This window comes from Gopherus flavomarginatus, chromosome 6 (assembly GCF_025201925.1).
Source record: "Gopherus flavomarginatus isolate rGopFla2 chromosome 6, rGopFla2.mat.asm, whole genome shotgun sequence".
Lineage (NCBI taxonomy): Eukaryota > Metazoa > Chordata > Testudines > Testudinidae > Gopherus > Gopherus flavomarginatus.
The window spans coordinates 23,279,437-23,349,021 of NC_066622.1; the positions used below are offsets into that span (position 1 = coordinate 23,279,437).

At 42.3% G+C, this 69,585-nt stretch overlaps 1 protein-coding gene across 2 annotated transcripts; it reads left to right on the plus strand.

The window, feature by feature from the left end:
• The first annotated feature begins 1,299 nt into the window (after positions 1 to 1,299).
• Positions 1,300 to 48,100, plus strand: KBTBD12 (kelch repeat and BTB domain containing 12). 2 transcript variants are annotated; one of them, XM_050958507.1, is made up of 6 exons: positions 1,300 to 1,371; positions 10,467 to 11,652; positions 11,924 to 12,194; positions 16,929 to 17,079; positions 29,679 to 29,876; positions 45,324 to 48,100. In XM_050958507.1, exons 2-6 carry the CDS (start codon positions 10,583 to 10,585, stop codon positions 45,491 to 45,493), a joined length of 1,860 nt encoding a protein of 619 aa, XP_050814464.1. In that variant the 5' UTR covers positions 1,300 to 1,371; positions 10,467 to 10,582; the 3' UTR covers positions 45,494 to 48,100. The 2 variants fall into 2 exon arrangements, with proteins under 2 accessions (XP_050814464.1, XP_050814462.1); XM_050958505.1 differs by lacking the exon at positions 1,300 to 1,371 and adding an exon at positions 1,897 to 2,274.
• The last annotated feature ends 21,485 nt before the right edge of the window (positions 48,101 to 69,585 follow it).

Below are 69,585 nucleotides of genomic sequence, written 5' to 3' on the forward strand. Positions count from 1 at the left end.
GACGCTGCAAAGCCATTGTCCCTGATTCTGAGCTGTGTCCAAGCAGAATGTAATGCAGCTTAGGGAGTGGTTGTGGACCAAATGAGGATGTTCACCACCTTTCTGGCTCCCTGAATTCTGGGGCAGATGGAGACCAGTTTGATCTCTGGCCTAAATTAGAGCTACCTAAAGGACCATTACAGAAGCCAAGAATAAGTGGAACAGAAAGGTGTTTTAGCCCAATGCCCGTGACAAGTCCTCTATGTCAGGGATTGTAAATGGGTGACGTAAAACTATCATGTGGCCTCTGTGCCTTCCAGGGATTTTCCTGAACTGGGGAATAACCAAGGTAGTTGGAGTGGCACAAAGCAGGAAGAATGGAGTTGTGGGTGCAGAGTCAGAGTCAATAGACCTGAAGGAGTTCAAACCTCTGTAATATAGGAACTGCAAAAGGCACCATAGAAATAAGAGAATATTCTGTACTGACAACACAGTAAGGGCCAAATCCCACCATCCATACTCAACAGGAGTTGTGCACATATATCTGAAGAAAAAGTTTGGCTCTTAGAATTATGGCTGGAACTCTACCCTTAATCTGTCACTATGGTAGGTCAAACCCTAGTCTAAATGTGCTTGGCACAGTGGCATCCCATACAGAATCCTACCGTATAAGAGCAAGAGTAGAACCATTTTCTACTGAAGCCCCAGTCCACGTTTCCTTTAATGTGGGAGTGGAGAAAGGCTGATGGATCTGTTTAGGACGGATTTATAAACTTAACTTTCGCGAGTGAGAAGGTGCAGTGGCAGCTGTCTGGTCACACAAGGATCCCAATGTTTTCTTACTAGCTATATGTGGCTGCTGACAAATCAGTTAGTGGAAGGAAGCGGGATAGTGGGAGACGCCAGTGCCAATCCAAGGCCTTTCATTTAGTCCTAATGTACTCTGCATGTGGAACCGTATCAAATGCCTTACTGAAATCGAGATAAATTAGAAAAAACTTTTCAGGGGGAGGGATAGCTCAGTGGTTTTGAGCATTGGCCTACTAAACCCAGCATTGTAAGTTCAATTCTTGAGGGGGCCCACTTAGGGATCTGGGGCAGAATCAGTACTTGGTCCTGCTAGTGAAGGCAGGGGCTGGATTCAATGACCTTTCAAGGTCCCTTCCAGTTCTATGAGATAGATATTATTATTAAAACGGCTCCCTCTCACAACCAGGAACCCAGCCAAGCCTAATAATAACGCTGGCTCCCTCTCTTTCCACATGAGGCTCTCAGATAAGCAGCAGCCATATGAGGTATCTCTTTCGCTTCCATTTGCCCCCCTTATCTCTCTCTCACACAGTCTCCCAGACATATGCAGATCCAGAGGCGTCGGGGACAATAGGGAGAAAGGTAAATATATCCACTCCCATCTCTAGGCACAAGAGAGAAGGGGATTTGCTGCTGAGGCTCACAAGCAGTGAGCAAGTCCCACTGTGGATTGTTGCAGGGGTGTTATTGTCATGGACAGGGTTGGAGAGGCCCTGAAGATCTTAGGGGGCCACATAGGGATGTCAAAACTGAGGCCCATTGGCAGTTACATGAGGCAGATAAATTGGAGCCCTTTGCACCTGTTGGGCACCCCCTGGAGGTGCTGAAACAAAGACCCTCTCACTTCCATATAGGGCTCTCTGTAGATTTCAAAATGGGCATATGGGACTCATTCCCAGGGATATCAATATGGGAACCACTGAGAACAAAACCAGGGGTCTATTTGTAGTTATATGGGGTTTGCAGTAGATGTGAAAACAGAGACTCTCTGCAGATGTGGAAACTTGGGGGTCCCAGTGCTTCACACACCAATATAGGGACCTTTGCACTCTCTGCAAACCTGAAAAATACATGCACTTTCAGCAAGGGCTCTTGGAGAACCAGTTGCTCTGCTGTCTAAGGATTTGCATGTGCCTAGGTTTGACCTGGACTATGGAGTTCTGAATTTGTAGTGTAGGTGTATCATTGTGGGGCTGTTTGAGATTTACTGCTATGTTGTTGCCCTGGGTTGGTGGGTTGTTATGGGTTTGAAGTGCGGGGGAGGAGGCATATAGCCCTACAATGATATTTGCCTGCTACTGACTGAAACTAAAACTAGGGGAAGTTATAGGAAAGGATAGATTCACATAAATTGCACAGTAACTAGTGAAATGCTGACGTCAAGAGGTCAGGGTTCTACAATTAGCAAGCTATTTGAATTGCACTGTTGATTGACAGATGTTAACTCTTAGAACACTAGCATTTGCTAACCAGATGACTGCTCTGGTAAGTAAAGTTTCTCAAGTAATTATTGTCAATTATATTTCACAAGTTTTGCCAATTTAAAAAATGAAAGTGGAAATTGGTTTATACAAATTATTAAATTACATGTGTTGTAATCACAAAATAGTCCAAACAATTTATAAAAGCAAAAACATGAATAATATTTCAAGCTTTCCAGTATTTTCTGGTATATCAAACATGTTTATACAAATGAAAAGAGAAACTTGAGAGCTTTGGCAGATGGATTTAGCTAACAGAGGAAATTTTCGAAAAATGGACTTGTTTTCTGAATAGATCATTTTCGGTGTAAAATACTTGTGCATGCACTTTTTGTGCACTGTCACTTCTCTGTGCAAATGATATTTTTATATACGCAAAACCCATCTGCAAAGTGCAATGCAAACTGAACAAAAATGAGTTTTGTGTGTATAACTTATATCGCTTTCATGTACCACTGATTAGTGCACAAAAACTGCCCACACAGGAATTTGCTTGTGCTAATTTTTATGTGCACAAAGTCCCTGATCTAATGCCCAGTACAGTCGATGGGAGTCTCTTCATTGATTTCCCAGGGTTTTGGAGCATGCTCAAATTAAAGTCAGGCTAAGGCATAATTGTCATTTAATTCCTAGCTCTTTGATATTTATGAATCTGTAACATTTTAAAGAAAAAAAATTCCTCGTACACCTCTACCTCGATATAACATGACCCGATATACCACGAATTCGAACATAACGTGGTAAAGCAGTGCTCCGGGCGGGCAGGGCTGCACACTCCGGTGGATCAAAGCAAGTTTGATATAATGCAATTTCACCTATAACGTGGTAAGATTTTTTGGCTCCTTAGGACAACGTTATATCGAGGTAGAGGTGTATTTGCTGGGAATGAATCAGTATGAATCTAACTCCACTTCAGGACTAGGGTGAGCAGACAGCAAGTGTGAAAAATTGGGACAGGGGTAGGGGGTAATAGGAGCCTATATAAGAAAAAGATCCAAAAATCGGGACTGTCCCTATAAAATCAGGACAACTGATCACCCTAATCAGGGCTCTGGGCTGGCAATAAATGCAGTTCTCAATGTCAAAACTTTTCAGGATCACACACCACACATCCCCTTTGAAAAGCAATCAAAGCATCTTCAAATGTCCACTGATCAAAGATACAGCCAACAGTTTGTGTAGCATTGTAAAATGCTGAAAAACCCATTGTTAGGTGTTGTGTTGTTTCTCCAAACCCAAAGAGCAAAACGCTATGTTAAGTCTGAATTATTTTTACTTTAGTTTAAGAGAGCAACAAAACCAGGAAGAAGAAAAGTAAGGGTCCATGAGGGCAGAGCCAGCTCCAGGGTTTTTGCCACCCCAAGCAGCAAAAAAAAAAAGAAAAAGAAAAAGAAAAAAGCCGCGATTGTGATCTGTGGCACTACTGCCGCCACTTCAGTCTTTGGTGGCAATTTGGCGGCTGGTCCTTTGCTCCGAGAGGGAGTGAAGGACCCGCCACCGAATTGCTGCCAAAGAGTCGGACGTGCCACCCCTCACCGTTAGCTGCCCCAACCACCTGCTTGCTGAGCTGGTGCCTGGAACCAGCCCTGCATGAGGGAGCAGTGTGTGCGTGTGTGTGTCCTCTGTAGCAATCTGACCTGAACGTAACACAAAATGGCTGCCAGTCTCTGCTGACAGCAGTTAGCATTTTAAAAGTACAGTACACACAAACAGGGTCATAACAGTTACATAGCTATATACATCACAGTAGCGAACACAAGGTCAGGTACGCTGTTTGTCAGCGATGATCCTGGGGTTTTTTAAATGAAAGCTGTCAAGCACACCATGTGCACACTGAAGATCACTAGGGAGCCTATCAAGAGCATGTTCAGCAACAAGCTTTCTAGCAGAAGCCAGCCCATGTGTGGGGTGCATAAGAACTCACATTGCCTAGAACTGGGTGAAAATAAATATGTACTAAAGGGTTTCGAAAAAAGAAATGAGCAAAATACACTCACACTGTATGTTATATGGGCCAATCTCATCCCAAAGACAGAATTCTACTTGCAACCTCAGAAAAGTTTGAAGACTCATCACCCCCACCCATTCCAGCTCAAAGCAACTCAGTGCAAATCACCTAGAACAATGAAGAGACATACTAGTTATAGGTCTGATCCAGCTCCCATTTAAATCAATGTGAGCCATTCCTTTGACTTCACTGGGACTTGGATCAGGCCCTACGGGCATAATTTTCAAAATGCCTGTGTGACTTAGGAGCCTATGTCACAATGAAAGCCTAAATCACTTTTGAAAATGGAACTTGGGCTCCTAAGTCATTTAGATGGAGGTTTTATAGAAAGTAAAGCCCATTACTAAAGGCCATACAGTAATATAATATTGGCAAAGAGTTCTGTGGCACCTTATAGATTAACAAACATATTGGAGCATGAGCTTTCGTGGGTGAATACCCACTTCATTGGATGCATGTTCTGGAAATTTCCAGAGAAAGGTATAAATATGCAAGCAAGAATCAGGCTAGAGATAACGAGGTTAGTTCAATCAGGGAGGATGGGGCCCTCTTCTAGCCGTTGAAGTGTGAACACCAAGGGAGGAGAAACTGCTTTTGTAGTTGGCTAGCCTTTGTTTAATCATGAGCAGATGGTGTCAAATTTGCAGATGAACTGAATCTCAGCAGTTTCTCTTTGAAGTCTGGTCCTGAAGTTTTTTTTGCCGCAGGATGGCTACCTTTAAATCTGCTATTGTGTGGCCAGGGAGATTGAAGTGTTCTCCTACAGGTTTTTGTATATTGCCATTCCCAATATCTAATTTGTGTCCATATAATATTGGGATTCTAAACACACAGTTTGTAATGTTATCACCCTGATATTGATTTACGTCTCTAGTGGCTGCTAGCCAGGGCATAAAGTATGTGTAATCAACATATTTTCTTCCTAGCTCATCAGAGCATAGAAAACATAAAGAATATGTAGGCAGAGGCCCCAGTTCTTGGCTTTGACTGAGCAGTGCTTTGTACAGAACCCAAAGGAAAATGGGACAAAGGAGGCTTTTGTACCACCTTTGTACCCTCCAGATTCTAGGACTGGCCTGAAGGCTGCTCTATTTTACATCTGACTGCCATCTTCCACAAGGGCTTCTTCTGGTGGCTGGGAATTGTTGGAGCACAAAGGTAATCCAGCCACACCTTTTTCCCTCAGCCAAGCTGCCTGTGTAGGGGCTAAAAAGGAATGACAGACTCACAGTGCTGACTCTACTCCAGTTGAGAAATCTCTCTATACAAGGGAAATTTTGAGGGGATGAGCAGCTCTACCTGGTTTACAGTCCCTCTGCATTGGAGCAGCGCAAAGGGGCTGTAGTGGAACTGAGAATCAAGGACAGAGTACGCTTACAGTATGACAATTTTATAAAAGCTGGAATTCAAGATTCTGAGATCACAACTGTGTATTTATTTATGTTTTTAACTGTTCATGCAGCATCCTAAAGCCTCGGAGAGGGTAAGCTTTAGTTTTTGCATAACATGATGTATTATTATTATTAATAAGGTGCATTTCACAACGAAGAATATTTAATTAAACTAACAAAACGGGTAAAATAAAAATAAAGGTAGCAGATGAGAATAGGAGGTAAATCAAGAATGTTGCTCTGAAATAAAGTAACATTTGCAATGGAAGATTTGCAACTAGATCCATTTTTCACAACCAAAAAATATGAAATCAGCAAACAAGGCTATAAATATATTTCGGGCGTTTGGTGACCTTACAAAACACTTGAGCATTGTACTGGAAGTTTTATAATGACATCCAAGCCCTTTGCTTGATATAAATACAGTATTTGGCTGCAATTTACATTTGTGTCCCATTTATCCTTTCTTTAATATAAATGTTCCATCTTTTCCTTTTATAAACCAGAGCAGAAAGCAGAGCAGCCCCATTTTATTATTATCCTTTTAATAACCTTTCCAATAGTGTATGTGAGAGTAGTAATGTCCTTCCAGTTACCTCACCTAAATGAAATGTTAAACTAAAAGCCAGGAAGAGAATGGTGGTATTGTAGCTGAAGCATAAGAGTTAAATTCTGGATCCACTGAAGCCAATGAAAGAATTTTTTCACCCCCGGGTTTTTTTCCTTGTTCATCTTCAATCTTACTTAGTAACCTTTCAGTTCTTTATGCAAAGTTTCCTCATCTGTAGAATGGGGAAAAATCCCTACCTCACAAGCGGGGGGTTGCAAGATTTCATTCAGTAATGTTTGTGAAAGTGCTTTGAGATCTTTGATTGGAGGAGGCTAAAGAAATGTGCAGTTCTTATGAGGAGAGATAAATATTATAACTTCAGATCTGAAAAGTGTTAACTGCAGTTAAAGTTGAAGTAATTTTATTCCTTCTTCATAACAAAATATAAAAAAAAGGCAGCTCCTACTTAAAAAATCATTTGCTATTCAACTTTAAGGCCCAATTAATCCTACAAGCCCTAGGCAGAACTCCCAGTGAAGTCAGCTACTGGATCAGTAGTGTAATGGGTTCTCAAATATTCAATTTCAATGTAAACAGCAAAAAGTGGCTATACTGTCACCTTTGTCACCTTTCACAAGCATAGGGCCCAGTCCTGAGGTCCTTTTTCATTCTCCACTAAGTCTTTATTCCAGCAAAATTCTCACTTCTTTTCACTGAGTACAAACTGAGTTATAAACTCAGAATTTGGCCCTCAGAGATACTACAAAGTTATGGTTTGTTTTCCAGATACATTTTTAAAACCTGGTAATAATCCTGATCCATTGCTCAAATTTGTTGTGTTGAGCTCAAGACTTGGAAAATGGAAAGAAGTGACAAAGTCAATTGATATGTCTGGCCGTTACTGTAGGTTCAGCGTAAGAAATCCACGTAACTTGCTAAAACAGCGTGATGACTAGTTATGCAAACATCTTAACTGAAAGCACAGTCCTGGGGCTGGTACTGTAACTGCACAGCCCTTCCTCGCTTGGGAGATCATTATGATTTCTAAACTTTGACACTACAGAGAGATGTGGACTCTGCTGTGAGGAGCCCCTTAGTGGATTTTTTGATAATTTCATACACTTATGTTTTTCATATTGATGTCTTTTTTGTTAACGAAAATGAGCCTACAGCGTAGAGTCTTCTTGTTAATGCTACAGGGAGGTGCTCACCACAGCTGCAGACTGAGATCCTGCTCCTGCTTGTGTATAATGTTTCTTATTTGAATAGTCCTATTTAGTGTTTGCAGGATTTGGGAGCAGGTTTATGACCGTCTTTATGACAGCTTTCAAACATGGCTATACCATGGCTTTACAGCCTGTCAACAAAACACTTACCCTGTAACATGATTCCTTAACACAGTTCTGTAACAGTACTGTCTCATTATCACCCTACAAACAAAAAGTGTGTTAAAACACTGATGCCTCTAGATATGACAGATACATGTGCATTGGCACAGATTTACAAGGCCTCATTCTCCCCTCACATGGGTTTATATCAGTGCATCTCCAAGTACATAGCTTTTAAACTGAATTGGGGGGGTTGTGAGGTACAAAGAAAAAGATTACAAAACCACTGTGTCCTTCACATTTTTTCTGTTTGGATAAACATAAAGATACAGTATATAAATAATTAAAATTCAATTAAAATACCATCTGGGACCAATATAGATGGCACCAAACCTTGTTAAACGATGTCACTGAGCTACGTTAAGGCCTTTGGAAAGGCTATAGCACACAGTTTAGAAACATGAGCTGGATTCTCCCCTCAGATAGCCTGGTGCAAATCAGTAGTAAACGGAGTTACGCTGGTGTAAGACAATGCAGACTCAGGCCCATTGTTTAGTCCCAGGCCCCTTCCAACAACACTACCAGATCATATTTTAAGTTAATAACTATGTGGGGAGGAATGGCCATGTTTTAACGGTGTTCTCCAACATGGTAAATGTCATAGTGCAGGCAGACAGGACTGTATTTTGAAACACTTGGGAAGAATGGAGGTCCTCAGATGTGATGGTGACGGGTAGGTAGGTAGATAGAACCTAACTCTCTCCCTCCATTCCTCTTTCTTCTGCTTTCTCTCCACTGGTTCTGATGTTCGTCCTCCCCTCTCCCCAGTGCACTGTCCTCAGATCTAAGAACAATCCCCTACCTTTGTATATCCCTGTGGGTCTCTCCCTACTTCCTGCAGCCTTTCTCCCGCTCACCTGGGGTCCTCCTCCCCTCCCTTGCCATGTGAGCACCAGGTCTAAGGTTGCCTCTCCTCAATGACATCTTCTCTGCCTGCCCTACTTTTCTCCTCAACCCCACAGAGAAGGCTGCCAGCAGGGGGAGAGGCAGGGTGGTAGCTGCTACTGCACCAAGTCGGAGGCCACCTCATAGCTGTCCCTGCTAGTGGGAGGACAGAAGTGCAGGGATTTTCTCTCAATACTCTTCTGTAAGCTGGGAGCTGAGCCGAGAGATGCAGGGGGACTAATGGGTAGGTGGTGCCACCCAATGTCTGCCGATTGCCCATTACGTCTTTGACCCCAGTTTGAGCAGAGAACCAGGTCTGTTGTGTAAACAGGCCCTTTTTATGGGCTTAGTGGGCTTGAATCTCTACTATCTTGCATTATGTACATTTACTCTGGTGTAAAATTATAGTGAATCTGAATTCTTCACTCACTTGCATTGGTGGTCATGTTACCCAGACAAAACTCCTGCTGAAGTCTTTAAGGAACAGTGAGCACTGAAGTGTGCCACTGATGGACTAGATGATTTCAAAATGACAAGCCGAACTATAAGGTGATGTTCAGCATCTGCTTGGTGGACTGGTTTTCTTTAGGGGTGTGTGTGTGTGTGTGTGTGTGTGTGTGTGTGTGTGTGTGTGTGTGTGTGTGTGTGTGTGTACTGAAGCTTGAAGACCTGATCCATGGACTTTTACAGTCATTGAGAATCTTTCCATTTGCTTTAATAGACTTTGGATCAGGCCCTAAGAGAGGTGACAGCAGGGAGCTACAAAAGAGAACTCTGAAAGGAAGGTTTGGGGTTTCTTTTTCTTTGACTGATAAGAAAACTGAGGGGAGAAAGGGAAAAATTACTGAACCTCAAAGATCATTTGAGGTGGCCTTTGTCTCTGGAGAACACTGACTCACAACGTGTTATTCCAGTTATTTGCCAATGTAAATATCCTGAAATCAGGCCCTTTGTATTTCATTTTTATATCTGTGACATGTCAGGAAAAAGGGAGAAAAACCGTGAGCCAAATGGCATAGAGAAAATTATAGTTGTTGAAAGTATATTTTTTCCCTTGGAGTTTTATCACATCTAAAACTAGTCAAAGCAGGCAAAAGACTTTAATAAGGGATCAACCCTGCATTAATTGCAGTCACAGAACTCCCACTGGGTTGCAGAGTTTGCAAGGCAAATACTGCAACACTGTGTTAGCCTGTGACAGCCTGAAAGTGATTCTAAATGGGCTATAAACAGAAATGAAACTGACGAGTTGATTCTCAAAATCTAGGCTGAGATAAATGTAAAAGGTAATGGTGACAAGTACATTTTAAATTTCTTTTAATTTGAATAATCTAAGGTGTGAAACCTATTTGTCACATAGGTAAGGTCAATAAAACATGTGACTTTTAACCTGACAGTATACGTCAAAATCGGCTCAATTGACGAGTGTCATTGTCAATACCCATAACTGATTTTTAGGCTAAGCAGAAACATGGGTCAAATTTTCAGTTAGCAGGTAGCTGGATGTCTACACATAATATCAGTAAGAGTTTTGATTGAGTGAGGCCTGGAGGACTTGTCCTTGTAATTTTAATTCCAGTTGGGACATAATATTTAATCTCTTGGATCTCTCTAAACAATACCATAAATACTTGGTAGCATGCATTACATCATGAGAACATTACTGTAATGCAATATTTTTTATATTAAATGCCAGTGACCAGTCAGAATATTAAAAATATGTATCAATTTGAGATGCAAAATGAAAACTGTATTTCATTTGTTCAGGCATCAAAAATGAAAGTGAAAATGCTATAGTCCTCATCTTGGAATCAAGCTCAGTTTGAAAATGAAACTGTTATACATGCTCAAGTATGTATTAATGTTTTGTAACCTGTCCTCTAGAAATGCTTACTATCATTAGGATTTAACAGCAAAATTCAATTGTCTGAGGATTTATTCTTATAAGAAAATTATATGCTTTCCTCCCCGCAGAAATATTTTATGGTGACAGCATATCACTTTGAGAGCAATCGAACATGCAAATAGACCTTCCAAAAATCAAGCAAGTTCTTGAAGAGATTTAAAAATAGAAAATTTGGAGTTTTATCATGGATCACAAGACCGAAGGGAAAAGGAAGCTGCGACATAGCTTGACTTTACTGGATCAATTAAACAGTATGAAAGAATTAACACAAATGATTGATGTGGTCCTTGTAGCAGAAGGTGAGAAGTTCCCCTGCCATAAACTGATATTGGCTGCATTCAGTCCCTATTTCAAAGCCATGTTTACCTGTGGCTTGCTTGAATGCACCCAAAGAGAAGTGGTGCTCTATGACATCTCATCAGAGAGTGTGTCCATAATACTCAACTACATGTACAGTGCAGATTTGAACCTCACTAATTTCAATGTCCAAAGTGTTGCTGTTGCTGCATTTTTTATGCAGATGGAAGATGTTTTCAATGTGTGTCAGAAATACATGATGGACCATATGGATGCTTCCAACTGTGTGGGGATCTACTATTTTGCAAAGCACATTGGGGCAGAAGAATTGTCTGATCAAGCTAGACAATATTTGTATCAGCACTTTGCTGAGGTGAGCTTGCATGAAGAAATATTAGAGATTGAAGCACAGCAATTGCTGAGTCTCATAAGATCAGATGATCTGAATGTATCCCGGGAGGAGAGCATTTTGGACCTGGTCCTCAGATGGGTGAACCATAGCAGAAAATCACGTGTTGAGCACCTGATTGGACTCCTGAAGCAAGTGAGACTGGAACTTGTAAGCCCTTCTTTCCTGGTGGAAGCTCGGAAAAGGAACACGGTGCTTCTGTCTAATTCAGAATGCCATGATATGATTGATGGAGCTTTAGAAACTATAAAGAAACCCAACCACCCCTCTCTCAGTCTTCGCTATGGTATGGAGACCACCAGTCTTCTACTTTGCATCGGCAATAATTCTCTGGGGATTCGATCAAGACATGGTAGCTATGCAGATGCCAGTTTTTGTTACGCTCCTGCAACACAAAAGACTTACTTCATTTCCTCCCCGAAGTATGGTGAGGGTTTAGGATGTGTGTGTACCGGTGTTGTCACTGAGAACAACGATATTATTGTGGCAGGGGAGGCCAGTGCTGTCAAAATGTCTAGACAAAAAGCCAAGAACATTGAAATTTATAGGTGTGTATCCTCAAATGGGAGGAAAAAATTAATCATTGTTTTAAAGTTAAACTATAAATAAGGTTCCTGGAACAGGAAAAGGCCACTAGAGAAAGCATTCTCCCCATATGTTTGTATACAGATTTCAGTTACCCAAAGCAATTTGTTACACAGGGCAATCCGTCCCTCTCCCTGAAACACTGAGGCATTTCCTTCTATATTTAGGGCCAAATTCTGACCCCTGATATGATTTTATCAGAACTACAGTTTCTAACTTTGGATTTTCCTACAGGTACCGTGGTAGAGGAAACCGGTTTTGGCAAAGTTTGTGCACTGCTCAGTTTCGTGAACTCTATGCCTTGGGCACTGTTCATAATGACCTGTATGTCATAGGAGGGCAAATGAAACTGAAAAACCAATATCTGGTCACAAACTGTGTTGAGAAGTATTCCATGGAGCAAGATAGCTGGAGAAGCGTGGCGCCTCTTCCGGTGCAACTGGCCTGCCATGCTGTGGTAACAGTAAATAATAAACTCTATGTGATGGGAGGCTGGACACCACAGGTAAAGAAGTTTACTAATTATTTTATTACATGAGAGCTAGCTAACCTGGCTTCTGTGCTGCCTAACTATATGCCTCTTCTTACATAGTTAAAATATCTCAGTTATAAGCAAAAAATAAATTGCACTCATTCCTCTCACATCTTTAATGGGAAAATCAAGCAGGCCATGGGGAAATAATGTCCATGTCATATGATCTTCAATTGTTTCAAAGGGAATTTCTCAGTGAGAAAAAAATAAAAAATGCACCCTGTCTAAACATGATTTCAGTCACATTCCATTTTTACCAAGGGCATGCCCTAGGTGAAACTTCCACCTTGCGCCCTCCTCCGTCCCCGAGCCCCCGCCCTGAGGCGCCCCCCCGTGGCAGCTCCCCACCCTCCACCCTGAGACACGCCCTTCGCCTCAGCCCACCCCTGCCCCTCCTCCTCCCCGAGCATGCTGTCGCTGCTTCACTTCTCCCACCTCCCAGGCTTGCGGAACCTAAGCTGATCGGCGCCGCAAGCCTGGGAGGCAGGAGAAGTGAAGCAGCCACGGCGTGTTCAGGGAGGAGGCAGGGCAGGGGTGAGCTGAGGTGGGGAGTTCCCCTGCATGCTGCCCCCCCGCCCCTTACTTGCTGCAGGTGGCCCTCCTCATGCTCCCCTTCCCCAGCTCCCTCTGCCTAAATGCTGGCAGCGACCAGGGCAGCCGAGGATCCGGCTGCCGCGGTCACTGCAGAAGAAAATGCTGCCCCCCCAATCCTAGGCCAGGCGACCGCCTAGGCAACCGCCTAGGTCACCTAAATGGTTGCACTGGCCCTGGATATGTCTTCGCTACCCACCAAGTCAGCGGGCAGTGATCAGTCCAGCAGGGATCGATTTATTGCATCTAATCTAGACGTGATAAATCGACCCCCGAGTGTTCTCCCATCGACTCCTGTACTCCAGCTCGGCGAGAGGCGCAGGCAGAGTCGACGGGGGAGTGGCAACAGTTGACTCACCGCAGTGAAGATACCACGGTAAGTCGATCTAAGTACGTTGACTTCAGCTATGTTATTCACGTAGCTGAAGTTGCGTAACTTAGGTCGATCCTCCTCCCACCCCAGTGTAGACCAAGGTATAGCCCTGGGGTAAATCCTGAAGTCCTTACTCAGTTTTTAATCCAGCGAAATATTAATTAAAAATAAATCATGGTGATAATTATACTTAGCTTTTCCCTGGCACTTTCACATCCCACTAATTAATAATTGTCCTCTATAACTTTTCTATCAGCAGCAAATAGTTGTGTTTAAGAGATGCAACAAATCCTGTATCTTGGCACAGTGCTGGACTAGATCAGTGGCTCTCAAACTTCATTGGACTGTGAACCACTTCTGACAGCAAAGATTACTACACGACCTCAGGAGGCAGGACTGAAGCCTCAGCCCACCTGAGCACTGCCACCCCAAGTGAGGGGGCCAAAGCTCAAGCCTCACCACCCCATGAGGGAAGGGGGGCAAAGCCGAAGCCCAGGGCTTCAGCCCCAGGCAGGCGGCCTGTAACGTGAGCCCCACCACCATCCAGAGCTGAAACCCTTGGCTCAGCTTTGGCCCCAAGTGATGGGGCTTGGGCTTTGGCCCCAGGCCCTAGCAAATCTAACACCAGCCCTGGCGACCCCATTAAAACAGGGTCGTGACCCACTTTGGGGTCCTGACCCATAGTTTGAGAACCTGTGGACTAGATGACCCTTGCAGTCCCTTCTGTCTCTGTGGTTCTATGATTCTAAGACATGGACCCATATTGGAATCCAAAATCCAACCCCTATAAACTCTGGTAAATTTCAGGTCCAAATCCATATAAGCTTCACAGCTCAGCTCCATTTCTTGGGGAAACTTTTCCATATTTTAGGTGTTTTTTTTAATAAAAGTTAAAACTTTCTGTGGAAAAGCAGATGCTTTTCATCAAAAAATTAGTTTGGTCACAAATGCAATTTTCCATCAAAAAAATGTGTTAGACTTTATATGGGACATTTATAATATATGTTGTTGTCTGTAGGATATTAAAAATGTGATCACATCTCATTGGTTTGGGACCACTTTTTAGAAAAAATCTTTAAAAATTTAAGCCTAAAACATGTTCAGAAAACACAATTTGCATCTGTTAAGATATTCTGTGTGTAGAAATCCCTAAGGAGGCAACAGAATGATAAGAGAGTAGGTCTGACACGGAAACTGAACAAAGATACTTTCTCTTTTTTAAAATAATTAAAATACAAGAACATACGTAACATGGAAAGAATATGGCTGTAAAAAGCTCAACCTGGGTGGTTTGTAATATAACAAAGATAGATATTAAGGTAGACACCCAGCTTTTGTCTAGCCTGACAGCTCTCTAAAACTAAGAATTAAAATGCCTGAGAAGCTATTGTCCTGAATATTGAGCCAAGACTGGTAAAAATACAGGCACCTGGGAACTGATACCTTCCAACTAGCACTTTCTGTGACAATTCATGAGTACGTATTTATGCATACAGTTGTTTGGGATGAGCAGTTTAGCATTAACTGATAAGGAGTTACATAAGAATCTACCTGCACAGGTCAGAATGCATTAGCCACAGTGGTGAAATAAAGATTTTAAGACCAACGACCCAGTGGTAGGTATGTTGCTTCAATATTAATATTCCTCTCTCAGGCACTAAAGGTGTATATCAGGGGAGGGCAAACTACGTCCTGTGGGAAACATGCGGCCCACCAGCCGATTTAATCCGGCCCTCAAACTGCTGCAGGGGAGCGGAGTCTGGGGCTTGCCCTGCTCCCGTGCGCCAGCTGGGGAGTGGGGTTGGGGGCTGTTCGGTGTGTGCATGCCACCATGCCACACGACTCCCACAAACAGCGGCATGTCCCCACTCTGTCTCCTATGTTTAGGGGCAGCCTGGGGGCTCCGCGCACTGCCCCCACCCCAAGCGCCATCCCGCAGTTTCCACTGGCTGGGAACTGTGGCCAATAGAAGCTGCAAGGGCGGTGCCTGCGGATGGGGCAGCGTGCAGAAGCACCTGGCCACGCCTCTGTGTAGGAGCCGGAGAGGGTGCATGCTGCTGTTTCCGGGAGCTGCTTGAGGTAAGCGCTGCCCAGAGCTTGCACCCCTGAGCCCCTCCTGCGTCCCAAGCCCCTACCCCAGCCCTGATCCTCCTCTCGCCCTCCAAACCCCTCAATCCCAGCCTGGAGCACCCTCCACTAGAAAAGGAAACCAATAAAGAATGTTCCTAGTTGGGAGAGGCTTCAAAAGGGAGGAGCTCTGAATGCCAAGGCTCAGTGGCCCCTGGCCTCTGTGGAAGGACTTCATCGCGTAGCAACAGAAGCCGCTGATCATAGGAATTATAGGCTGTTCTGAGGATGGATGGTCATGGTTTGATGTCTGTAGGGATCTTGACCCAGAATGAGAGACCCTTCCCCAGCCAATGACAAAATGCCCTGGCTCCAGAAGATGATTCTGGGACAAGAGAGGCTTGCAGGTAAGGGACCTGGACATAAGTGGGGTTGATGGACTCAGGTTAATTCAGCCCCCTCCCCCTTCAGCTAGAGATGCTGATGAGGAGGCCTATTTGTATACTATTCCACCTTTGGGTTACATAAACTAGACCCCTGCAGGGTCCCTGTTCAATACACGTGTGTCTTGTTGCCCTTATTGAAAGCCCACTGGGGAAACTGAGGCAGGGATGTAATTGTGATGTTATACTGATAGGATGCTCCGGGAGTGAGGGTCGCTATCACAGGTAGGTTTGGGAGGAGGCTGATGAGGGCAGCGAGATGGTTGCGGACTCTGGGAGCAGTGGAAGAAAAGTGTAAAGTTGAGAGTTCCATATGCAAAGAGCAAAGCACACACGTTCAGTGTAAATTACTTTCATTATCTAGGCTTTTATTCCTTTTCCATGGCCGTGATGTCAGAGTGTCTTTATACTAAGGAAAACAACAAGCAAAAAAGAACAAATATAACAACCCCATGAGTAAGCAGAGGATGCATGTGTGTGCTCTCTCTCATTGAAAGACTTCAGAGCCCTCCCCCACAGCAGACTGCTTACATTTAAAGGTGCCGTACTCTGAAAACATAATTATAGCGTCTTACGTAACACCAAAAGGGAGAGAAAACGGTGAGGAAGACTGGAATGAACAGGGGTAGCAGGAGTTGGTATGGGAGGAGTATAATGGGATCAAAGCTGTAGCTGGAAGGCAGGGGTTTAGTATTAAAGGTATTAAATGGAAAGATTTAACAATCGTTCAATTTTAATTATTTGTTGGTTAAATAAATATATGTTAATTTAGAACAAATATTGTATATAAAGAGGTTCTTAGAGCAGCCTTTAAAATACTCCATCAAAACTCATGGTACAGCATGAGTAACCAAGTAAATAGAAATTCAGTCTTCAGGAGGAAAGGAATGTATTGAAAAAAGGTTTTGACTTATTCTTAGAGCTTCACAGAGGCCTTGTAAAAGAGCTATGTTCTGTCAGAGCTGTGTCCATAAATGTTTTGTTATTACCCAAATCCTCAGCTTTTTTGCTATAGAATATAAATGCACTGTTATTCATCTGCCTTCTACAGTGTACTTCCAGCCAGAAGTCATGGGTGTTGGTAAATCGTAGTGAGTATGAATCACTTCACAGCTATAATTGATGTGTTTATGTTATTTATCTGCTCAGCTGTCTGCTGTGATTAATTGCACACAGGCGCGTCCAGAGGGCTCCAAATGTTGTATTATTATATGGCTGTCATATTTCATACAGATGGATCTCCCTGACGATGAGCTGGATCGATTAAGTAACAGAATGTTGCAGTATGACCCAGGCCAAGACAAATGGACAGAGTGCACACCAATGAAGTACTCCAAATACCGCTTCAGCACAGCTGTAGTCAACAGTGAGATTTATGTCTTGGGTAAGAGGAAACAGATTTTTAACAGATAGCACAACCACTTTTTACTTTTCCCAGCAATTTGCCTCTGTGAAATGAAAGATTGCACCTTTTGTTTTCAACAGTAGGGCAAAGTATATTGGACTAAATGGATTGAGTTTTTTTTTTAATTTTTTTCATAATTTCTTGCATTCTTAAATTCAGTTAGGTGAAGTTGAAATGAAACTTTATTGCTCTGGCTTAATATAATTTCTTTAACACTTTCCATCAGAGGATCTCAATATTAATGAATCAAGACTTACAACAGAGCCCTTTTGGGTAGGGAAGTCTCATCAGGGCTGGTGCAAGGAAGTTTCATACTCTAGGCGAAACTTCCACCTTGCACCCCCCCACCCAGCTAACCCCACCTCCCCCACGGCAGCTAAGTCAGCATCTGACCTGGGGAGCCCCCCTCGCAGCAGCTACCCCCCCCACCACGACAGCTAACCCCTCTCCCCCCGTCTCCCCACGGCAACTAACCCTGCCCAGGGAGACTCCCCCTACCCCCGCCACATCTGCTAACCCTGCCTGGGGAGACTTCCCTCCTCTCCCCCACCGCCACGACAGCTAACCCTGCCTGGGGAGACTTCCCCCCACTCCTCCCCCTGCCATGGCAGCTAACCCTGCCTGGGTAGCCCGCCCCAGCTCACCTCAGCTCTGCCTCCTCCACTGAGCACGCTGGCGCTGCTCTAATTCTCCTCCCCGCCTAGGCTTGCGGCACTGATTGGAGGAGACTTAGAGCTGGGCTGTGTGCTCAGTGGAGGAGGCATAGTGGAGGTAAGCTGGAGCACGGAGCTGTTCCCCTGTGCGCCGCTCCCCCATTACTGCGGGTAGCCCTCCTCGCACGCCCCCCCTGCGCGCCACCCCACCCAGCTCACCTCCACTCCACCTCCTCGCCTGAGGGGACTTTTAGGCGCCCCCAACCACTAGGCACCCTGGGTGGCCGCCTAGTTTGCCTAAATGGTTGCACCGGACCTAAGTCTCATTCATTACTACCATTTTACAGCTGAAGAAACGGAAGTACAGAAAGGTGAGGTAACTTGCCTGAGAGATCTGGCAGAAGAGAGACTAGACCCCAGCAATCCCAATCTCATGCCTTAACCTCAAGACCAGCCTTCTTTATTCTGAGGTTCAGTGCAACTTCCATTAAAGTCAGTGGGAAGATTCCCGTCCACTTTGCTACTATCAAACATCTTGGAAAATAAAGAAAAACCAGAATGAAGAAAAGGTGATGGTTTAATGCAGAAAAAGAATGAAGGTTTTTCAGGCATAGGGAATGGCACAGGGGGAAAAAGCAGGAAAAATATGTAACTTGGAAGGAGAGTAGACAACAGAAAGGGAAGTGGGTGGGAATGAGAGCAGAATTATAGGCAAGGGTTTGACTGTGGAAGGCCATGAAGATGAGGGTGAGAAGCTTGAATGTGATATGGAATTTAAGAGGCAGTCAGTAGAGGATTTCCAAGAGGGGAGTGGTACGAGAGGAGTATCCTTGGGTAACAGAGAAGGAAAATGTCTTCCACCCTGCCTTTATCTTGGTTTAGAGAGACCCTTGTCTACAGCGGAACTGAGTGTCCCCATAGGCATAGCCAGGAATAACCGTCAAAAAGTGGAAAATGGTTATTGCCAAAGGTCACTAGCAGGTGAACTTCAGCATATTGTCAGATCCAAGGTAGTGTTGTCTATGTAGGTTCAAAGGTGCTTTGAGATGATAAAATATAGATGTCCAGTCCTCTGTGGTAGGTACAATAATGAAAGCTTGAAACAGACAATGTAGTGCATAAGTAGAGGCAGCAGCAATGTCAGTGAAGAAAGAGGATCTATTCATGTCTTTTAGGAACAAGTGTCCTGAGATCAAGAGCAAGAATTCTGTGATGATTCAAAAAAGGCAGGGAGAGAGAAATGAAGCAGTCTTGGGATGCATTTGATTAAATAGATTGGCAGTCTTCTATACAGTGAATGTGATACTGTAACACAGAGAAGCTTTCTGAAGAGCTGTGGTTAGTAAAGAAAAACTACATCCAGCGTTCTCAGTGTAAAATGTCACATGGCAAGAAATATGTATCACAATGAATAAAAGAATGAAATATATAGTTTTGCTAAAAGTGCCATTTTAGTCTGAAAAACAGTTGCAAGAATGGCATTGTGGAGTGCCGTGTTTATAGTCTCTTCCTGCCCTTTACTGGAGATTTGCTTTGGTCACAAGTGAAAAGCTGTATTCTGCTATTTACAATTGTCAGTGCCACAAGCTGAGTCAGGGTTCTGAATGGCAAGCTGGGTTCTCTTTTGCTTGCCAGTCAACACCAATAACAAAGATTCTGTATGTGGAACTTTGCTAACAATTCTGTTGATGATATGTGAGCCAGATGAGAGGCCTGCTCCTTCTCCCATCACTGTGTCAATTCTTTGGGTCTAACAGGAGCAAAAGAAGGTTAAACCATTGGGGCTGAGCTTGCATACCTTTACATGCATAGTCCTTCCATTATAAAAGCTCCACTGAAATCAAGGGGATTACTCATGTGAGTAAGGATCTGCAGGATTGGGACCAGTCATAGGGTTGTTGGTCCTTCACGAGGATTTGGATTTAGCCTCACCTGTGACAGATCAGCTACCCTCCTCCACCCAGCTGATCATGATGAGCTGGGGATCAGGTGTCTCAATTCACTTATCAGATCCAGATGGTGAAGAGTTGGGTGGGAGAGCTTATTTGTGGAAGAGAGCTACAGGAAGGAGATTCTCTCCTGTGATAGGGCCTGAAGGGAAGAGGTGGTAGGGAAGAAGGAGTCTCCTCGGGCACGCCTAGGAAAAAGTCAACTCCCAAGCAAATGGGCTGGAGGTAGGTTGGGATTAAGGATCCAGTCTGAGGAGAATCAGACTGGGGGAAGGAATCCAGAGAAGAAGCCTGAGGATCAGCAGCTTGGTAGGAGCAGAGCCTCTAAGGAAAAAGTCTGGAGGGTCGGCACTCTACAAGCGTGGAGGGTAGCCCATGAGGGGCAGAAGGCCCTTTTGTTGTATCTTTTCTTTGAACTGAAGACTGCTACTTGACAGAGCCTGCTGGCCTGTTGCAGGACAGTGGTTGGGACTAGGAGGGGAACAGATAGTGTCACTACTGCAATAAGTCACAGAAGGTCACAAGGGGGTACCAGGATGCTGTGCTGCTGCAGACCTTTAGTTTTCTTACTAAAATAAACAAATGGGATTAAAGGCACAGATGTCAGAATCTGATTTCTCATAGAATAGTGTAAATTGGAAGTAACTTCACTGAAGTAAATAGAGTTACTTGGAATTAGGGTGACCAGACAGCAAGTATGAAAAATCAGGATGGGGTGGGGGGTAATAGGAGCTTATATAAAACAAAGCCCCAAATATTGGGACTGTCCCTGTAAAATCGGGACATCTGGTCACCCTACTTGGAATTTACGTTGGCATTAACTGAGATCAAAATCTGCTCCATGGAGCAGATCTCTTGAGAAAGACCGTGCTATGTTTCCAGTCACACTGCTGACCATATTTGCGCTTCAGTTAAAATTGGTATTTTGTAGGCTGGTTCTGGCAGTGACCACCTGGCTAACAAGACAGTTTCTTCTAGTGTAAAAAAAAAAATCATATGGAAAGAAAACAAAAGACAGATTTCTGGACACATTGTGCCTTTAAATACATTGCAGAAACTCTGTTCTATTAACAGAATTACTGCAGATTTACACCAATGCAACTCAGGGCACAATTGCATTTAGAATTCCTAACAGTAACCATCTGAGAGTCCTGTATAAAAGATTGCAAACCATTTTCCCTCTCAAAGCCTCAAAAGAATTCTAATATTAAAACAGGTTGGTGACTGCCTGGTAGTCACTGGTATTGGTGTTTCATTCTGCTAGTGTCACAAATGGTCTCATCTCTGGCACTAGGCTTCCACATGTCAGCTAGAATTAAAACCTTGCACAAAAAATACATGCCATGGTTTATTCTTAGTGACAAGTCCGTGTTACCTTGTGAATTCTCAGATTGTTGGGCTGCAAAAATGGATACACTTCTCCTTATAAAGACAATGGTGATGGTGTCCTTGCTAGGCAGACAGACAACTCGTGACAGTAGAAGGAACAAGTTGAAAGCTTTCTTAATCTGGTTGGTGAAGCTCTTGGTCATGCAGATGACATCCATGAGAGAATGGGAGTGGAAACAACTAGGACTGATGTGGACGGACCAAAGAATAATAACTGTCATGGGGAATGGTTAAAACCCATGGCAAACTGCTCAAAGGCATGGACTCTCAGGACATTACATTGTTTCACAGGGCATGTCAAGCACTGTGGGAGGCTAGAAAAAGACTGACAATGCCAATTTGTTCCAAAAGCCAGATTCTGAAGACTCTCTGAAGGAGTCCCTGTATATGGTGTCCCCAGAGATACCAATACTATGCATTATGGCTAGATATGCCATTCCAGAGAAGCTGTGCAGACTTGTTAAATCTGCAGCCAATTTGCAGATTATGGTGCAATTTCAGTAGATCTGGCAAAGGGAGGTGTAACTTTTGGTGTTGCTAAATTTTTGTGGCCTGGGGAGAGAGTTACTCTAGTGCTGGTGAGGTAGTGTTCCTCCCTCTACCCTCTGTGAGGATTCCAGATGATGGGTATGGCTTTAATTCCCACCAGGGCTCTATACAAGCTCTGCTTTTGGGAGCATCTGAGGTGGCACTGAACAGACCTACTGTAGGGAGACTCTGACCATGCTTATCTCCCTCCCAGTGCTACCCTCTTCCCAAGCTGCACTTATGGTATCTGATATACATGTAGTTGTGGCCTTTGTGTGGAAGAACAGTGTCTCCGTGGGTTCCCTGAGAGCTGCATGCATCTCAGAAGGTCCACTGGTTTGTGGAACAAACCTCACTTCCCCCATCCCACCATTCAGTAAGGGGAAAATCCTGTCTTAATAGAATGATGAGAAGGAAACTCCATGAAAGAAAGCTCCTGGAGATCCCTGCTGCCTGCGTCATTTAAATAAATAAATGGGAGAGAATATAGCCTCTCCTTGAATAAATGCTCAGCTCATAAGAACGGTATTGCAGAAAGGCTAGACTTAACTCATTTCAAACAAAATTTAACACCTGCATCCAAACGAAATAAGATTTGTTTTTTTTGAAGCAGAGTCCATGTCTTCCTGTATGTTTGAACAGCACTCAGTACCATGAGGCCCCAAGCAGGACTAGGGCCTGTGGGTGCTATTTCAATACAAATAAATAACTAAAGAAATTAGCTATGACCAATATGAAACAAAAGGCATGCATGCCATATTTGCTTTGAGTAAATTTCTGTAACATAATTTTTTATATTTAGATCCAGATTCTGCTCTCAGTTCCATGGTGTAACTCTGGAGTAACTCTATTGACTTCAGTGGTGTTACTCCAGACTTACACCATTTTAACTAAGATCTGTAGCTGGCTTTCAGTCTTTCATGTGTTAATTTCTGAAAGGTCTATTGGCACAGAACATAGAATACACAGACACTGCCCAAGAGTACTTCTCAATCCAAATGAGAACTGTGCATGCTGACCGTGGAGACTAACTACTTCAGATCCTTTGGTCTGAGAGAACCTGTGTCAGAATACAGAAAGTACTTTTTTAAAATTCCAAACTAGAAATACACATTGATAACTCCATAAGGCCTGATTCTGGTCAAACACCAACTTTACATCTATGTAATTCCACTTACTTAAACTGAGTTATTCCTGTGTTACATTGGTATAGGGGATATGAGAAACACTCATACTGTTTGAGGGATTGTATTGTTCATAGAACCTGTACCACTTGTCTCTTATCAGCTGTTCTACGTTAGAATTGGCTGTTGCAACAGATAATGTTCCTGAAGACTCTTATGCTATTTAAATGACATACATAATCCTTCCAAGTAAACGAACAGCCTTTCCTGAGGTTCAAAATCCTTTCTCCTATTCACCACATTCAACTGATCTTAGTTCTTTCTCTCCATATTTTCCCAGGAACATAACTATATTCGTTAGAAAGCTCAAGAAAGAGTGGTATTGTGTTCTTAATGACAGAGCCAATTGAGATACTTCTGGAAGAAAACCAGATGGGAAGGCTCTATTTAAGTCATGCATTTTAATCTCTTCCTTTAAAAAAAAAAAAATCCTTTGCATCTGAGACTGTGAAAACTCATTACGACTGATGGGTAAATTAGAAAAAGACCTGCCAAATGCACCAGCTCACGCTAAAACACTTTCAAAAGAACTACAGTCTTTGAAATATAGGTCAGTGGTAAGCGATATTGCATCAGCATAAGGGCATTAGTTCTGCATTGTTTTTATGTTATATAATCCCTGTTTTTATAAATAAGAAAATATAGAAGGAATTAAATGAAAAATCCTGTTAGTAAGGACTTGGGAATCAAAGAATCTTTGTTTATCCGCCTTACCCTGGAATACCACCTCATTAAAACTGAGTTTTCCCCTGAGCTCTTGCTGAGAGCTTCTCTTTAAAGTTTTAAGCAGTTAAATGAGGTTCAATTAAATTCTGAATGTCTCCCTCGTAAAATACTTATTTGAATATGGTACTCAGGGGTCTCTCTGGGAAGGAAGGTTTGTGTAGGAGGAACTGGAAAGAGAAATTTTAACTTTCATGCTTCAGTATTAACTGTGCCTTTGAATAAATTATGCTGCTTCTAAAGTAAACATGTCTATTCATAAATACATTCTGGATTTCCTCTGAGTAGCAGATAATGGGCCCGATTCTTCCCTTGGTTACCCCTGTTCACATCTGACTGTGGTAAATGAGCCTGCATGGCAGTTGAACCAAGAGCAGAATTTGGCCTGATTCTGGCTATCAGAAGCTCCCCCATGCCATTGAGAGGCTACCAGCGTGTTGTAGGAGAAGCTGGAACTGAAATTGTGGGTTTGTGTTGGCAACCATTTGCTTTTCTCATCCCTGCTTCCAGTCAAGCTTTTCCTTCATGTTTTGCTACAAGACACGTTATGTGATCTGTTTTCTCTGCAATAGTAAAGAATGGCAGGTGGTTTTCAATTCCATCTCTGTAAGAGTCTGTCGGGGCTAACATTATGGCTCCCTTATTTATCCCTGAAACCAATTATGCAGCGCTGGTTTACAGGGAGTGAGAGAGCAATGCAAGTCCTAATACTCAGCTTGAGTGCTGTTAAAGAGTAATGAAGGGAAATGTTACATAAGGGTTTAGAGCTATTAAATCCATTGTGGATTCTAGAGATCAATTTAATAGTGAATTATTTTACAGAAAGAGAGGGAGCGAAGGAGCTTAGATTTCACTTGCTTATTGGTGAACCTGCTCTGTTTTTTCATCTTCATTTCTCTTTGATAAAAATTCAAACCAGGACTAAGAATACTTTTCACTGCCTGTGTATTGTGATCAAAGGGTGTGAGAAGGTGGGGAAGTATTACAATCTCCCTCTGACTGATCTTAGATGATCTGTAATTTCAGCTGCATACATTTTTTTGCACAACCAACTTGGGACCCCTCAGTGCCAAATACCCACCACATTTTTGTAGCTGCTCAGTTCCACTGAAAATCAAGCCCCATATGTCTCAAGTTGAGTATCAGTCAACTAAGGCACCCAAAATTAGTGGCCACTTTTGAAAAAGTAGGCTTCAGTAGCATGGCTGAGGTAACATAACCCATGGCTCTTGATGCCGAGATCGGTACTGGACCCGCACACACACATGCAAAAAGGATGTATTCATAAGTATTTTTAGGCTCTAATCACCATTTCAACTGAGCATCAGCACAGCTAAGTACTACTCATTACTTCCATCCCTCCCTCACCATCTCTATGGAGATACCCACCCAAAATCCTGATTACTCAATTTTACCAGGAGTTTAAGTTTACCCATCTTTTCATACCACTGTTCCCCATACTGTTTCCTAGGTTTAGTTATTGTGATGGATGTGACTCAAATCCCGTTTAGTCTCACTGTGTAAAAATAAGGGAGGTGGAGGGGAAGAGAGTTGGCCTAAAGTGAAACAATATTCTTTGCCTTCAGCCAATCAACAACGTGTGGGTATATGTAAGGCACAGCACTGTATCTCATTGAAATTCTGAGGCTGTACTGATCACATCACCTACCCTGCGTCGTCTTCTTTCATCAAAAGGCTTGTCTTGTAATCCTGATTTCTTGATAAAGACTATGTATTGTATTTATATATTTATTTTGCTAATGGAGCCTCAGGTTAAATTTAAAGTCTATTAGAACTGCTGCTTGCAGAGTGCCCTTGAAAGTGTGTTTGATTGCAGAACCATCCAAGCATGATAGGGAAAGCTCTGAAGCATTAATGGCTTTGGGAACACAAAGGTGGCTTTGCCGACTTATTTTAGTCCCACAGTGGCATCTGAACTGTCTCCTGGGGAAAGAAAATGACATAAAGGGTCTATATGTTGAAATGGTGTGTTTGCAAGGTAGGGACAGTGCTCTGGAATTAAATCCTCTTTTGTGACAGATGTGAAAATGACAGGCAGAGAAATGTCCAAAACTCCCAGGGTGAAATCCACCTCTTCCTGCACAAAGGTCAAGTAATTGGGCTTTGTGCAGAGAACTAAGCTGGGTGGTGGTGGAAAGAGATTGAATTCACCCACTCTGTTAATGGCAAAAGTCCACAGGGAGGTGGGGCAGGGGAAGGGGAAAACAATGCAGACCTTCTAGCTGCTGTTCCAGCTATAGGCTGAAACCAGCAGTTGGTGCTCCTTCACACACCATGTACATGAGTTTTGGGTCAGTGGAGCCATTTATTTTTCATGGCACCTCTCTATAGCTTTAGGTAGCTTAAGAAATGCACAATTAAAAGGGTAAAAGTCCAGAATAGAGAGGCATGCCCCCATCATATCAATGTCCTGCCAGAATATTTGGCAGGACAGCTGCCTCCCCCAAATCAGCTACTGCATCCAATCTCTTCTGTTTTTTCTGGATGCTTCACAATGCTTTTCACACTATCTCCATCTTGTGTGGATTGAGCTTCAGCCAGCTCACCCTCCCTCATCCACTTCCTAGTCTGAGCCAAACACTGAGTCAGTTACTTAACTGCTCCAGCCAGGTCAAATGAGGTAGAAATGAATGTCTCCAGCAGCCTGAAGGTACTACAGCAGTCTACATGTCCTGACTAACCCTCCTGATGACTTCGTAGACTCATTGTACAGGACGGACAATAAGGTAGAACCCTCTGGAATGGAGTGTGAGCAGTTGCAGTGTACAGTAGATTCTGACAAAGGAAAGTTTCTTCGTTTCCAACCATCTCCAACCATGCCTCCACTCAAGGGCAGATTTGAGTTTCCTTCACTGTGAGGAATTTCTGTGTTGTGGTTACAAGTTGAAAGGATAGGCCTGAACTGTCAGCTTCTGCGGAACAAAATCTGAGTCTTCTTTCTTGGAGTATAGACAAGTCATGCCTACTGAGATTCTGGAAGCAGTGCAGGAGCTTTGAGCTGCTACCTGCAAGTGTGTGGCTAAGCAACTCTAATAGTATCTGGAGTTTGCAAATTCCTTTGCATTATCTGCTAGTTTATTTCAGTGTTAGCATTATCTTAAAAGAGAAGCATAAAGCCATTCTCCTCTGGGTCTGATTCCTCATTGCTTAGAATACCCTTTTAGAAGCGTCACAATTATATTTTATTCCCATCTGATTTTTGTTTCTTATTTTCTATTTGCCAAGCATTGATTTTTGGCCATGTCTTGAATGAAGCTGAAATTGGATTTCTCTGCAATGGCACATCAAAACTTAGCTATTTCATATCTAGAAGACTTTTCTCATTTGAGTATAACTACTTTTAGACAGGTCAGATTTAAGTTAAACTAGTTGATGGCAGTTTATTTAATTTTTTAATATACTAGTCTTTAATTTAGGCTTTAAAAGTGACTTGTGATAGGCCATTAAAGTTTATTTCTTTAATAATTATACAAGGAAAATGTTTCAAAGTCTTCTCTCCCAGGGTTGCCAGCATGAGTTCTTATATTAATTGGTGAAGTTTTGGATTTTCTGCTAAAGCAGATTACTTGCATGTTACACACATGGTGCTGATTGAATTCTGTTCTGGTTCAATGCAAATTGTCCTTTTCATTCCTTCCAAAATTGCAGTGCCCATGATTCTTGCATTTTTTATTATAGCTACAAAATTCACAAGATGATTAAAAGAACGGTGGTAATATTCCTTAAAAAGTTCAAGAGGTGGTTCTTCCAGTGAGGCACCTGGGACAATACCATGCTCACAAAAGCTAGGCAACTAATCAGAGTCAGATAAACTTACTGCCATCTCAGTCCACTGCTATTCATAGCTTTAATTTCAACAACAAAGATCTTCCGTCCTTCAGATGAAGGATCCACCTAGCAGCAAATACTTCTGCACCCTACATTGTAGTTCACATTCCACCAGCAGATACCATAGAAGTAGTGCTTTTGGGAGGCCACTTGATTAAACAGCCTGGCTGTCATATTAAAGGACCAAGAGGTACTTTAAAGGTACCCTTGAGAAACAAAAACATGGTCAAGGAGGATACAGTGTCCCACCTTTATAGGTTAAGACCAGCATCTTAAACCCTACTAGGAACCATTAAAGAGTCAGTGCCGAGTACTGTGTACCGGTGTAGTATGCTCTTGGTATGAAGCATCATTTAATAAGAGTGCAGAATTCAGCTGTCCAAACTTCAACTGCCGAATAGTCTTAAGGCATAGATCCATTGAAATGATGCATGTTCGTTTTCATCATCTGAGTCAGATGCCACCAGAAGATTGATTCTTTTTTTTGGTGGTTCGGGTTCTGTAGTTTCTACATCTGAGTGTTGCTCTTTTAAGACTTCTGAAAGCATGCTCCACACCTCGTCCTTCTCATAAGCATCCATTTTGGTCTCATACACTTTTGGGGTCCTGAATGGGCATGTGTATTTGGAGGCCCTTTGGAAATCTGATCTTTAATGTGGAAATTGCATGAATATTGCTGTCATTTTATATTTAAAAGTGAGCACACACAAAAGAGCTGCTTTAGCATGGAGATGCCATCAATGCTCATTATAGGGTATTGTATCCAGTGGCACAGATGCAGAACCTGCTGGGGTGCATCAGCATATTAATCCTTGAGATCTAAAGGCTGTGAATTCAAAACCCAGAGCTGCTCACTGGAAAATATTTAGTGAGACAGTGCCTGCCATACAATTTCAGTGTGCAAACACTGCACACTGAAGATGGAGTGAGGGTGGGGAGATATTGGTACTGGATGTTGCAATATGTTCCAAGAAATGAAAACCAGGAGCAGTTTTTTAATGGCTCAGCCATTCTAAAAACAGAATCCAGACATCCTAATTAAGTCTCAACTGGTAGGGCTTGTTTTAACTCACAAGAAAAATAAGAATTAAAATTCTACTGCTGCTACTGCCCTCACAATGCATTATGTGTTTCCATTTGGAATGTGGTCTGAGAACAGAATTTGAAAGGAATATAAAACCCTACATATTTACCCATTTGTACTATTATGTGACTAGTCTTCCTTGAGTCTTTACGCAGACTGAGACTAAAGAAAACTGGGTTCTAATCTTGAATCTGACACTGACTGGTTATATGACCTTGGACAAATCACTTAATTGATGTGTCTGTTTCCTCACCTATAAAATTGACTTTGTAACATCTGCCTCTCAGAGGTGTTCTGAAGCTTAATCAGTTAGCATATGTAAATTATTTACAGCAATTTGAGATCCTCTGGTAGAAGGTGCAAATAACAAAATGTATATGAAAGATCTCTATTGTTAAGTATCTACCTAAAAACGTGCATTGATGTATCTGATACTATGCATTTTACTGAAACAGTGGTATCTCATAAGGATAATTTTGGGCAAGTTTTGTTTTGACTTACAGCCGAATGATCCCTATATCCAGAGCCATAAAGCAGTGAATTTTCAAAAGCAGATGCATACAGACATTCAAAATCACCATCTCATATGTATTTATCAAGTTTTACCAGGCATCTTAATACCCGGGCGGTAGGTCAAACAGATATTAACTGTCTTTAACTGACGTTCCTTGCAAACTGGACAATTCTTTTATCTGCAGCCAGTTTGCCTTAACAAAGGAATGAAACTCTTTTCTTCCTTTTGAAAAATCCAAATGCCTCTTGATTAGTGAGAGTGAAGGGCAAACCCACTGACACCAAATTACTTTTGGAAAGTAATTTTTGATCCTTATAACTGAATGATCATATGATCTGGCCACTACAAACAAACAACAAGTAACTACAGTCAAATTCTACTGTGTAATTAAAAAAAAAAAGTAAGGTGAGTACCTTGGCATTTTGCAAAAGTGCCTCTTGTCCTGCCTGCCATATCTAGATGAGAATGGAGCTCCTTTGGGGCTTCAGTGTGCTCTGTAGTAAAGGTGCGATGGCTGTTAATTTGAAAGCCTCTTATTACCAAGCTTCTGGAGATGAAGAGAGAAAATCTATTAAAAAAACCGAGAGCATGTAAATAAAAAATAACCCCATAAGAACTAGAAAGCAGCCAATTTCAGTGGCACTCTGGTACTGCAATATTTCTGTCTTGGTGTCCTGTGTATCTGATACATATCTTTCTCCGCAGGAGGAATTGGCTGCTTGGGTCGAGACAGGGGACAGGCACGGCAATGTCTTGATGCAGTGGAGATTTATAACCCTGATGGGGATTTCTGGAGAGATGGGCCTCCGATGCCTTCTCCTTTACTCAGCTTAAGAACCAACTCCACTAATGCAGGTTCGGTGGAAGGGAAGCTATATCTCTGCGGAGGATTTCATGGAGCAGGTACTGAATATATCTGAAAAGAGTTTGATGTTTCTTCCATAATTTAAGCTTTACCATTCCATCACACATACAGTCCCTGAGCAGATGACTGAGTAGCTTAATCATCAGGTTTAAAATACCGAAGCTTCCCAGCCCCACAGAGTTGCATCCTAGCAGAGTTGATTCAGCCATTTGTATTTCTGATTCTTAATGTCAATATAAATTGAGTTCCATGCTGTTTACTTGCTGTCAGATTTTTGGCTGAAACACATAAGGGCCAGATTCTGATCTCTGCTACACCTGTGAAAATCAAACTCCACTGACTTCGGTAAAGTGACTCCAGATTTACACCAGTGTACCTGAGATCAAAGTCTGCCCCTAAGTTTCTATGTTAGGCACACTAAAAAGTTTTGGATATTTTTCTAAGAGTAAGGCTTTGTCCTGAGTCAAAATTTCTGTTCAGCATAGCTACCTGGCCTTCATTACCACAGTATTTGAGCACCTCATTCCCCCAACCCCCTTCCATCCTATGGCTAGAGAGATATTAATGGGCTACTTGAATGGTACCTTGAAATGTGTTAACTACTTATGCTGAACAATCTGTTCCATCTTGTATTTAGCTAACATACTCTAAGGGCTTGTCTACATGTAAAGCACTTCAGCAGTGCAGCTGTGCCGCTGTAGTGCTTTGGTGAAGATGCTACTACACTGATTGGGAGAGCTTCTCCTGTGGTGTAGTTAATCCACTTCCATAAGAGGTGGTAGTTATGTCAATGGGAGAAGCTTGTATGTTTCCCAGACCTGAAGAGCTTTGTGCAGCTCAAAAGCTTGTTTTCTAATAAAGCTCAAAAGCTTGTTTTCTAATAAGGCCTTTGCACAGCACCCCTGTGAGGTAGGAAAGTGCTGCTATTCCCCTTTTACAAGCAGAGAAATGCGACTTGTCCAATATCATAGAATCATAGAACTGGAAGGGACCTTGAGAGGTCATCTAGTCCAGACCCCTGCACTCCTGGCAGGACTCAATATTATCTAGACCATCCCTGACAGGTGTTTGTCCAACCTGCTCTTAAAAATCCCCAATGGTGGAGATTCCACACCCTCCCTAGGCAATTTATTCCAATGCTTAACCACTCTGGCAGTTAGGAAGTTTTTCCTAATGTCCAACCTAAACCGCCCTTGCTGCAATTTAAGGCCATTGCTTCTTGTCCTGTCCTCAGAGGTTAAGAACAACAATTTTTCTCCCTCCTCCTTTTAACAACCTTTTATGTACTTGAAAACTGTTATCATGTCCTCTCTCAGTCTTCTCTTCTCCAGACTAAACAAACCAAATTTTTTCTATCTTCCCGCATAGGTCATATTTTCTAGACCTTTAATCATTTTTGTTGCTCTTCTCTGGACTTTCTCCAATTTGTTCACATCTTTCCTGAAATGTGGAACCTAGAACTGGACACAATACTCCAGTTGAGGCCTAATCAGAGTGGAGTAGAGCAGAAGAATTACTTCTAGTGTCTTGCTCAGAACACTCCTGCTAATACATCCCAGAATGATGTTTGCTTTTTTGCAACAGCGTTACACTGTTGACTCATATTTAGCTTGTGGTCCACTATGACCCCCAGATCCCTTTCTGCAGTACTCCTTCCTAGGCAGTCATTTCCCATTTTGTATGTGTGCAACTGATTGTTCCTTCCTAAATGGAGTACTTTGCATTTGTCCTTACTGAATTCCATCCTATTTACTTCAGACCGTTTCTCCAGCTTGTCCAGATCATTTTGAATTTTAATTCTATCCTCCAAAGTATTTGCAATACCTCCCAGCTTGGTATCGTCCGCAAACTTTATAAGTGTACTCTCCACTTTCCCACTCACAATATTACATAGTGAGTCTGGGACAGAGCAGGAAACTGAACTCAGGTCTGATGTATTCCAAGCCAGGATCGTAACTTTTTGGGCCATCTTTTTCTGCTAGGTTTACGTCCTTGCACTCCAAATACAATGTGCTGGCATCTGCCCTCCATATCATAGGTTACTGCACTGTTTGTAGAATCTTTGTAAAATGAGTCGGGATGAAAATCACTTATATAAAACTACACTTTTATTATCGATATGCATGCACAACTCCCAATACGCACACATAAAATCTCCTGAGACAGCACCAGCTGCCCCATTTCTTTTTTTAGGGGAAAGTAGATGGCAGATATATTTTCCCTCACTGAGTGTCATCTCAGGCTAACTGTCTTCATATGGTATTGCTATGACATATGTATCCTTCACATGGCAATGGCTCCTGTTGCGTTGAGTTTCATGTACATTTTACTTGTGCAGTAAACTCTCATGTAAAGCTGTCTGTCTAGTTGAATGATAATGCTGTTTTGTCACATAGGGTTTTAACTCACCTTCTTTCCCATTACCACTGGGGGGGAGGAGAGAAGTTGTGTATGAATATTATCTAACAGGCATATTCTTGTGTCATCTTTGACCCAAGAATTTTGTGACTTCAAAGCACTAGTGGTTATGACACATCATTGTGTTTCCATGGCAAACATTGTGCCATCATATTTTACTAGTTTCTCACAGCAACATTGAGATTCAAAAACAAAAAGCCTAAACCAAGTGCAAATTTCAAAAGACTGATCAGATGCAGGGTAAATGAAGCAATTACATTCAGCATGACTAACCGTTTAGTATGAAACTTTCTGAATAAGGGCACTATGGTAGCTTCAGAGCCAGGAAAAACACCCAGTCTGAATACCATTACACTTGGGCTCTGAGTCCTATGTAGAGGGTTCTGGTACTGGGATTGGAAAAAGGAGAGAGGGAGGAGTCAGTGTTTGTGTCTGAAAGTCCCCAGGTGGCTTTCAGGATGGTGAAGATCTTAGAATCATAGGGTTAGAAGGGACCACAAGGGTCATCTAGTCTAACTCCCTGCCAAGATGCAGGATTCATTGTGGGCAGTGGCTAAACCATCCAAGGCAGATGACTATCCAGCCTCCTTTTGAAAACCACCAGTGAAGGAGCTTCCACTCCCTCCCTAGGTCGTCTGTTCCTTTGCCCTACTGTTCTGACAGTTAGGAAGTTTTTCCTGAGATTGAATCTAAAGTGAAGTTTTGTGGGTGCATTAGGTGGGAAGTCAGACTAGATGATCATAATGATCTCTTCAGGGTATGGATCTGTGGACCATCAGAAGTTAGGTTTGAGTGAACACTTTTTATTTGCCCCCCTTGCAGTCTTTCAGTTATGTTTTTGTACAATGTCAGCATAATGGGTCTCTGACTGGGCACTAGTGCAAAATAAATAATTACATAACATTCTTTTAATGTAGGTGGGCTTTGTATTAGATTGCAAATCCAGCACTTGGAAGTTAGTAAATGTCAGTTTTACAGTTGCCTGTACAACCTTTGTTCTGCCTCTAATACACTAATGAGGCAGGGTCCCTGCAGGAAAAAATAATATGCAATCATGTCACTAAAAACAGCATCATAATGCATGTGCACAAGGGGGCCAAAATACTGCTGCACAGACAACTGTAAATCTGGCATTTGGTTTTCTTACTTTCAGACACTTGACTTTGCAAATTAAATAATGTTCCTTTACAGTGGTTTGGTTTGGTTTGGTTTGGGTTTTTTTTGGTGCAATTTCCTAGTTTTTATTAAAAGGAGAAAGGTAAAACCAGACTTTATTATGCACAACTCTAGCAACCACCAATCACACATCATCAAGAGGGTTTCAACTCTAAGTCATCAGCATGATAGCAAAGAAATTGACCGCTCATACTACAGGACTAACTGCACTAACTGGCAGCAAAAGGCTATTATTCCAGAGGCAAAAATGGGCAGATGAGGCCATGTGCTGCGCCCAGAAGAGTGGTCGAAATAAGCCTGGTTCTCTCTCTTCCCTCCTATGTCCCCTGGAAATTGAGGGAGCTCCTGTCTCATGTGGTGCCACTGAGGCAGGAGGAGGAATGAGCCACTGGTGCTATGTGTTGGGCCGGGCTGGGGTGAGGACTGGGGTTGATGGAGGAAGCCTGGCTGGGCTGTCCTCACCCCCACATAGCTGCTCCAGCAGCTCCCAAGCATTTCCAAAAACGTGTGTGCTGCTGCTGCAGCTGCTTTGGAGCAGCCTGGGCTCAGCACTCTAGAATATTCCTGTTTGGCTGCTAGTTTGGCATGCTGGCAACATTTTCCTCAGGCACACAATGGAGAGAAGGGGTAGGGTAATTTTCAGACATTTATCACTCAGCCAAACCTGAATGGAATTTCACAGGACAAGCTCACGGCACATCTGTAACCTCAGCCGAATTTCAAAGGGCTGCTAACTGCTGTGAACTCTCGGGGTGTCAGAGCTTCTCAAAAAAGGCCAAAAGCAGTTTTTATAATGGAAGTTGTTAGGCAACCTAAATATTAAGGTTGCTACCAGCTCTCCCTATAATAATAAATCAGTCCAACCCACGCAGCCCTGATTCATCTTTCCTTGCACTTAAACCTAATCTGGATCTAGTGCAGGGCTCAGATTGCACCTCCTTCGTGAACTGGCATGGTTTGTTTTTATTTTATGGTTTTGGCTGGCTGCCATTTTGATTTTGCTCCTGTGCCCTTCACACTGCCTAGCTGCCACTCAGTAGCCATCTTACGTTGTTATTGACACCCCTGGAGAATCAAAGGCCAGAGGCACCACATGCAAACACACACCTGGGCTTAAAAGCACCAGCTGTCAACTACTTGAAGGCCCCAGACTTGAATGAGGAGAAAGTCAATACTGCACTCTGGCTACTGCTCCCTCCACCAAGTCCCTGGGCTGCCATTGCCTTAAACTGTCATGGTTGGGGGCTCCACTCATTGCCACCTCTCAAGTCTCTCAGCTTGCCTGAGAGAGTACAGCTGGAGTAGCAGTAACAGCAGCCCCAGCAGCACAGGAGAAGCAACTGTAGCGGCAACAATCCAGAGCCCCATGAAAGGGGAGTCAATGGGCCTGCTGAGCCCGGCTGAGAGTGAGCTGAGCCCAGAAGAGCATGCCAAACAATGCAGAGCATGCACGAGTGAGCTGAGCCTGAGATGTCTCCAAGACTCACCAAGGGTAAGCTGAACCCTGGTAGGCCTCTGAACCCCAGGAATGGCACAATGGCAGTTTGATTGGATGTTTCCTGTAGGGCAGGGTTTGATTTGTGGGTAGAGCTTTGGAAAGTACCACTTTTATTTAGTTTGATCCTTGATCCAGATCTGGGCACTGACTCATCTGTGTTGTCATGTTGAGAGCCGCCATCTTCCCGTAATATTTCTGACTATGGCCATTCTAGGTATGTGAAAACCATTTCTGTTCTGCTGAAATTCCAGTTTCACACCTGCTTTAACTTGACTTGGGAAGCTTAATTCTGTAGCCATTGAAACAGGGGTGTACACATTAACTGGTTGGTTCTCCTAAGAAGTAAACTAATGTTAAGGAATTATTAATCTATTTGTCTCTGACACTCTGCTACCCAGGCATCCCAATGTCACAAATGCTATCTGTCATCTGTCAGCAGCCCCCCAGTAAGATTCACAGAAATGTGGTGTTTTAATTAATTAAAATCTTGTTAACAGTTACAGTCTATAGTTCTGCAGACAATAAGTGCTGCTCTTAAAGTGAACATTCAGAACAATGCAATCAGCAATAGCCGTTGAGTGTTCTACTAGGTGTTTTGCTGAGCTACTACCATAGCTACGAATTTTAAACCAGCTTTTGTAGATTGCCTGCATAATGGTCTTGTTGATACATTTTATATTTCCTTTGCCTTTTTACATAAAATGAAACCCAACACCTGCACAGGTTGACAGCTATTAGTGTTACGAGCTGGGTGTATGGCATAAGCAGTCACATTAGCGTGCTTCACTGAAGGATGTGGCAAGCTCATGTTAAGTTATTCAGTATTACATATTTATAAAATGCCTGCCAGTTGGGTTTCCTATTTCTTTCACTCATTCTGAAGATAAAAACATTCTTGGGTTAAAATCGTGGCGGGGTGTGTGTGTGTGCGCACGCACCGTGTGTTGGAAGTGGGTTATTTGCTTTCATTCTAGGTTTGCCAAGGTACAAATTTGTTGACCTTCACATCATGTTGTCAATCTTACGTGTTTTCCTAGGCTTTGGAGGGAGAGAGGGCACTGAATTGATCTGAGGAATTGGTAGAAACTGTACTTTTGCTAGGGGGTTTTGTTTATAGATATTGACCCAATTGTCTAAAATATTTGTAGGAATAAATTCTTGGCATAAATGCAGATATAATTTTAAAAAAATTAAATACTACTGTTTGCTGAAAGCACATGCCTAGAGTTGTCACTCAAAACTACCACCTGCATATGTCCTTGGCTGTTTTGCAAAACAAAAGGAAATCTACCTGAATTCAGCTATTAAAGGCCCTATCTCAAATACAGGGTCTGCTGCTATTGGCGCATCACATATAAAAGTCCCTCTGATCCTCATCAATTAACTCCACTTAGTACTGAGCTAGATGTATTTGAAGTGGCAGTTAACCCCTTCTCTACCTCAAATACAGTTCATAGCAGTAATATATGTTTATACCAATGTTGCTACAATGAATTAAAGATGTAGCTAGTGTGTTTGTGCACCACAGCCTTCTCTTGGATGAAATCCAAGATGCTTAACTGTATGTCATAGGACCCATCCTGTTAATGAAAACTGGAGATTCTCCTTTAGCTTAAGTGGTAGGGGAGTCTCTGATTATGGAGCAGGAAGGCCTGAGTTACATCCTTGAAATTGTTATGAAGTTCCAAGTAGCCGCAGTATACAGCATAGTGACTCTCGTGAAGTCCTAGCTAACCGTGGAATTATTACTTTTATATACAGATATTGAAATAGCTAACCCAAATGCATTTAACTGCCTTCTTATCATTTACATGAATTACACTCTTGAAAACAAATCTATAAATTGGAATAGTGTTTAGTTTATAGCAGGGCAGTGCCATGTTGTAATTGCCATGTTCCATTCGAGCTAATGAGTTTGGATCTCAGCACCATCCTTTCCTGAGAGTGGACTAGCTTAACAGTTATTTATTTTGACTAATCTACCATAAAGTCTGCTCCCTTCAGCCTCATCCATTATATGATTTAGTTGGAGAATAATTGTTGTGTTTGTTTTGGATTATAGTGGTTACAGTACATTACTTGAAGCAAATTAAATTTAGACATATTAAGGATCCTGGCACAGTAAACACTGTACTTGTGAAGTTTAGGGGATGTGGGATTGGAACAAAACTGTTTCTCAGGCACCCTGCTATGTTCCCAGTTAAATAAAGCAGGAGGGCAAGTTCTTGGCTGATTGCTGCCTGTTTGCAACCCTGCTTGTTTCCCTGATCTGTTAGAATTTACTAGGTAACACTGAATATTTCAAGTTCTCCTGTCCATAATGGTTAGTTTTTGGATATATTTTCCTATTAATAAATGGGATGCAGAATCCCTGTTTTGTTTTGCACAGAACTAGCTCATCATAGGCTGTCAAGCTGCAGGCACTCAACTATCTATCAGGCCTGCATATGGAATCCACGCTAAGAAGCTGCCGAATGACCTTTTACCTAATTTTCACACTAACCAGAGTAATATGTAATTCAGCTCTTGGGAAACATAGGAGCAAAAGAGAGAGAGAGAGAGAGAGAGAGAGCTCTAGCAAGCTCTGTTCCTAGAGATGGCTCCCCACTTATCCAGCATTCATCAACCTAAAACATGCTACGGTAACTAAGGCTGATATAGGTCACAGAAGCAATGACAATATGCACCTGCTTGCTACAGCTTCTGCATTTGACCCCGTGTCTGATGGGAAGATATTAGTAATCCAGTCACACTTCAGATCAAGGTTCCATTTATATCTAGTTTAGAAAAGGTTAATAAATGATTAATAGATGTTTTATTAAATGTTCAACAGTTGTTACAGAGTCCAATAGGTTGCTTATAAATATGGCTTATAGCCATGTATAACATCTGCTAATGTACTTATAACTGTCTATAACATATTGTTACCCCCTGGGGCCAAAACGTGGGGTCTGGTAGGTTGTTCCCGCTGGCAGCAGAAGCTGGTGATAGTCAGGATTTATTTGATGTAGCTTTGTTCATGTGTAAAGAATGTACAAAGTCCTGCGTCTCTGAATGCAGAAGGAACCAAGAACAAAAGGAGCACTGTCTTAGCTTACAGCCTAAGCCTAGGGTTGCCAGTTTGGCTGGCCGAAGTCCTGGATGTTTCATCACATGACCAGGGCCGGCGCTTCCATTTAGGCGACCTAGGCGGTTGCCTAGGGCGCCAGGATTTGGGAGGGCAGCAGACTGCTCCGGTGGACCTCCTGCAGGCGTGCCTGCGGAGGGTCCGCTGGTCCCGCAGCTCCGGTGGAGCACCCGCAGGCATGCCTGCGGCAGGTCCATCGGATCCGCGGGACCGGCGAGCTGGCCCTGCGCCTAGGGCGCCAAAAACACTGGCGCCGCTCCTGCACATGACATAATCTTTAATTGCATATTAATCTTTAATTCCTGGAGACTCCAGGACAATCCTGAAGGGTTGGCAACCCTACTCAAGCCGCTTTAGACCCAAAAGCTGTCTCTGTAGCTTTATCCAGGGTCACCCTGTGCTGAGAGGCTACTGCTAGGCTTTCTTGTGGTTTTTTTTGCGTCGCCTTTTGCTCTATTCTTACCTGTTCACCATTTCAGTGTGTGTGCTCTCCACTCACACACCAGCCCACCTGGTCACAACGCCTAGTCAAACTCTCCGCTCACCTGCTGCTAATTTCTGAGCAGACTCAGTTAGGCTTTATTTCAGGTATGACCCTTAAGTGTCTCTTCCAGCTGTCTTAAATGTGGGACTTGTTCACACAGCAGTTTGAATGAAGTTTTAGTTCAACCCCTAACAATGTTTCATATGCCTCATAACGATATGCTGCTTGTGTCTACAACGTGCTTATAACGCTTATTAATCCTTTCTAAACCATTTATAAATGGGATCTTAGCACAGAGTGGGACCAGTAATTCTGCTTCTGTAAGGGCCTGGTCCTGGAGCCCTTACTCATGTGCTACTGAAATCAACGCACCTAATCTTGCGATGGTTGAAGTTAATGTGAGTTTTGCCATTAACTTCAGTGGGAACAAAATCAGGCCTCAGGAGACTATGCATGAGAGTAAAGAATGCAAGATAAAAGGATAAATAATTAGAAAGGTTCTGGATATTGCAACCCAAACAAAGATGGTTGAAATAGCAGTGGAAATGGGAGGCCCTCCCTCTAGGCCACCAAATCCACCTTTTAAAAACAGCATATAATTAGAGAGTGCACTGACTGCTTATGAAAATGAGACTGTGGGGATAGGAGCATTAGACAGCCAGGTAGGCAGATTGATGAAGGCCTTGTCTGTACGGGGTTCATTCTCTGTACAGATGCACTGAACTGTAAACCCAAGTCACAATGTGCCTCCCAGTTCTCCCCTAGCTCTGGTGGGTCCGTGTGCGCTGGCCAGTGTGCTGAGGGGTGAAGCCCAGGCTTTCCCTGTTCCCTGCACAGTTAAGGAGATGTAGTGACTCTGCAAAGGGTGTGCTCTGTGATGTGGGTAGCCACCTTATGTCCCCTTGCTTCCCTGCATGGGCACACAGGATGGTTCACAATGTGGCCCATAGTTATGGACAGAAATGGGGTTGTGTACGACAGACCTGGAGAAAACATTTTTCTCTTTTGTCCTGTTGCAAGTCAGGATTTCATGTCTTCCATGGTGACAGGCTAACAAAGCATTTAACCCACTGCAGCAAAAGCATGTGCATCCCCCGCCCCCAAGCTTGTAAAATTGTAACAGGTAATTAGGAGTGCAGCTATGAATGGCCATGAATAATGTGTTGTCATGCTATATGCAGAGAACATTATGTGTTTTCTGGTACAGAGAACCACAGATATCACAGATGTGTAAAGGACCTTAAAAAGACAGGTGAAAACCCCACTGGGTAAACAAACCAATGCTGGAATCAAAGCATTTCAACAGTGATAAGTCAGAGTTGGAATAACTATTAAATGCCAATGGCTGGAGGAGTTGGAGAATAAAAGACCAGAATGAGGGTCTGCCAGACACTTTGGGGATCTGGTGTTGGTGGTTGATCTGTAATGCCTGAATGAATCCTTTAAGAAAAGATAAGAGCAGCCAGTTAACCATTTAGCAGCTAGAATTTTAGTGGCTGTTTTGAAGCTGATCCAGGACAAAAAGAGTTAGGGTGCAGTAGAGAGATGTGCGTCAGATGTAGGAAAGCGGTATGACGATGTAAGGGGAAAAGCCAGGACTGAGATCAGCAGGTGCGCAGAAAGGAGATTGGGACAGGAATTCCACAGAAGCCTATTGATGAGAAGCAGACGCATAAATTCTAATTCCAGTTGTGACACTGACATACCGTGTGGCCTTTGTCAAGCCTCTTAATCACTTCAATCATCAGTTTCCTCATCTGTAAAATGGAGGCAATAATATTTACAGCAATGGGCTATTAAGGATTGATTAGATACTGGACCAGATTTGTGCCTGAATTAGTAAGGATTAGTTTGTTCCCTTGTCTCTAAAGTGCTGTTCAAATATTTTCCTCATATGTTCTTATAGCTAAAGCACTGGACTGGAATTCCAGAGTTCCAATTGCCAGCTCTGCTACAGAATTCTTGTGTGATCTTGGGCAAGTCACTTTGTTTTCCCGTGCCTTGGTTTCCCTTTTGTAAAACATAAAATAAGGGCATTGTGAGGGTAGATTCATTAATGACTGGATAGCTCAAATAATACAGTGATGGGGTCATACAAATACTTGGCTAGATTCGCAAGAAATCTATACTTTTTTTTAAATTAACTTTGTATTGGAATGTGTGGTGCTTATGGTACAAGAGGGAAAATAAATATCAAAGAGATCAGAAGTAATACATACCTATATTCATAAGGGAAAGTTGTTACCCCCAAACCACATATGGAATGCAATTTGAAAGAACAGAAAAGCAAATAAAATATTTATAGCATTGCCTGAAGCAATATTGTAGGTCTCAACATGCAGTGGTCCATCTTGATTCAGGTAGCATGAGAAATCATACAACGAAAAATCAGTCCAGCAATGTTGGATAGTGAAATGCATTTAAAAATATAGCTTTTAATAGCATTGGATGTTTCTGAGCATATGGATGGAGGCGGCCATCTTATTGAAAAGTAACATTCTCTCTGTCAGTTTCATCTTGCTTTAAACATATCCAGAGAAGAACTTTGTTATGTAAAAAATAAGTATTTTGTTTACAAACAAAACATTATCGGCCAAAGTGTTAAGCAGGATTTTGAAGATTATGCCTGCAAATTCTGCATGCAGAATACTGTAGTTTGCACATGTGAAATGTGATTTTTGCATTGGCAAATTAAAGCCTCAATTACAAAACAAGGTCTTTGTTGCCCAGAAAAGGTGATTTTATAGGTGCAGTATTAGGCCTGGTCTGTACACAGATTTTGCATCAGCATAACTATGCCACTTAGGGGGGTGATTTTTACCAATATAGTTGAATCGATACAATCTCTAGTGTGACAAAGGTATAAAGATGCCTTTTACTGGTATAGCCTATTCCCCTTCCTATATAAGAATAAGCTATACTTTTATAGTGCTATAACTGCATTCTCACTGGGGAGAGGGGGTGTTGCACGGCTTTAATTCTACCAGAATGTTAAAGTGGTACGTCTGTCTGTAGACAAGCCCTTAGGGTGTGTATTCAGTCCAGAGTTAATCAGAGCTAGCCTAACATAAGTGAAGCATCCCTTCTGCAAAGTCCTATCCATTCTAGACCCATGGAACTGCATCCCCACTGGTGCTTTACTAGTCTGTGTGTTTGGCTGGATTTCTAGCAGGATTGTTCTTAGTGGAATATTAAACTGGACAACTCTCGGAATCCATTAACAGTGTATGGTAGGATAACTTGTCTTTCCTATGTAGGCTCCTGTGAGGAAAACTTCTAGATGACCTCCTGAGGTCCCTTCCAAACCTAATAGTCTATGATTTTATGATTCTATGATTATGGATCTTTCTCAAAAAAGTACCTCTCAGGATTACTTCTGATGGTTCAATCAGTATCTGTAGCGGAATGAAATCTCAGTTTGTGTAACAGTGAAATCTGTTAAGTGACCATTTGAGTCACTAAAAAGAAATAATTTGCTTAACATAGGTGGCTGTCTAATAAAAGTGGAGCAGAACTGTGCTAAATATGTCTGGGGATACTGTGGGGTGGTTTCTTAAGAGAAGTTGCCCAATAAGGGTGATCTCTTGAGTGAGTGTAGGTTCTACTGTACACTCATAAAATAACTTTTCAGGAAAATAAGTTACTACAAGAGACTGAAGCTTAGAAATATAAGTTATAATTAAAATAACAGAGAAACTGATGAGACAGTGCTTAGAGCATCACTTGAGTTACCTCTAAGCTAAGGTTTGGGATTCGGGTTTAAGCTTTAATCCAGGCTAGAGACTAGAACTAATGGTCCCAAACTCACACAAGGTGTTCTTGAAAATGTTTGGCCCAAAATAATATTAGACAATAGTGGCAATAACTAATACTTAGCTCTTACATAGCAGTGTAAGTCTAATGCGATCATCTCTTTTTGTGAGATTTCTATCTTGTTGGGCTGAAACCTTTCAAGAATGCATTGGCTGTACACAAACTGGATCTGGAGCATTGATCCTTTCTGTTTTTAGACCCAACATCTGAAACCAAAATCACAGAACCACATTTGAATTCAGTGATTTGAATTTGAATCCCACCAAACTTCAAAGGGCTTCAGAGATGAAGAACCAATTTTAGCCTATTTCTTGTTAACATATTTTTCTTTGTCTCAGATCATTCTCTTTATGTGAACTTTCTGAACCAAATGGGTGTAGTTTCCTTTTAAATTAAGCGAGATAAGACTAGAGAAATTATTGCATTCTTTATTCCAACAACATAACTCGCTTTTATCTCTCAAGAGTTGAGAGTTAACTAACACCCCATGTGCTGGAAAACAGATTTCACAGAGAGTGGAACAAAACTGGTTACAACAGCCTACAAAAAAGGGAAACAAAAGACACTAAAGGTTATGAGTCATGAGGGTCAGGAAAAGACACAGCAAGACTTGTGGGGAGGATTGCTGAATCTTCCTTTGATGTTTTAATTAGGATTTTTTTTAAGTGTTGCAATCCTCCACAGAATGTTTTAAACAGCTCCACTGTTTGATTTTTTCACTCTATTGTCTCATTTTGTCGTGATCCACGCCAAAGAAATTCCTGGCATAATAATTTATGGTATAAAGGAGTTGATCTAATAATAAATAACAGGACTGGAGCCTCCAGTGTCACATACTGGGGCTGCTTGTGTCTTCCTGTTTGCTTTGAAAAAACCCTTCTCACTCCTGCTGGGTCATATAGAAACAAGAGCTCTTTGCTGGGGCTTGTAGATGTCATTTGTTTACAGTCTCTGTCAATCAAACCTTTCTTCTCCATATTTTAACTGGGTGTTTAGCAGCTTGTTCTCTTCTTTCATGGATGGATGGATGGATGGTGCTTTCCTACCTATTATTCTTCCTCTTTCCTTGCTGAACTGCGTGAGTTTAATAAGCAAAACATCACGACTGGTTAGCTCCCCCCGGGGCTGTATGAAGAAATGGAACAAGGGCTATTTAGATGGGGACAAATCCTAAGGAGGTCTGACTCCGGTTATATTCAGGCTTTACTCAAGCAAACTCCCAAAGGGGAATTAAAGCTAAAGTAAGGGCTCGGGATTTAGTCCAGTGAAAATTTCAGCCTACTCCTTTTTCAAACTTGTTTTCCTCTCTTCCGCAATTAACTGTGGGCAAAACTGAGTTGGGGTTCTGAACTGTGAGACAGAAGCATCTTTTTGTGTTACCATATGAGAAGCTATGTGATTGGAGATGGTGAATAATTCCTTTAGGAATGATCACATGACAGAAGGCACACGTAATTGGAGACAGGGTTCGCTTTGGGTGCTTGCCACGCTAGTCAATGTGGGGGAGCTACATTAATGTAGATCAGGGGTCAGCAGCCTTTCAGAAGTGGTGTGCCAAGTCTTCATTTAGTCACTCTAATTTAAGGTTTCGCGTGCCAATAATACATTTTAACATTTTTAGAAGGTCTCTCACTACAAGTCTATAATATGTAACTAAACTATTGTTGTATGTAAGTAAATAAGGCTTTTAAAATGTTTAAGAAGCTTCATTAAATATTAAATTAAAATGCAAAGCCCCCCAGATTGGTGGCCAGGACCTGGGCGGTGTGAGTGCCCTGAAATCAGCTCGCATGCTGCCTTCGGCACCCATGCCATAGGTTGCCTACCCCTGATGTAGATTTCTCCCCAGTTATCAGGCTGGGGAAACTTATCCTGAAATTCTTTTTTCCACATGACTGTCCCCCACATCCTGCAATCCAGCTTTCCAGGACAGTTGAAGAGCCCTGGATGTATGTTAGGTCTCATGATATTGAGCCATCGTGATGCAATTGTTTTCACATGTTGCTCCTAAATCATAAGAAGACATGGATGTTATGGATAAGACTGGGGAACCACTAAGACTGTTCTCATGGGAGAGAATGAATGACCTGTGCTCCCAAGGTTATGAGCTTTGAAGCTCTCAGGAACTTCAGTGTTTTCTTTCCTTTTCTTTCCTTTGCTGGTTGATCCATGAAGTAAAATTGCTGTCTGCCTCAAAGAAAGGAAAGCTGCAAACACTGTCACATACACTCACTAGAGATAAATGCATAGGTTTTGAGGGCATGTAAAAAAAGGATCAAGAGCAGCCTCTAAAGAAGAGATGAACGGGAGTGCCAGTTTGGACACACTGTAAGGTGGAACATGTCACCAGATTATTAAGTCTCAGAGAAAATACACTGGATATTTCATGTTTCTTATTGAGATAGTTCTTCTTCTGGTGGTTGTGAAATGCCTGTGCTTGCGAATCGTTGAGACTCAGCTTTTAGTAAAGCCATCTAGAGAATCATCAGATGTGGAGGAAGGAGCCTGATAGCAAAACACATTCACATCCTCTTCTCAAAGTAAGAAAAGTTTTGATTAAGGTCACTTGCTGTGAGAACCTAACTTTGAAATGAAAAGGAAAAGTGAGAAAAATGAAAGGCCCTTTTCATTTATAGAAAAGAACTTGGCTTTGAGTAACAAAACTGCCGGAAAGTTCAGGTCCTGTGTTAGCAAAGAAAAGGTTTTTCCTTTTTTCAAGAAGTGTAGTGCAGCGTTGCATCTGACAGAAACAAAATTCTCCCTTGTGCGGTGGCTCTTTTGTTAAGATTTGTCGGCCTCAATAAACAGTGTTTTGTTGTAAGAATGGCTGTGATCTAATATGGTTGCTCTACCCTGATTGTTTATGACAAATTCTTCGAAAAGAGGAAGGATTAATTTATTAATTTTGCAAACTTCTTTGACCCTGTTGACTTTGCCTTTGATATTTTGTTGTTGCTACTATTTTTCAGCTCGCCATGAAATTATCACCAAAACGATCCTAGAGCTGGATACGTGGGGAAACCAGTGGAATGTGGTGGCCGTCAACGTCCTCATGCATGACAGCTACGATGTCTGCCTCGTAGCTAGACTGAACCCCCGAGATCTCATCCCCCCACCCTCTGACCTAGTGGATCAATAGAAATGCAGTTGTTCCTTGTGCTTTCAGATTCTGTGTAGCTGAAGAGCTCAGACTAGAGAGAGATGTGCAGCTTGACCTTGGAACTGGCCTGAGGTGAAAACTGCGTTCTACAGAGATGAGTCTGTGACAGGCTCAAGTAAGCAATGCCTTAGACCTGTGATTCTTTCAGCCACTGCTATGTACTCAGTATTGCTACTTCAGGCTTTTGTGATTGATACTATGGGCTTCCCGTCCCAATAAGCCTCTGGAGTTGGCCCAGGCACCCTACCACAGCACTTCATCGTTTAGCTGTGTAAGCGCTAATGTGCAATGCAGTTTGGGCTGCTGTGGGCCTTAGCCTCACCATCATAGTTGCAGCCCATAGCCCATTGCAGGGTAAAACAGCACAACTGAATGAGAGCCCTAGCCGTGAAGATAAAGTTTTGAGGGAAGATTCTGCCTTCACTTACATTTGGGGCACCCCATTGATTTCAGCGGGGTTAACAAGGGTATTAAGAGATAGTAAACTTGGTCGAAATTGGTACAGTTGTCCAAAAGAGGTAGGTTGAAGCTGGCCCAGTGCATGAGCAGTGGTAGTGGGAGAGAAGAGGCAAGGAGCCTTCCTTTCTTTTGCACTCCTGCAGAGCGGCCAAGCATAGTCCTAGTGGGGAACACAGACTAGAGCAAACAGTAACACTAACTACCTGAAAGAGGTTGGGATGAATGTGGGCCGTGGCCCTACCTCCAGCCCCTCAACAGCCTGTGGAGGTGAACCAGTTTTGGGGGAGAACATCTTGCATCTTCTCTCAGGATTCTGGAGCTCCTGTACCAGTGTCAGGAGGAAATCCAGCTCTCAAGGCCTTGTGCTGCTGTGTGACCAGGTGTAGCCAGTGCCTTGAAGGTACAATCTGGTTCAGTTTCTAAGTCCTTCTTAGTTAGAACTTTGAATACATTATTTGAAGGGGGAGGGAATGAAACACAAAAATAAAAATTAAACCAACTTTATCATCAGCTGACGAGATTTGCTGCCATGCATCCACACAAAGAGAACAAAGATTCCGATGGCAGCTCCTCAGCAGTCTTGCAGTCATTGTTTATATCAGGCTCTTGTTTAAATAGAAATAGCTTTCATATAGCATGGGGATAAACTCTGCACCCAAAGGAGGATTTTGCTGTTTCCAGAGGGACTAAGAGTAGTTCAGACAGAATGATCACATTGAGCTTCTTGAAGCAGCATTAGGTTCACAGGATTAGATGACAGTAGACTAGAAATGTGCTAAAGTCTCGCCAGGTAGCTGACTTCCAGTTTGAATTAGTAATATCCATTCATGTGTACTCTGGTGCCTGCCTCATTGTGTGTCTGAGTGTCATTTCCTAGGCAGTACAGGCCAGAGGATTGGGAAGCTGAGCAGTTCTGTTGGGCTGAAACTACAATTGAGAAGATGCTGCTTTACTCGTATAATGAGACCATCATTGGAGAACACGACAATATGTTATAAAGTGCTGAAACGCTCAGTAATTAATTTGCAGAAAAAAAGTTGCTGCTTAGGGTCACAAGACCAACAACAAAACTGGCAAGAAGTGATCAGCAAAGACAGACTCAGTCCCCTTCAAGAGTTTGAGGACCGTTACTTGCAGAGCAGGATTCACATATTGGAATGGGTGCGCTACACTCTTCTTGAATCATATATTTGGTTGCAAAAGTTCCAGCAGTTTATAATTCTCTCTGCTGTGACCGGTAGCAGGAGGGATGGAGAAGATGACCCAAATGGCCTTTCCCAGCTCTAATTTCTGTGATTCATGAACTATTCCCTTGAGTATCCAGTGGAACTATCAATCTGTTTTATAAAAACACTCAACAGGAAGTTCACCAAAATTTGCTGGATATATACAGTACTGCACTGAGGGTCAATTGAGCAGTGGGTATTTTGTTTTTTAAAAGGAAAGAAGAAATGAGGCTGTGCTCCTTATGACTCAGCTCTTATCTCTCTGCATGTTCCGTAGGCAGGATATGTTTGACAGTCTAAACTTTCACATTTGTGTCTATCACCTCTGTAACATTAAATCATTCTTGTTTCTTTCCTAGGTTGACATGTGACCCAGTGTAACTTTAGGGCAGTGCTGCTGCCAAAATTGCCTCAGTGCTACAAACTAAGGTGGCCAGTTCTTAGGATCTCTCCTGAAAAGTTGGGTTTTTAAATGCTCTTTGCTGTCAGTATCCAGGTGACATTAAAGTTGCCCTTTAATGTGTTGTAAAAAACACTAGAGAGTTTACACAGTTTCCTAAATCGTAACAAAGGAAATTTTCCTTAACCCTTGCTGTTACTGCAGAAAAATTATATCTGTTGTGTTGAGTCATTACAGTTCAGCTATGCAGCTTACTAGCTTACAGGGAGTGATACTCTTACATGACAGCTCACTTAGGTGGAAAGTTCTTAGAGACATAGTATCTATCGTCAAGGTTACTTTGAACACTGCATCAACCTCTGTCGGTTTTGTTTCCTTTGTTATTTTTCATTTACAGCTTAGTGGGGGAAAAAGTGTGTGTTTGTTTGTTTGTTTTTATGACTACTCCTGCTCTGGCTTCTGTTTCCTAAGGCTTGAAACTTAACTAGATCTACAGAGGATGTGAAAGCAGCAAAGAATCCTGTGGCACCTTATAGACTAACAGAGGTTTTGGAGCATGAGCTTTCGTGGGTGAATACCCACTTCCTCAGATGCATGTAATGGAAATATCCAGGGGCAGGTATATATATGTGTGCTAGCAAGCAAGCTAGAGATAACGAGGTCAGTTCAATCAGGGAGGATGAGGCCCTGTTCTAGCAGTTGAGGTGTGAAAACCAAGAGAGGAGAAACTGGTTCTGTAATTGGCAAGCCATTCACAGTCTTTGTTCAATCCTGAGCTGATGGTGTCAAATTTGCAGATGAACTGAAGCTCAGCAGTTTCTCTTTGAAGTCTGGTCCTGAAGTTTTTTTGCTGCAGGATGGCCACCTTAAGGTCTGCTATAGTGTGGCCAGGGAGGTTGAAGTGCTCTCCTACAGGTTTTTGTATATTGCCATTCCTAATGTCTGATTTGTGTCCATTTATCCTTTTCCGTAGAGACTGTCCAGTTTGGCCGATGTACATCTGGACACCAGACTTCAAAGAGAAACTGCTGAGCTTCAGTTCATCTGCAAATTTGACACCATCAGCTCAGGATTGAACAAAGACTGTGAATGGCTTGCCAATTACAGAACCAGTTTCTCCTCTCTTGGTTTTCACACCTCAACTGCTAGAACAGGGCCTCATCCTCCCTGATTGAACTGACCTCGTTATCTCTAGCTTGCTTGCTAGCACACATATATATACCTGCCCCTGGATATTTCCATTACATGCATCTGAGGAAGTGGGTATTCACCCACGAAAGCTCATGCTCCAAAACCTCTGTTAGTCTATAAGGTGCCACAGGATTCTTTGCTGCTTTTACAGATCCAGACTAACACGGCTACCCTCTGATACTTGAGAGGATGTGAAATACACTCCATTATAGAGAGCTGCCTCTGAAGATCCTAGGGGAATTTTGAAGGGGACATTCAGGTGTGGTGGACATAGCTAAAGCCCCTCCATCAAGCTTGCATGCCTGGGATGAAGTGACCTTTCCTCCCCACTCCATATCTATTGGTTTTTGTATAGTTATTGAAAGAACTGGGTGAAAACTGTGCAGTCCATGAAGGTCTGTCTTGCTAGCAGAAGGCGGTATCGATTGATATATTGTGTATCCTGTGTGTGGATCCAGCTGTTGAAGCTGGGGTGGGTTCTGGGGGCCGTTGTCATTTAGTGTGGCCTCCCCTCATTAGAGATACCTCATGAAGTGCAGGAGTTCAGTCAGCCTTGGCATGCCCTGAGCACTGCTCAGCATTCTCACCAAAGCTAGCATAACTTTTGTCCCTTGTCCTGAACTCATTTTCCTTTCTTCTTGTGGGGCAAGGATTGTTTTGTTTTGGAGTTGTTTTTTCTGCTCTTTGTGGGGGTGGCAGGGAGAGGATGGGAGTTTTAAATTTTGCTGAAGCCGCCCAAATGTCTCATGGTGGAAAGTCCAATAGAGTTGCTTAGGGACATCTCAGGGTGGAGTTCTGTAAATTCTTACAGTTCTGGAAATTCTGTGGTCAATCTAAAAGATCTGGAAAGCCCAGGCTCTCTAAACTTTCTAAATCAATAATTAGTACCGTAATAAAAGCTTGAGAGGGACAGGAGCAAGCAAGCTTAGTGGTAGATAGTTTTGAGCCAAAATCTTTCTCAGATCTCTTGATTCTTCCAGCCCCACTGCCACCTTCATGATTTCAGAGTTAATTTCATATTCATGGGAAAGTTTGCACATACCCACAATAATTATTTGTTTCATCCATGGCCCATCTCTGGTTAACTGTGGTGGCCAGTTCTTAGGATCTCTCCTCAACACTGAGGTTTTTAAATACTCTTTGCTGTCAGAATCAAAATGACAGTAAAGTTGCCCTTTAACGTGTTAACTCAGATTTTTCCCAAGGTTGTGCTTACATCCGTAATGCTAGTATGCAAACAAAGAAGTATTGGCAAGATGTGGCATTGTATAAATGGATGCTGTTAAGCAAAACAGACATGTTAATTTCAGTTTCACTTGAAACTCTGAAATATATCACCGGTTCCCAAACTGAAAGGGACAATTGAGAGGTAATTTAGAGTATTGCAAACAAAGGAGAGGAGAAAAAAATGAAAACTCTACTAAAAGTTACTTGGCACTGTGTCCATTCTGTTTTTTTAGTTGTCCATGCACAACTGAATGCACAAATATCCATGTTCATCATTTGCACATCTAATCATTGTGTTTCCACATGCACTCATAGTCACTGTGCATGCAAGCAATCCACTAGTACAGTGTTTCCCAAAGTGTGGTACACGTACCCCTGGTGGTACGTGAAAGGGTTTCAAGGGGTACACGGCCCATTCACCCCAGCTGGCAAGGGGCTGGCAGCGGGCTGAGTGCGGCCGGCAGACAGAACCCAAGACCAATGGCAGGCTGAGTGGCTCAGCCTGCTGCTGGCCCGGGGTTCCATCCACCAGTCCTGCTCAGCCTGCTGCCAGCCAAGGGCCTTGTTCACCTAGGCCGGCAGCAGGCTGAGCTGGGCCGGTGGCTGGGACCCCAGGTGGCAAGGGGCCGGCAGTGGGCTGAGCAGGGCCGGCGGCTGGGACCCCAGACCCACGGGGGGCTGAGCAGCTTAGCCCGCTGCTGGTCTGGGGTTCCGCCCATCAGCTCCTGCCAGCCAGGTCCTGGCTGCTGGCCGCGCTCAGCCTGCTGCTGGCTGGGGGTCCCATTACACGCAGGCCGGCAGCGGGCTGAGCCAGACCGGTGGCTGGGACCCCAGCTGGCAGCAGTGTGCCAGTAAAAATCGGCGGCGTGCCGATGCAAACCACACGTGCAGCGTTACCATGGCTCATGCAATACACGTGCCTTTGTGGCATGCACCGAAGTCATACTGATGGATAAAAGATAAAAGTGAATAAGTGCTCCTGGCAAGTACATACTTGGTGTGTATTAATATACAAAATTTCTCTTTTACAATGAATCGCTGGCTAAAACCAAGAAGTTTGAAATGTACAAAAGAAAATTATGAAGGAAATACAAATGTTAGTGATAATTATGCTGAAAAAATGCAGTGATATGGCTACATCAGACAATTGTGATGACAAAATTAGTGAACTATGTGAACTATCTGTAAGTTTATTGAACATATCAGCTGCAAAGAAAACGAAAAAAAGCTCACAAATATTTTGAAGAATATCTTAAACTGGGATTTTCGTTGAATGGCGATGAGGTGGAGCCTGTTCCACTATGTGTGATTTGTTACGAGACTCACAAATGAAAGTGTGAAACCATTGAACCTAAAATGCCATTTCGATAACAAACATAAAGAATATGAGGGAAAACCTGTAGAATTCTTCGAAAATAGGTGTGAAAATCTCCAAAAGTCCCAGAAAACAATTCCTTATGTGACGGGAGGTGAAAATATGAAAGCTTTGGAAGTTTCATATAGTGTGGTGTACTTAATTGCAAAGTCCGGAGCTGTTGAAGTGATTGGCGAGACATTAGTAAAACCTGCAGCCAAAGTAAAGGTGCAAGTGATGGTTGGAGACAAGGCTAGCAAAGCTATAGATCGTGTTCCCCTCTCAAATAACACTGTTCATCGTAGAATCACAGATATGGCCAAAAATGTAAAGCAGCAATTGTCAAGAGTACAAAAGAGTCACTACTACGCACTGCAAGCGGATGAATCCACTGATGTTGTGAATTTAGCTAATCTTTTGTTGTTTGTCAGATACAAGCTGAATAATGAAGTCCACGATGATATTTTGTTCTGCCAACCTATGCCAACACATACAACTGGAGAAGCTATTTTTCAAGTTATTGATGACTTTATCAAAAACAGTGACTTGGATTGGAGTCGTTGTGTTGGAATAAGCATGGATGGCACCAGAGCCATGATAGTTCAAAGAAAGGAGTTGTTGCACGTATTCAAGCTGTTGCAACAGAAGCAAAAGCGACTCATTGTTGCATTCACAGGGAAGCACTCGCCAACCAGAACATGCAGACAGATCTAAAGTGAGTACTGGATGAAGCTGTGAAAATAATCAATTTTGTGAAAGGGTACCCTCTGAACACCTGGCTGTTTTCTCAGCTTTGTGATGAGATGGGCAGTGATTACACACAACTCCTATTTCACACTGAAGTGCGTTGGCTTTCATGTGGAAAAGTTCTGAATCGCCTGTTTGAGCTGTGAGAAGAACTGCAAGGTTTTTTAGATGAAATCTTTAACCTGTGAGACCGTATACACAACTGGAAATGGCTATGCAAACTAGCATATATTGCAGATATCTTTGCTCATTTAAACAACCTCAGTCTGTCCTTGCAAGGGAAACTCATATCCATATTCCATGTTCAAGACAAAGTGAGTGGCATGGTCGCAAAATTGAAACTGTGGCATAAATGTCTTAGTCATCGTGAACTGGATTCCTTTCCATCTCTTCATGACTTAGTAATAAGCTCAACTAACCAACATGATAGTGATGTGTTGCAAACCATGAAGCAGCATTTGGAAAGCTTGCAGAAAGATCTTCGTAAGTATTTCCCTGAACTGGATGGCACCTTTGAATGGATAAGGAACCCTTTTATCATCAATGTTCAAACATTGCCAAATAACCTCTCTGCTTCAAAAGAAGAACAGCTCTTGGAGCTGGCTTCAGATAGCTTCCTCAAAACAAAATTTGAGCAAAATACACTGACTTCATTTTGGTTGGGGATTAGCTCTGAATATCCAGCTCTATCAGACAAAGCTGTCAAATATCTTCTGCCTTTTCCCACCTCGTATTTGTGCGAGATCAGATTCTCTGTGCTGGTTGGCATCAAAACAAAAAAAATGAAATTCTTATTGACGTGGAGTCCCATCTTCGTCTTAAGGTCACAAACATCGAGCCAGATATCCCCGCGATAGTGTCTGGCCAAAAGCAGTTCCATCCCTCGCACTGAATAGTTTGGTTTGTACTGAAAATTTTTCAATACTGAAATAGTAAGTATTAGAACTAGTGCTTTCTTCACTAATCTAACTAAACCAGCATATTTTAATTTCAGAATGATACGAATTCACCATATAGATAGATAGATATGTGTATATATACACGCTGTTCTGTCAGACTGTTGATTTGCTTCTATTATTTTAATTATTTCTAGTACTATTTCTATATGTAACTATTATTTCTATTAAAAGTTTTGTTTCAACTGTATGTAATATAATTTTGTATTTATTTCTAATAAACAGTTAATCCAGAATGAAACGAATTAGGAGTGTGTTATAAAAATGTGGCTACCACTCTCCCCCCCCCCCCAATTGTCTTCATCGGAGAAGGGGTATGCCGGTAAGACAAATGTCTCAAAGGGGGTATGCAAGTGTTGTAAGTTTGGGAAACACTGCACTAGTAGATATCTAATTGTCCATTTGCACAAACAGTGATTGTGATTGCTTGGAGGACCATAGTTTGCATGTGCAGGGACTAGTGTGTGTGTGCAGTTCTGAAAGTCTGGTGGGCCAGATGTTGCATTATGTTCTTGTCCCTTTGTGTCTCTCAATTAGCTAAAAAGAACTGGATTCTGGCCTTAATTTGCCAGCAGATAACCCCCCTGGTGGGTATAAAGTCATCAGACCTAGTTCCTGCACCAGCACCCCCCACATACACTCCAGCATAAGGGGTGGATTGAGAGCATAGTGGAGCTCTACTATGCAAATCCTCCACTGGCATAGGATCTGTGAAGGGTCTGCACCAGGGATGTAATTTAGGGCACCTTCTATGATGCTCTAATACACACTGGAATCAAGTTGGAGTAGAATGATGCCCATCCCACTTTCCCCATACCTGAGCTCAGATGCATGAGAGGATTGATCCCTGCCCCTTACATTTATGCCCTATTTCATCCAAACAATTTAAAACGTGTAATGAGTCCCTTCAATCAGCTTAGGGGCAATAAAAACATGCTAAAAACTATTTCTTTAAAAAAGGAATTCAAAAAAAGTTTGAACATGTTCACGAAGGTCTATATTTTGTTGGCTTCCTACAAATCTGTAAAACTAGGGTATTTTAAAAATCTTGTTTTCCCACTGGTTGAATTTTTAGTTTTCAGGGTCCTCATCTTTCTCTGTTATGACATATGAAGCCCTTCCGGCAATTTGATTCATGAACCATCATGCTTTGAATCCATAGGTCAGAATACCAGCTACACTTCCAAGTTTCTGCAGCTGTCCCTAAGGGTTTTGAAGCAAACATAACAGATCATGTACCAGCAGTTTCCAAAAGAAGGCATTCCACCCCCAGTTGTGCTCAGCTGGAACTAGGACCTTAGCAATTTACTACCATCTGATACTTGGATGTTGAAAGTAAAGGATGTATTAAAAACTGGCTGAAATATACACAGGATGTGCTCATAAGTGCACCACCCTTATTTTCCTTGGCAAACATCTCATCTCTGTGTATGTTGTACCATTCCCTCTGAACTGTGTGATGGAATGATTTAATAACCGACCCTATGATTTCAGCCACAGTGTAGTCTGCAATGTGGGTTGTGAATTTATGCTGCATACTGCAAGGAGCAGCAGAGTGTTAGAGGGCTATGACTCCATATAGGCAGGCCTGCCTCGCTATAGGAAGTGTTATTAAATTATATAGCACATACTAATGCATACTGTAATAGATATACTGTGTATCTTCTTTCTAGATTTTTTTAATAAGTTCTTTGCTACGGGAGATGTGGTCTTTTCCACCAAGCCACATGGCAGTTCTGCCCAAGTCTCAACTCAGCAAAGTATAAGCATGTGCTTGCCTTTAAGCATGTGAATATTCTCATTGGATTCAATGGGACTGTTCGCATGTTTAACGTCTGACACATGCTGAAGTGCCTTATTGAACAGGGACTAATAACTGGATAGGAAAATCCTCTGTGTTCTAACATCCTCTGCTTTAAATCAACTGAACTGAAAAGAGATCTTTTTTTTTTCCAGGCCCCAGGCAACTTACTATGGCTAGATGCTTTGACCATGTCTTCCTGCTTCTCCAGTCCCTTCAGTGCCTGCCACTCTCCTTCCAGATGAAGCTCAAAGCTTCTCATCCTCATTTTCCAAGTCTTGCACAACTCTGGCCATCCCTGTATCTTTCCTCTCATGTCTGCCTACACCTCATCCCACGCTCTATGCTCTAGTTTCTCTTTTGATCATTCCATTTGTCTCCTTGGCTAGCTTCCAGCTTGTCTCCTACTTCCACGCTGTCCCTTAGGCTTACTGCAACCTCTCCATTGATGTTTACTCTACCCAGCTTCCTCCTCCTCGAAAAACCTCTTTAAGATCCCTCTGTTCCATGAGCCATTCCACTTTAGAGGGTATGTCTACACTGCATTTAAAAACCCACAGCTGGCCTGTGTCAGCTGGCTTGGGCTTGCAGAGCTGTTTAATTGTGGTATAGACATTCAGGCTTGTGCTGCAGCCCGAGCTAAAATCTACACCACAATTAAACACTCCCATAGCTCAAGCACTATGAACCAGAGTCAGCTGGCACAGGCCAGCCATGGGTTTTTAATTGCAATGTAGGCATACCCAAAGAGTACAGAGGATCCCATACTGAATCCCTGTATTCAAGCACCAACTTCGGGCGAAGTTCAGGTCCCAACCAAAATTTTGCAGCTCAGTCTCATAGCTAATAAAGATCACCTCTTTCTCTGTTTGCTGGGCTTTGCAATGTCCTCGGTCTTGTGGCTACAACACAGGCCTCAGAGCCAGGAGACCTGAGTTATAGTCACTGTTCTGTCACAGTCTCATTGTGTGACCATGAGCAGTCATTTTACCACTCTATGCTTTAGTTCCACTATCTGTTAAATGGACATAATGATACTGACACATCTCAGAATGGGTTGGGAGGTTTAATTAGTGTTTGTAATGTTCTGAGATTTTTGGAAAAAAAGAACTAGATAAGAAAACAGAACCAAGTGCCTAGTATAATATAATAATAATTGGAGATATACCTATCTCCTAGAACTGGAAGGGACCTTGAAAGGTTATCAAGTCCAGCCCCCTACCTTCACTAGCAGGACCAAGTACTGATTTTTGTCTCAGATCCCTAAGTGGCCCCCTCAAGGACTGAATTTACAACCCTGGGTTTAGCAGGCCAATGCTCAAATCACTGAGCTAGTACATTGCTCATGCCACACCAATAATAGTAATCTGTGCAAAGCATTACTAGTGTCTCTGAACTTTGAACTTCAGTTGCCACACAAAGAGTCTGAAGCATAGATGATGCTACCTTCCCTTTTGCAGGGTGGATAATGACCTAAGACAAGATTCTCTCCTGTGACTACAGAGGGCCCAAATCTAACTAGAGAACCCAGTCCATAATGTGTAAAGTCTTAATATAGATACTTATTCTGGACTTTGCCTTTTCCCAGTCACCCTTTGTAAAAGTGCATATGATGTTGCCAGCTTTTCTATGAAGAACATATCCCATTCCGGCCTGCTGGTGCTTTTGGTTCTTCATTACCAGAAGTAAAGCGCTGGTACTAAAATCAGAGGGGTAGCCGTGTTAGTCTGGATCTGCAAAAGCAGCAAAGAGTTCTGTGGCACCTTATAGACTAACAGACGTATTGGAGCATGAGCTTTCATGGGTGAATACCCACTTAGTTGGATCAAGTGGGTATTCACCCATGAAAGCTCATGCTCCAATACGTTTGTTAGTCTATAAGGTGCCACAGAACTCTTTGCTACTGGTGCTAAAATGTTATTCAGCTCCACCATTTCATTTTCTCATTCCTTGGCTTCAGAGTGGGGAAAACTTACCTCACTACGCATACAGTAATGCAAGAGAAATCATTTCTCACATTGACTCTACACTCGACCCCTTCCTTCAAAAAGCTGCTGAGATCACCATAGTATTTTAAAATTAAAAACAGTGATTCCCAATTAGTCAGGTGAATAAATGTGAACTTTCTAATACAGAAGCAAGTGCAGAGATAGTTGTCTAGAGGCTAGAGCAGAGGTGTGGGAATTAGAACTCCTGATTTCTATTTCCAGCTCTGTAACTTGGGAAAATCATGTAACCTTGTTGTGTCTTGGTTTATCCATGAATAAAGCACATATAATAACACCTACTTTATTCTCTTTGCTGTTAGGAGGTGTAATTACTTAATGTCTGTAAATCACTTTGAGATCCACAGATCAAAAGCACTATAGAAAGGAAAAGTTTTATCATTACTAATACAATTGCCATCCCTCTGGTTTTGTCAACAGCGTTCTTCAAAGCTCTCAGAAACCTATTCTTCTTGGGTGAGGAGATATTGGGTATTTGCAGATAATAAGGAGTGTTTTGTGCACCCTCTTAACAGGAAAGGCAATAAAGGATATCAAATCATGTATAAGGAATACTGTACGTTATCTAAGGAAGGAAGGAACGAGGTGTATATGTGTGCTCCTTGGCTGCTAGTAATGTTATAGAAGTGCAGCACTAACCACAGAAATGAAAGAGGTCACTCTTTGGCGCTAAATTTGAGCTGTAATCATGAAGAATAAATAAATTGTGCTTCTTATGAAAGTGTTTCTGATTTAGTAAATGATGTAATTTGATAAAGTGCACAGACAGCCATCAACAATTGCTAATAGGCAGAAAATAGAAGGTGGTTTATAGCGACATAGTAGACTCACTGGGTGACTGATACCTGAGCTGAATTTAGACCATAAACCGCACTAGCTTTGATTAGGCAAACAGCTGTTGGAAGTCTCCTGGGATTCCTATAAGGAATAGACATCTCCCATTCACCTCACTGGCCGCTTCAAGGCACAGTTGTGCCTAAGAAATCACCTGTAAAAAAACATTTATTAGAGGGAGCATCAGGACTTTATTAAATGTAAACATAGCCGGATCTATTGGTTGAAATTACTGGAGTTACAACACAGATTAATGAGACCTTATCCATCCTTCTGCCTATGTAGCTAATTTTAGCTGACCCAACAAATAATTTATAAGGCTTAAGCTCTGGGGTCCCAAAAGTTCTTTTCTTCTAGGGATGGGCAAATTGTGCAGAGATCACCTTTGATTTTTAATTAGTGGTGAGGTATGTTGACTATTTGCTGTGGTTTGCAGTGATAAAATACACAGCAAGCCTTACGCTGCAGGACAAGGTTGATTTTAATTAGGAAGCTGGTTTAGTTGCTTTGTTTCACTTGACCTTTTAAATTGAAAGTCTGTGTGAGAGTTAATTGATAATTTCTTAAAGAAGGAAAGCAAGCAAGCAAATAGTGAGTAAACACCAATATAAAAAGAGAAGTGGGGGCTGACTTTTTACTCCCTTGACTGGTGTAAAATAGGTGTGACTTTTTTGAAGTCAATGGAGTTGCACTGGTGTAATAAAAGTTTAAGTGAGAGGAAAATCAGGCCTAATCTTCCCTCCAAAGTCAAACTCGTCTCAGGAAGAGGCTCACAGTGCTGGATTCTTCCTTTCTGTAGTGAACTAGAAAAGGAAACAGGAATACATGGCTTGAGGGATTGCTAATAGAATAGTGTACCTTTCCTTCCGGATTACTTGTTCAAATCTAGTGCTGGTCGGCAGGGTTTGAAAGTCGTTTCCAGCTGATGGTTGCGCCGTGGCCCATGTGAAGTGAGTTGGTGGGTCTCAGTTTAGTTCCTAGTGGAAAAATATCCAAATTACTAAAAAGTATCATCATGGTTGGTTTCCTTGTTGGCACTCTTGAGAAAAACGGTCAAGGTCTAAATGGGCCATGGAGACTCACATTCCACTCTGAGCCTTCCACAGACCTGGTTCGTTCAGGTCAGGGTTGAGCAACATTGACTGGAGGAAACTTTCACTGCTGATGCTTGTAGTTGTACCTCTTCTATGGATGGAAGGGGTCAACACCCAGGACTGTCAGTTTGGCATCTCTCATGAGCACTTAACTCCCCCTTTTCAAACTTAAGAAGATAAATAGAAAGGGGGTAAGGTGGGAAAAGAAGAACCCTCTCTCATACCTAGCCTTGTCTTTAAACTCACCTTAGCTGTTGTCTGGCTCCACTCACAGTGGAAAAGATCATGTTAAAAACAGTGTAACCAATTATCGAACTAAGGTCAGCTTAACACCTGTGGAGACGAGAAAGGCAGTATTTACCCTCAGTCCCAAATGTCACAGCAGACACTTCAGCCGTGTTAAGTTTTGTTATGCTTATTTACTGTGCCTGGATAAAAACTCTCAGAATGATGGGCAAGGTTGTTGGTCTGGTGTGTCCTAAGATATCATTGAGCTGAGAGTCAAATTCTGCTCTCTGTTACACTGAGAATACCACGGAAATCAATATATTTATGCTAGTATAACTGAATAGCTAACCAAATCTCTAATAACAGGTACCCTGGGCTTTTCCTGGTGATTAAAAACAAATCCCATGATAAACCAATGGAAGGAGTTGATCCTGCCAAGTATTTTATATGAAGATTGCTTTCGTATGTGGCTGCCATAAGACCTTTGACTATGATAAAGTATGCCCCATTACATAATAGCCACAATGAAAATGTCAATAGAAAGTGGTGTGCTCCCTGAATGGAATGTGGTGTTGGTACCTCCCATAAGGCTTTATGGAAATATGCTTAGAATGTGTTTTATGCTACAAATGCCATGTAACATATCTCTGTAAAGGTTATGATCTACTGAATGTATTAATCCTATTTGTATGCGTGTTTCGTTTTTGTATTCGAAGTTATGAATGTTATGAATGTTGGCTGTCTACTGGCTTGATTTCTAAATAACGTTAGTAGAGCATTTGGTCAGTTCCTGAAGAAAGGAATGTTGAAATTAAGTACCTAATCAAGAAACACTTAAAGGCCAATGGATCTTGGAATGCTCCAATGCACATTTGAAGGCTACTTGAGGATGTTCAAGGTAGCAAGTAAACAATGGATGCTACCTGTAAAAACTGTGAGTCATGGATGGACATGTGTCTTGCCCAGGTGACTCCTAAATTCCATCTTGGAGCTGGACTTTGCATAGGAGTGAGGAGAGGGTATCCACCCACAAGAGAAAGTCTATTTAAACCTCTTGGAGACCCCTCCATTTGGTCTTCAGATGACTAATGAGAGAGCCTCTCCACCCCACAGGATGCTTGAAAGAAACTGGAACAAAGGACAGTGTGCAAGGCGTGTGAGTGATTGCTGGACCCAGGCTACAAGGAGATTAGTCTGTGAAAGGGAGCATTCTGGAACTGGTAAGGATCTTATCTGTATTCAGTTTGATTAGACATAGATTTGCGCATTTTATTTTACTTGGTGACTTACTTTGTTCTGTCTATTACTACTTGGAACCACTTAAATCCTACTTTCTATATTCAATAAAATCACTTTTTACTTATTAATTAACTCAGAGTATGTATTAATACCTGAGGGAGCAAACAACTGTGCATATCTCTCTATCAGTGTTATAGAGGGCAAAAAATTTATGTGTTTACCCTGTATAAGCTTTATACAGGGTAAAATGAATTTATTTGGGTTTAGACCCCCATTGGGAGTTGGGCATCTGAGTTTCAAAGACAGGAACACTTCTGTTAGCTGCTTTCAGGTAAACCTGCAGCTTTGGAGCAAGTAATTCAGACCCTGGGTCTTTGTTGGAGCAGACAGGAGTGTCTGGCTCAGCAAGACAGGGTGCTGGGGTCCCGAGCTGGCAGGGAAGGCAGGGAAGGCAGGGAAGTAGTCTTGGCACATCGGGTGGCAGATCCCGGGGGGGTTCTGTGATCCAACCTGTCACAGTGGGGTTGCTGGTTTGTCTTCTGGCTTCCTTGCTAGGTGCTGGGAAGGGCCATGGCAAGCAAGTTTGCAGAGGTCTTTTCTAAATTGCGCATGCTAAACTGGACATCATTCACAAAACATGCAGATTGCATCCTAGATTGCAAGCTGTTTACAAATGTCACCTGTAATTCAGAAGATACAATAACTTGAGCATTCTTAATACACTAATTCTTTTAAGGGGCCTTGAATAGTGAGGCTAGGGGGCCAAATTGTGATCCCACTGAAGTCAATGGCAGATTTCCCAAGATTCAGTATGACCAAGATTTGAGCTACAGTCATTGTGTGAAATGTTTATATCAGAATGGTGTCCTTCAGAGAGCAGGACAAATTCAGGGCTCAATCTAGAGGAGTCTAAGTTGATGTAACCATGTTACACCAATTTAAACACCTCCTACAGTCCTGTACACATACTTGGATTCCCTTAAACATACTGATTTGTGGGATGCACTCCCACTTTCCAAAATGTAAATTACACCCTTGTGTCCTCACACATCACCTCTGAATTGTGCCTGCTGCAGGTAGCTGAGTGTAAAAGAGTCTCAAACAGTTTCACTCACGTGCTCAAAGGCAAGAAGACAAGAATATAGCAAGAAAAGCAACTAACCAGAGGATGTGACGTATACATCCAGTTCCTCAGTTACACTGACTTAAATTCCCTTACATTCATGTATGTGTTGGTAATGGAGTGGGAGGCAGCCTGACACAAAGCAGCATGCACCTCACTCTGAATTTGGACCTGTAAGTCTCATTCTCTTATGGAGGCAAATAGGCAACAGCGACATGTGCAACAATAATCATTATGCACAAGAGCCTGGGTTCTTCAGGGATTTTCATATTAATAGCTTAAGTATTTTACCACTTGTTGGCCTGCCCATGTTCTCATACCGGGATACCAAGATAAACAGGCACAAAGCCATGGTGTTGAAAGCTCCTTCCCACTATTCAAATCTGATATATGATATAACCTTCTGTGTTAAAATACTTTTTAAAAAATTGAATGAGGGTCCTCCCATGTAAAGTAATGCAGCTTGGAAGAGTCATCTGGTGCACTGACTAATACCTACTGTGCCAAGAAACTTGATATTTTCCCTGAACAGCTGAATCCTTTAACTGATGGGGGGCAAAAAAGTTCAAGAAAAGCCACGGTACTGAAAATGTACCATGAAAATCTCTCCGCCACTTGATAATGTCTATAAAACTCAGAGTGTTAACTTTTCTGGGGACACAGCAGACTTGGCTCCTGAACGTTTCAAAGAGCCAGTGTCCTCGCTCTATTAAGTTCAAGGAGGATTTTGAACATTCTTGTACTAGTGTGAAACTGTATAGATCAGCGTCTAGATTCTGATTGATTTGCTTAGCTGATCTCTTGCAGCAACAGGAAAATAAATCTTTCCAAATATGACTCCAAAGTAAATTGTTGGTTGGACCACCTTCAAATGATGTTTCTGGTTAGGCATCAGAGGGGCATTATCCATCTATACCCGCAAGTGGAAAGGATACCACTCTGGAGATTTGACCCAGCTCCAGCTGAAATCGGTAGAATTTTTGCCATTGACTGCAGTGGGAGCATGGTCAGATCTATGTTGTAGGTCTATTGGCACTCATAGGAGCCCACTCTGAGATATGGAAGTAAGTGGTCATTAAAAGGTGACTTAAAAAATGGAGCAGACTTGGTGAGAAATTTATACTTAATCTGCATCCACAATATGAGTTTTAAGTAGAAAAGCAAGTGTTAAGATATCTCGTGGGATATCCATCTGGAATTCATGTCTGTGATTAACCTAGCCAGTTGCTGGAAGTCACTGTTCCACCAAAAATTACCAGAAGAATCATATCAAAGGCAGAGGGACCCAACTTCTTATGGAGTCAGTATAAAAATTCTAATAGCGTAAGTCTCCTAAGCGACTACGAACACCATCTGCTCTACTTAAATTATAGCAGCTTTTGGGGGGATGTCAATTAAATAACTTACAATTAATTTGATGTTAACAGAACCATTCAAAACAAAACTGAAGTCAGGGAATAGTGGAAATATCAATAGCATCTCAGGGATTGCCCACGAGTCAGAATGCAAATGAACTGTTTATGGGATAGTAATACAACCTATCCCGTTTTAATAAGGGAAAGGAAAACCCATTAGAAAAGCCCTACAGAGACATCTAGCTCCATTACTAAACATCTGCAGTCACCTTCCACATATTGGTGTACAATGGAGATAAGATTTCATGGTCAAAAAATTATCAAATAACTTTTGACAGTCAGACAGAGACTGGAAATTCAATACAGTTTTTATTGATGAAGCTTTTTGCTCACAAGAGTCCCTGGGAGATGTAAAAGTTCAAATGAAATATGATAAAAATCAAATCACATTGAAGCTCATTCATTCTGTACCAAATAAAACAGGTCCGGTTTCAGCTTTGGTTTTAAAACCAGAAAGGGAATTTGCTTGATGAATTTCTGCTGCTATGCAGAATTCCAAATCAAAAGAGCACAGCTGCTAAAAGAATGATTTCCAGACAGTTTTGATTTAAATGTTGATATTGTCATGAGACAAGACGTGCAAGATTGAAGGAACTACTTTGTAAGATGCAAAGATCCTTAGGGTCTGAATTGGTGGCTTACTTTAAGGGTCAACAATGTAATTTTACTAATAGAGCCTGCTTTTCAAGTACTGTATGCATACAGAAGTATACATGCAATTACATGCTTAATTTGCATGCACAATTATTACAACTGCAAGCATAGTTGGACACACAAATGGCTGTGTGCACAGATACCCGGTTTATGTGCACAACAGCAGTAACTTCATATACAAATTAAGCATGTAATTATGCACATGGAATTTAATGCCTGGGTTTTTGACATTCGTGCCCGAATACAGATTTGATAGATAAAAGGTTGAGGGGCTGTAGGCCTTGGTCCAAGTTCTAGTTTTATATTCAGTCCTGGCCCAATGTCAAAATAAACCTGCTAGACTGAAGAGCTCAGTTACAATTTAATGTCCAATATTTTGAAAACCATCTGCCCTTGAAGTCACATCATTCTTCTTACCTTCTTGCTTTTCCCTTTCCCAATTCCAATTCCAATTCCAAACGTGTGTTTTAAGCACAAAATGGGTTTTAGTTGATATCTCAAGAAACATCAGAGTTAAAGATTAATGCTTTATACCATTAACTGGGATTCCAGGCTCTCAAAAGGCTTGAAGCAATTATTTCTGGTGCTTGATGATTTCAAGACAGCTGTTACTAAAATCACGTTAGGAATTAAGTGTATTTGGAGAACAAGATCATCAGAATGATGTGAATCTTGTGACCTGCCAGGGCTACAAACATTTAGGGAGGACTGGTACAAATATTTTCAAGACCAGTACATTTTTTACAAGCATTGGTTCTGGGCCGTCGCTCTGAAAATAAAAAGATAAAGAAATTTCATTCCCTGGGAGTGTTGTACTGAGAGAGCCTGATGTGGATTTGAACTTGAGGCCTATCATCCTTTACAAAATCCACTCAGAAAGGCCATAATAAAATGAGTCAAATAAGCCAATGAAAAAGGACATTTCTCTAAAGGAAAAAAAGTTTCCTTGTATTTCTTTATGCACACAAAGTTGTTATGGTGATTGCAAGAAGCAAATGTGTTTTTGAAATCAAAGAAAGAGAACATACGTAAAGCTGTAGCCAAATCAAGAATTTGGGTGTTTTAAAATAACTCAGCCCTACTTTGGTCAGAAGTAGAGTAAAATATATCCCTCCCTGCAGTTATTGGTACCATTCTTTGGGCTTTATAATCTTGCTGAAATATTAGCCAGCTGGTTCACAATGACTGACATTTTTTGTCATAGCCCAGGGGTGGGCAAACTTTTTAGCCTGAGGGCCACATCTGGGTGGGGAAATTGCATGCAGGGCCATGAATGTAGGGCTGGGGCAGAGGGATGGGGTGCGGGAGGGAATGCAGGATGTGGGAGGGGGTGCGGCATGCAGGAAAGGGCTCAGGGCAAGGGGTTGGGGCACAGGAGGGGTGCGGGTATACAAGGGGGCTCAGGGCAGGGGGGTGGGATGCAGGAGGGGTGCGGGGTGTGGCAGGGGGTTGGGGTGCAGGAGAGATGCAGGGTACAGCAGGGGGCTCAAGGCAGGGGGTTGGAGTGCAGCAGGGGGCTCAGAACAGGCAGTTGGGATGCAGGAGGGGTGCATTGGGGGTTGGGGTGCAGAAGGAGTGTGGCAGGGTGCTCAGGGCAGGGGGTTGGGGTGAAGGAGTGGTGCAGGGTGTGGCAGGGGGCTCAAGGCAGGGGCTTGGGGTGCAGAAGGAGTGTGACGGGGGCTCAGCACAGGGGGTAGGGGCGCAGGAAGGGTGCAAGGTGCTGCAGGGGTTGGAGTGTGGCATGCAGGAGGGGTTTGGCGTGCGGGCTCTGGCCCAGCACCGCTTACCTGGAGAGCCTCCGGGGTGGCAGCGGAGCGCACCAGGGCCAGGGCCTAGTCTTCCTGCCTGCCTGCTTGCCCTGCCCCAGCGCCGCACCGCACCGCACCGCGCCGCTCCCGGAAGTGGCCGGCACCATGTCCCTGCAGCCCCGGGGGAAGAGGGAGAGGGAGGGGGATGCAGAGGGCTCCCTCGAAGTTCCCATTTCCCGCGGTTCCCCGTTCCTGGCCAATTAGAGCTGTGGGGGGATGTACCCACAGGCAAGGGTAGTGCATGGAGCCCTCTGCCCCCTTGTCTCCCAGGGGTCGCATGGACGTGTTGCCGGCTGCTTCCAGGAGTGGCACGGGGCCTGCAGAGCCACAGGGTTGGCAATCTCACGGACCCAATCCAAAACCCTGAGGGCCGGATCCAGCCTGCGGGCCATAGTTTGCCCATCATAGCCCTGTTGGTTCTCAGTGACTGACATGTTAGCTGCTGTCATGGAATCCTGTTGCTGACAGTGAGAGGAACCAGATGCTTCAGAGAAAGATGCAAACCTCCCTCATCTCTGCCCCATCCCCGCACCACAATGCACATAATTGAGTTTTTATTTGATGGGGGGAAATTTCTGCATGGCCTCAGGTGATCAGCATAATTTGTTTATAACTTATCCTCTGTGAGTGCATTTTAGCAAATAATGTCAGGTTTATTACAGAGATTTCTTTTGTTAAAACTCGTACTAGAATTGTTACCCCAGTGAGTAATCTGGAGGCCATATTTGAAGATTCAGGACAAAATCTTGGCCCCATTGAAGTCAATGGGAATTTTGTCACTGACTTCAATGGGATCAGGATTTTGCCTTTGGTCTTTTATGGGAACAAGGCATATATTATTAAAAGGGATGTATTATAATGAGAGCCAGGTAATTGACCACCTTATAAAAGAGTAGAGTGGTAATATTGCCAGATAAGAACAAAGTTGAACAAAAATACAGTATTATAAAGTATCATTCACACATTATTATGTGAGTAGCAGCATAAATACATGCAGGGCTTAAGTTATAATGAAAGTGTGGCCAGGGCTCAAGCAATTTTTTTATATTCACAACTGATGCAGCAAGTCCAGAGGTGCTGGGGCTCAGCCTTGGCACAAATTAAGCACTGAGTACATGCAGTGAAGTAAAGTGCCAGGAGCCTGTGTGATAAAATTGGAGAAATAGTGGCCTGAGTCGTAAACGCAGGCCAGAGTTCAGAACATCTGATGCACAGTTACACAGGCTCATGGGGCTAAGCTCTCATGTCCTGGTGATGATGTTGAAAATCCCTCTGCTCACTAAAATATCAGACTCAGGCCTTAAGGGAAAGCGAAACCAATTATTTTTAAAATCCGTAGGGCCACTACACCTACATTGAGATTTAGGTGCCACAGCTGACACACCCAAGTTTGAAAATTTTGGCACATATCCCCAGATCTGATATCTCCCAAGAACTTTGGGCTGTTTGAAATCTGTATCCACATTTTGCATCTCGGGTTTATTTCTGTTTAGGGAAGGAAGTAAAGATAATACCGTATCCCATAGAATTTGGAAGTACCATAATTTAGAATGTAGTCGCTTGCATTGGAAGTCAGATGGGCTATAGGGAAATTAAATTTAAAAATTATCTCCTTCATTAAGCACCCAGATGACTTAGTTACTGAAAATGTTTTAGTTTGTGTGTATCTTGGGCGGAGAGAAAGACTAGTACTCCATTTAACATGATGTGTCAGCGTTGGCTATATTTACCAAGTAATTACTCTGTAAATGAATCTCCCACTGCAGGTTTATTAAGAAGCTGTCACGGTTTACCTTTTTTTGCATCTATGAACATATTTGTCAACATCCTTGCGCCACTGAGGAGTGCTACGTACCTCTTGGCACACAACTTCAAGATACACATGTAGGCTGGGGAAGAGCATCTCCTGACTAAAGACTCAAGGTGAAATTCTGGACCCATTGAAGTCACTGGGATTTTTACCATTGACTTCAATGGGGTCAGGATTTCATCCTCCATTTGATTAAAGGGGCACTAACAAATTGCTTAGATTCACAAGTAAAGTTAGGATTTTATTTTATTTTTTATGTTTGTACAAAATCCAGTAAGCATAGAAATGTTTTCCTAAATTCCTAAGTCTTTAAAATTCTTAGATTCTATTAAAATAACTCTTTAGATTGCAAGCTCTTCATGTGGGGTTGTTTTTTTTTTCCATTTCTGAATTTGAGATTTGTATTTAGTCTACTAAGGAACAGCAGAGCAGTTTCTCAAGCTCCCTTTATCTTGGAAATGTCTTTAGTGTGACTTGTAAACCCAGAAGAGTAGTATTTTTACCACAGGATTTGATCAATCTTGTATATTAACCAATTGATTAATTAGAGACTCTGTGTCTAAGGTCCCAGTCCTGCAAGGAGCTCCATGCAGACAGATCCCTGTGGGAAGCCTGGTTGAAGTCAATGAGGCTCTGTATGGCACAGGGATCCATGTGCACGGAGCTACTTGCAGGATGGTGGACTGCATTTGTACAGCATTTAGCACCAGGGGGTTCTGATCCTGAATGGAGCCTCTGGGTGCTACTGTAACAGAACTATTAAATAATAACAATAATGATACGTGCCTAAAGTGCATGCATATTTCATATGAGTTAACCAAGATGGCATCATAAGTAAAGCAGTTCTTCCACCTTGTGGTTAAACAGAATATTAGTCCGTGAGATTTTTGCATTAAATATCAGAGACAGCAAGTGGACAGTAACATTAAATGGACACATTGTGCAAAACCCCACTGCTACTGTGAAACCCTGCCCCACACTCCTATACTAGACAAATAAACTTCAGTCATATACATAATGTGAATGCTAAGTATATAAAGTGTATGCATACACATAAGGTAGTGAATGTGATTAAGTTGCCCTATTGTGATCGCAGCCCTATATAAGATGATATAAGACCTAGAATCATAATAGCTAACAAAGAGGCTCCTTTAGCTCTACTGGCAGAGGCTGGTGTTTATTGCAACCTACAAACCTTGTCCTGCTGGGCAGAGTATTGCAGTGGAAAGTGAACGAGAATGTAGTCTTGACAAAAGGAAAAAAATTAACCAATTCCGCTCAGCTTCCATGAATGACACAGGTGGAGCTGAGAGGAATCAGTGCACGTAGAGCGGATGAGTAATTCCCAGACCTTCCTCCTTAGTCTCACCCCCAACCATTTTTCCCATTTCTCGTCTGGCTATATAAGCAATCTTGCTATTCTTTGTGGGTTCCATTGGGAGACAATTTAGTACAATATAGGTCCGCCATCCCAAATCAGCTACGCCAGAGTGCAGCCCAATTTCAAAAGCAGTAATTAAATGTCAATTCTGCACTAATGTAATCGATGTATAATGAGATTATAATAATTTTGCAGCAAATGCTTAAAATTTTAACTGTGTGAAACAGTGGAACACGTTGGCTAACAGACTTTCCAGCCAGTAAGTGAATATTAATGTTTTTAATGGTCCTAAATTGCACTTCAATTCTGATGCAGGATTATCATGGTTATGTAAGAGAGACTGATTTGGTTCAAGGAAGGATGGCAAGGCATGAAAAGAACAAACTGTTTAAAACCTATGGCTGATTCTCTTCAGATGTTGCTTGCTTTTGAACAGTGACATTATTATATCATTAATTAATTATTATTAATTATTATTATTATTATTAACTATTTCTATTACAATAGCATCTAGTGACACCAATCAGAATCTGGGTATTGTTGTATTAGGTACCAACAAAGAGTAAAAAAAAAATCCTCATCTGTGACATGTTCTTTTAATGACTCAATCTATAACCCTGGTCCATGTGCCAAATTTATTCCTGGTTTAAATCCAATGAAGTCATTTGGGTTACACCAGGCAGGCATTTGGCCCATTGTCTCTTCTTGACTGAATATAATCATCCATCTATAACTATATCCCCAGTTTGTTTTGCTCTTCAACAGAACCATTGGGTTCAGATCCAGAGATGAACCCAGACTTCCACCAAGTTCTGGGAAGGAGTTAGCAGGTCTCAGTTCCACTGATCTGGCTCAGGTGTATCTAGTGGTAAGTTTCTTTTTCTTACTGTAACAAACAAATCAAAATGCTTCATTGTCTAAAGTTTTCCAAAACGAATAACAAATCAAGAAATGTGACAGATGGGCAGTGTCAAGAATAGCACAATCTGTTTCTTTAGCTATTCTTATCTCACAAATAAAGGCTATATAAACAATCAGGGAGGACGGGAGGGGCCACATACCTCCAAGAAGCCAATTTTAAGAGTGGATTTAATGCTGGTGAACAGAATTGAACTGGG

Excerpts from the sequence above, each read along its gene's own strand:
- KBTBD12 (XM_050958507.1), top strand. The coding sequence starts at position 10,583 with ATGGATCACAAGACCGAAGGGAAAAGGAAGCTGCGACATAGCTTGACT. Across the intron at positions 11,653-11,923 it reads AAGAACATTGAAATTTATAG|GTACCGTGGTAGAGGAAACC; the intron begins GTGTGTATCCTC and ends ATTTTCCTACAG. Across the intron at positions 29,877-45,323 it reads CGGAGGATTTCATGGAGCAG|CTCGCCATGAAATTATCACC; the intron begins GTACTGAATATA and ends ACTATTTTTCAG.